Below are 72,089 nucleotides of genomic sequence, written 5' to 3' on the forward strand. Positions count from 1 at the left end.
TTGAGGAGAGATTAGAAATGATGACGGGCTAATTTCACCACCCTGAGTTCTCTCAAATTGGATGAGAGTGCTCTTTCCATAGGAGACAAATCGTTATGTATCCAAAGGGCACCGAAATGAGCTCCCCAGCCGAGCATTGAAGCATCTGTGGTTACCACTGACTGGACAAGGGGGACCAGAGATCTGCCTGAAGAGAGAATCTTCTTCTTGAGCCACCACCTCTCAAGTCTATTTTGGTTTGTGGAAGTATCTGTAGAGTATTGTCGAGCGCTTGATGATGTCTGTTCCATTGGGACAGAATATGGGACTGGAGACTTCTGTGTATCCTGGCCCAGGGGACTGCTTTTATGGACGTTAAGCGGCCCAGTACTCTCATTGCAGATCTCAGAGAGACCACCTGATGATGTAGAAGGAAGTTGACACCTCGTCTTATATTTAGGATTCTTTCTCTGGATAGAGTGATGGTAAAGGACCTTGTGTCTAGTAGAAATCCTAGGTAACTTAACCTTTGAGAAGGAAAAAGCTGAGATTTCTTTCTGTTGATCAGGAACCCGTGCTGACTTAGACATGAGAGAGTGGTCGATAAATGGACAGAAAGAAGATGTGCGATTGGAGCTCTTATTAGCCAATCGTCTAGGTGTTGGACCAGGTAGAGGCCTTGCATTCTGAGAGCTGCTGCTAGGACTAGGATCTTGGTGAAGACCCTGGGAGCAGTTGAAATGCCGAATGGAAGACATTTGAACTGTAGGTGAAATATGTCCTTGCCTCTTTTTACTGCTAGTCTCAGAAATTTCCTGTGAGCTGGACAAATAGGAATGTGCAGGTATGCATCCTTGAGGTCGATTGATGCTAAAAAGTCCCATTTTGATGAATAACTTTATACAGTCCATCGGAACAGTAAACACCCTGGAATATACCCCCTGGCCTCTTTGATGAATAGGAACCTCTTCTAGAGCTCCTTTCACAATGTATTCCTATAAAAGGTGGAGAACTGATCTTTTGGAGAATTCAGTAAAAACTTGTCTGAGGAGGGGAGATTAATTCCAGAGAATATCCCATTTGGACAGAGGAAAGGACCCATGAGTCCGAAGTCGTTTTCTCCCAGACTCTGGAGAATCTTAAAAGCCTTGCGCCCACTTGAGGACAAGTTATGGCGTCATAATTTAGGGTATTTGGAGGAATCATTGACGTTCTTTCTCCTGAAACCGGGTCTCTATATCCTTAGATTAGAACGGAATATTTTTTGCCTGTCAAAGGGTCTGTAGTTCCTTCTGAACTTAGGGGAAGTTCTCCTTTGAGGGCAAAAATTACACTGTTTGGTTCTCTTAACATGAGGAAAACAGACACCCTTATCTTCAGTTACAGATTCTACAATTGTATTTAGTTGCGGCCCAAACAATCCGTCAGGGTGAAATGGGAGAGAGCAAAAATGATTATTGGACGGTATGTCTCCCAACCATTGTTTCAGCCAGAGTGCTCTCCTAGTCGCATTGGTGAGGGCTAGGTTTTTAGATGCCAATTTAAGGGTAGCAATAGGGAAATCACATAAGAAATCGGAGGTTAACTTTATCCCAGGAATATACGTAAAATTTCGTCTCTTAGGAACCCCTTCTTTGAGATTTTTAGTAAGTTGGATAAGTAGAATACGTAAGGTTCTGGCGACTGAGACCGAAGCCAGGGAAGCTTTACAGACTGAGGAGGAGGCTATATAAGACTTTTTAAGGGGAGCATCTGCTTTCCGATCCTTCAAATGTGATGACTGGTCAGAAGGAAAAATAGATTGCATTGATAAGTGGCAAACAGCTAAATCCACTTTAGGAGGATCCTGCCATTCCTGATATATACTTGGATCTAATAAATAGACCGCTTTAAACCTAGCCTCTGGATCTGCACTTTTCTCTGGTTTCTTCCAATCTGATTTTAAATATCATCAAGAATGGGGTGGTGAGGGAGTATTCGTGCTTTCTTTTTGGGAAAATAGAAGAGTCTCTCCTTCTTTGAATTGAACTCTCTGAGATCATCCGTTTCTACAGTCTTTTTCACCAACTTTACCAGAGAACTAACTCTATCTTTATTAAAAAGATGTCAGTCTTCTCCTGAGGAGCTATCTGAGTCTAATAATTCTCCCTCAGACCAATGGGCAGATGGTACAGGGGACTCATCTGAAGAGGAAATTCCCCTTGTTACTCTATGAGAACCTCTCTTCTTATGTGAAGAACTTACTTCCTGTAGGGCTTAAAGAGGCTCTGTCACCACATTATAAGCGCCTATCTACTACATAATGTGATCGGTGCTGTAATGTAGATTACAGCAGTGTTTTTTTATTTAGAAAATCAATCAATTTTGACGGAGTTATGATCTATTTTAGATTTATGCTAATGACTTTCTTGATGCCCAACTGGGCGTGTTTTTACTTTTTGACCAAGTGGGCGTTGTGGAGAGAAGTGTATGTCACTGACCAATGGAGCTTCATACACTTCTCTCCATTCATTTACTCAGCACATCGTGATCTTGCTAGATCACGATGTGCAGTCACACTTTAACGTTACTTAAGTGTCTTGACAGTGAATAGACATCGCTTCCAGCCGCGATGTCTATTCACAATCCCGACACTTCGGTAACGTTTGTGTGGGACTTAATGACAGCAAGAGTGATCTCGCGAGATCACGCTGTAAATGACACAGAGCAGTAGGGTAGAAAAACGCTTACCTTAACTACTTTAAAGAGCGGCTGCTCGGCAAAGTGCTGCACTGACATCTCAAACTGGCGCCCTTTTATCCAGGAAGGCAACGCGAGACTTCACAAATCTCGCGCATGCTCAGAACGGCCCTCACGCCACTGGATAGAGCTAGCTGCTCGTCATACCCCGCATAGCCAATAGAAGCATAGAGAGACGAGACTCCACGCCAAAACTGAGTCAACGGCCGGGCACGGGAGCTAAGGCCCCATTCACACGACCATAAAAAATCTCTGTAATTGCGGACCTGGTTCTATTGGCTGCGAACACCTTTCCTTATAGCTACGGAAGGGTGTCCGTGCCGTAGAACCGTGCTGGGAATTTTGGAGCATGTCCTACTTTTACGGGCCGTGCTCCCATACTTTGTGATTACGGGCACGGCCTTGTGCATGAGGCCTAAGGCAGGAACACAGCGTGTTGCAGCATGGTGGACAGATCCACAGGGAATCGGCCTGTGGGCCGGGCAGACGCCTTAAACACACTAGGATAAATAAGAGGAACACCCTCAGATTATTCATAGGTGATAAACCTTGGCTTAATAAAGCGCACGATTAAAAGCTGGGAAGCAGAAGGTATAATCCATGTAACGAATAAACTACAGTGTCCTGTATGACAGAAGAAAAAAACACAAGTGGTTAGTGGCTCAGCCCTTACTATATACCCTAGCTATGCTGGTTAAGTGTACTGATTAATTGATTAACCACTCATGCATTTTTTTTCTTCTGTCCTAGTAGCCAGGAGGCATGACTTAGGGTATGTTCACATGCTTAGCAAAAAAACGTCTGAAAATATGGAGCTGTTTTCAAGCGAAAACAGCTCCTGATTTTCAGACGTTTTTGTAACAACTCACGTTTTTCGCGGCGTATTTTACGGCCATTATTGGAGCTGTTTTTCAATGGAGTCAATAAAAAACAGCTCCAAAAACGTCCCAAGAAGTGTCCTGCACTTCTTTTTCGCAGGTGTCTTTTTACGCTCCGTATTTTGACAGCGACGCGTAAAATTACGCCTCGTGGGAACAGAACACCGTAAATCCCATTGCAAGCAATGGGCAGATGTTTGGAGGCGTAATTATGCCGTTTTGTCAGGCGTAATTCAAGGCGTAAACGGCCCGAATTACGTCTGAAACCACTGCGTGTGAACATACCATAAGGCTCCGTTCCAACGGAGCTTTCCGTCGGAACGGAGCCTTGACTGACACAAACTGAAACCAGAGGTTTCCGTTTCCATCACCATTGAGTTCAATGGTGACGGATCCGGTGCCAATGGTTTCCATTTGTCTCAGTTGTATAGGGGTTCCGTCGGGTTCCATAATTTCGACGGAATTAATAGCATAGTCGACTACGCTATTGATTGCATCAAAACGATACTTCCTGTCATTGTCATAGCGACCGCTCGTTCCCCTGGCTGTTCTCCATGCTGATGTCCTCCTAGGATGACGTTTCATTCCATGTGACTACTGCAATCACAGGCTGTAGAGGTGACATGGGCTGCAGCTTCATCACAGGATGCCGGGCTGCATGGGGACCAGAGGGACGCGTCACTATGGCAACGCCAGTGAAGGTAATTACTGCTCTGCTTTCCGCAGTGATGATTCCTACCGAAAAGCTGCACCACAATTTAGTGCAGTCTTTTGTCCGGAATTCCATGCAGGTTTTAGGTCAGATACGCTGTGTACTCCTCGCAGCGTATACGACATGTTGCACATATCCTCAAGGCATTGGTTTTGTTTTGTTATGCTGCGGTTTTGACAACTGGGGGCAGCAGAGAATGTAAGGATATGATATTTTATGTTACTTTTCTGCGCCCTTGTCAGTTCTCAATGTAAAAGTCTGAAGTGAGAAGTCTGAAAAGAATCAGGCAATGTCTTGCTATGTTACAATAAATGCTTATATTGTACATTTCTTCGTTATATACAGATCAAAAATTTATGCTACACAGTACATACAGATATTGATCGTTTATGCTCCTCACTAAACCATTCCCTTTGAGGTGACTCATCTCTGCTGACTAGTGTCAGATAAGAACAAATGAATTATAGTGAAAACAAAACTTCGAAAGCATGGGCAACTGCAGGGAGGTTTCCAGCCTGGTGCTGAATTTACACCGTAGTATAAATGCATGTATTTCAATAGGGCCGTTCACATAATCGTTGTTTCAACAGATCGTGTTAAGGGTCCGTTGGACAAATACATGTCCTATTTTTTTTGCGCTTTCACAGATCCCTCGATAGACTCGTCTATGAGGGATCCATGAGAACGTGTCCCGCACGGGTGCAACTCGGACGTCCGAGTTCACACTCACTTGCAAGAATCTGGCCTTTTAAAGAGGCTCTGTGACCACTTTATAAATGCCCTATCTTCTACATAATATGATCGGGACACTTGAGTAACGTTAATGTGTGTGTATGTGGCTGCACATAGTGATCTCGTAAGATTACATGTGCTGTGTAAATGAATGGAGAGAAGTGTATGACGCTGATTGGTCACTGATTGGTCAGCGTCATACACTTCTCTCCACAATGCCCACTTGGTCAAAAATTAAAAACACCCTTAGGTGGGCATTAAGAAAGTAATTCGCATAAATCTAAAATAGGTCATAACTCCGTCAAAATTGATCATTTTTCTAAATAAAAACAACTTATCTACATTACAGCGCCGATCATATCATGTACAATATAGGGCACTTATAATGTGGTGACAGAGTCTCTTTAATTTAGTAAAGTATAGAAACTGCAGCCAGTGTCCACAAGGACATGCAAATCAATGTAAAGCCGGCCACACACTAGAGATATTAGACATCCGCAGAAGGCTAATTTTAGATCATTTTCTGCCGACTATCGGATCCTTTTCGTGACACGAACGAGCATGACAGAAGCCGACTGAAAATAGTCGGAAAAGTTGATGTGCGGTGTTGGATTTTTTCGGTCATAGCCGGGTGCAGTCTTTGGAAAGTCGTTCATTCCAAACAGATGTGTCCCATTAATAGAAACCCAGACTAGTCCACAGATGAAAGCAAATATCAATCAGCGATTTTCTATTTTAACTTATTGAGTTGTCTCCAAGAATGAATATTTTCAGACCAACCATGACCAACAAGTACAGAAAACGGCCATCTGAAATCCCTAATGTCTGGTCAGCAAAAGGACGTCCATTGTTAAAGCTACACGTATGGGGGCTGAGGTCGTCGTCGTCATCCTTAATTTTTGCAGTATTGTAGCTTTTAAACGCAGCAAATATTAACAAAAAGTATATTGCGCATTAGGTGCTCGCAGCAAAGAGACACATTTATGATTTATTTACAACCTGTTCGATCATAATTTGCCCCTACGGGAGAAGTCACGGATCATTGGGTAATCCCAAAGACATTAGGTTGGGAATAGATTCTCTAGAACAGGGGTACACAACCTGTGACACCATTCTGTGCAGCACCCAACCATCAGGACACAGATATGTCTGTAGCCTGATATTTACAAAGACACCGCTGTCTTGGTTCAGAAATATCCGTGCAGGATTTAGGGACATGTATGCAACCACTAGAGGGCGCTCACATGTATTTTACTTCATGAGAGTCATGCACTGGGGGGCTGGTATGGTTATATGGGGGAGGGGAGCTTGTGGAGCTGTATTTATTCTATTTTAAGCAACTTAAAAGAGCAATCCATGGAAAGCCTTTATTGTGCTATGCCTAGTGTAGACCAGAAGTGGTATTCGCTTTGTATCTGTATCATGTACAACGCCCTCAGGTCCCACATTAGACATAACAGTGTACCAGAATGCTTCTTTAAAAGTGTATTCCCATCTGAGACTTTTTTTTTTAAATTCTTTATTTTCGTGGCAACAGCCACATATTTACAGAATACAAGATACATCAACTACATATGGGAAGATATAACAACTTACAGAAATAAAGATGTATGAATTTGAACCTCACACTGTAAACCTTCCACGAAGTAGCATTATATGTCATCTTTAGAGTATACACATGAACTTCCCCACTATGCATAAGAAAAACAGATCTAGGCAAAAGTAAAGAAGGACATAGAAGAGCAAGAAGGGGAGGAAGGAATAGTCACTCCCACCGAGGAGACCCCCGCCACTCTCGAACAGGGCCCCACGAGTTATCCATCAGTGTCCACAGATCCATCAGAGTCCTGAAACACAATCCACGTGGCCCACGTGCGGCAGAACCTAGCGTGTGTGTCGTGAATGGAGGAAGTCAGGTCCTCCATATGCATAAGGTCATTGACCTTCGAGACCCAGAGGGACAATGTCGGCGGAGAGGATTTCTTCCAGCGTAAGGGGATACAATGTCGTGCAGCCATCACTAAAAAGTGAAGCAGAGAGCGTTTGTATGTGTTAGCCGGAATGTCACAGTGATGGAGGAGGAAGAAGGCCGCGTCCATGTTACAGGTAGTATCCGTTACTTTGAAGATCACCCTCTTGACTCCGTCCCAAAATTCTGCTAGTAGTGGGCAAGACCAGAAAGTGTGGAGAAGGGTACCATTGTCCAAACCACATCTCCAACAAAGAGGTGAGACGGTCGGGAAGATGCGATGAAGACGGACCGGGGTCCTATACCATCGTGAGAGCAATTTAATGCTAGCCTCCTGATATCGTGAGCTAATTGATGTTTTATGAGCTGGGGTGAGAATTCGGGAACATTGACTTGTGGTAAATGTAATTCCCAGATCGACCTCCCATTCAGAAATGTACCCAGGCGTCGATAGGTCCGGCGGGTTTAGTAGAGGACGGTAAATCGTGGACAGAGTATGGCGCGCCGGTCCATCGTCGGCACATACCTCTTCCAGCTGAGATCTAGGGGCGTGGAATAGGGCCGGAGAAGGCAATGAAGAGTAGAAGTGGCGGAGTTGGAATACACGCCAGTAACCCAAGGGGGGGAGGTCAGGCATCCGTGTCAACTCCGCGAGAGAAAGCCACTCTGAATTCTTCAAGAAGTGCTCTGCCCTAAATACCCCTGCCGACGACCAGGACTTGAACACCGGATCAGTCAACCCAGAGGGAAAGGAGGGGTTTCCCAGGATCGGAGTCATGGGAGAGCAGAGAGGGAGGAGACTCGATCGAACCGTAGGAAGAGCACAACAACGGAGTGTGGGGCAGATCGTGGGATGGCGGTGAAGGGACGTGAGAAGTCCCAGTTTCAACCACGGAATCGTCTCTAAAGGAATCTCCGAAAATCCTTGCTCAAGGCCTATCCAGGCCTTAAAGGGGGCATGCCTGCACCAATCCACCACCCGCGACAGGTGGGCTGAAATGTAGTACGAGCGAATGTCAGGAAGTGCCAGTCCCCCCGTCTCCCGGGAGCGGCATAGAAGCGCACGACTGAGACGTGGATGTTTGCCATTCCACACAAAGGACTTTTGAATGGTGTTAATCGCTTTGAAAAATGAAGGGGGGACAGCTATAGGAAGGGCTTGGAAGAGGTACAGTAGACGGGGTAGTATATTCATCTTAAAGATCGTGCAGCGTCCCATCCACGTAAATGTGCCCCCCGTCCATCTGGCACAATCTGCTTTCACTTCCGCGAGAAACCCTGGGAAGTTTAAATTATAGAGCTCCTTCAGGTCCGCTGGAATGCGCACGCCCAGGTACTTAAGGGCCACCGGGTTCCATTTGAAACGAAAAGATTGCTCTAGTGTAGACAGCAGGGAGGGGGGAAGGGAGACATTCATGGCCTCGGATTTGGAAAAATGTATTTTAAAATTAGAGAGGTTGGAAAAGCGACTAAACTCCTGCATCAGATTCGGGAGGGAGACGGAGGGGTTAGTAAGAAAGAATAACAGGTCGTCTGCGTACGCTGCCACTTTAGCGACCCGGGATCCCTCTCCTATTCCCCTAATGTCGTGATTTGCACGAACATGTCTTAGGAATGGTTCCAGGGTAAGAATAAAGATCAAAGGGGACAAGGGGCAGCCCTGTCGTGTCCCATTATGGATTGTAAAATCATCCGAGAGAATACCGTTCACCCGAACCCTGGCAGATGGGCAGGAGTACAATGACCTTATCCAACCCATCATTTGAGGACCCAGACCGAGTCGGAGAAGTGTTTCCTCCATGTACGTCCAATTGACTCTGTCAAATGCTTTTTCAGCATCAGTGGACAGGAGCATAAGTGGTACACGGGACAATTGGGACTTGTGTATGAGGTTGATTGCCTTTGTAGTGTTGTCTCGGGCCTCTCGCCCCAACATGAACCCCGCGTGATCAAGATGAATTACCCCACCAAGCAGGGGGGCCAGACGCATTGCCAATATCTTGGCGAAGAGTTTAATGTCTGCGTTAAGCAGTGAGATTGGCCTGTAGCTGGCGCACTGAGAGGGGTCTTTTCCCGGTTTGGGAATCACCGCTATATGGGCCCTGAGTGCGTCTGGTGGAACGCGTGAGGAGGAGGATAGAGAATTCAAGGATGACAGCAGATGCGGCCCAAGGCGGGAGATAAATTTCCTATAGTAGGGTAACGTGAAACCGTGAGGCCCTGGGGCCTTACCAGCAGCGGAGTTTTTGAGCGCATCAGTTAGTTTGGTCGTGGTAATCGGTTCTTCCAAGGCAGTGAGTACCTCCTCTGCCAGGGGCGGCAATCCCGAGTCCGCAATATAGGATTGGATATGTGCACGGAAGTCGTTTGACATTGTGGCCGGATTGGTGGAGTCGGCATTGTAAAGAGCAGCGTAGAAATCGCGGAACTGTGCAGCTATGTCCAGAGGCATGTTGGCTCGTGTGCTGGGGGAGGATGTAATAAAGGGGACATAAGTGCGCGCTTGTTGGATCCGCAGAGGTCTAACAAGCGATCTGCTGCATTTATTACCATACTCGTAAAAATGGCGCTTACATTTAGAGAGGGTGGCTTTAGCTTTGGATAATATGGTACGTAATTCGTCCCGTTTCTGAATTAACGCAGTTCGACATTCTACTTCATGGGTACGTTTGTGTGTAATTTCTAGGGCCTTGATCTCCGACAGTAGCCGAACGATATTCACGGCGCGCTCCTTTTTCAATCGTGCTCCGTGTTTGATAAGAGTGCCGCGAACTATGCATTTATGTGCCTCCCATAGCACCCTCGGGTTCGTGTCGGCGGATGTGTTTGTGGTGAAATAGTCATCAAGCGTACGTTGTACATCCGATGAGACGAGGGAGTCATTGAGAAGCGAGGGATTAAGCTTCCACTGGGATTGGAACATTAACGGAGTTTGCAATGACATAGACAGCGTGCCAAGGGCATGGTCTGAGAAAGAGATCGAGTCAATGTCGGCCGCCTGTAATGTTGGTAGAGCGCGATGCTTGATAAATATCAGATCGAGTCTGGAATAAATGTCGTGTACGGAGTAAAAGGAAAAGTCCGTCTGCTGGATGTAAAAGACGCCACGTATCTACAAAGTTATGATCATGGAGGGCTCGTTTAATGCGACGTAGTTGGGAGTGGGGGATTGACGATGAACCCGATGAAACATCCATGGTTGGTTCCAATGCTACATTGAAGTCACCCCCTAGGACAATGGTACCCTCTCCAAACTCCTCCAGTGTATCTAAAAAAAACAATCAGTGCTGAACCCTCACCCACATTAGGCAAATAGAAGCAAGCGAAGGTATAGATCTGTGAGTCGATGCTACCCTTGACCAAAAGCATTCGCCCCATCTCATCACTGCGAGCGTCCAGAAATTCCCATTGAATAGAGCGGGAAAGAAGGATACTTGTCCCTCTGGATTTCGGGTCGGGAGAAAAACTATGATATGCGTGTGGAAACCATAAGTTGGATAACTTAAAGGGTTTCTGTTCACTCAAGTGCGTTTCCTGCAGGAAAGCTACGTGTAGTTGTCTGCCTTTCAGCATGTTAAGCAGGATAGATCGCTTCCCAGGACTATGTAAGCCCTTGACATTCAATGAGCCTATCCGTAGGTCTCCATCTGAGACATTTATGGCATAGCCACAGGATGTACTAAACACGTCTGATAGGTTCTCTTCATTGTAGCTAAGAAAAGTTCAGCTGTTCCAACAGCGGCATGGATGTGCCACCTCATCTCAAGCGCAGTGGACACGATAGGTGGGAGTCCCAGAAGTTGAACCCCCACCTATCAGACATTGATGCCATAAACCACAGACGTCATCAGTGTCACCATATTTTTAAAGTAAACCTTGTGCCGAGGTGAATATCTCTAAGGCAACGTGTTGTAAACTTCGTATGGATAAAGCCAGCACATTTAGATTTAGTTGAGGGGGGCTGCACCAGGCTGCAGTGCAAACTCCACCTCATAAAAAATTTCTGTCCACAGCTTGCATTGTACCGGATGCGCCGCGAGCGGTCATTTGTTGAGCTATTACCACCCTCTTGTGGTTGCGTCTGGTATTACCCAGGTCAATGCAGGTTAATTCCAGAAAGTGCTGAAGAAATGAATAATACCATTGCCTGGTATCCAGTCTGCCACCCCAGCAGTTTTATAGCATTATATATTATAAAGTGCGATTAGCCGGCTAAGGCTGGATTCACACGAACGTGGCGTTTTTGCAGACGCAAAAACGCGGCGTTTTGCGCGCGCAAAAACGCGGCGTTTTGCGCGCGCAAAAACGCGGCGTTTTGCGCGCGCAAAAACGCGGCGTTTTGCGCGCGCAAAAATCACTTGCCAGCTCCGTGTATGATGCGCGGCTGCGTGATTTTCGCGCAGCCGCCATCATACAGATGATTCTAGCCAACGTCAGTCACTGTCCAGGGTGCTGAAAGAGTTAACTGATCGGCAGTAACTCTTTCAGCACCCTCGACAGTGAATTCCGATCACCATATCTAGCAACCTGTTAAAAAAAAAAAAGAGGTTCGTACTTACCGAGAACTTCCCGGCCGTTGCCTTGGTGACGCGCCTCTCTTGACATCTGGCCCCATCTCCCTGGATGACGCGGCTGTCCATGTGACCGCTGCAGCCTGTGCTTGGCCTGTGATTGGCTGCAGCTGTCACTTGGACTGAATTGTCATCCCGGGAGGTCAGACTGGAGGAAGAAGCCGGGAGTTATCGGTAAGTTAGAACTTTTTTTTTTTTTTTAACACGTTCATGTATATTGTGATCGGAAGTCACTGTCCAGGGTGCTGAACCAGTTTAACTCTTTCAGCACCCTGGACAGTGACTATCTCCTGACGTCGCGTACCGGATATTTTTTTGCCGGGTTCGGCAAAAACGAGTTCGGCCGAACCCGGTGAAGTTCGGTTGTCCGGGTTCGCTCTTCTCAAAGACACTCCGTTTGGATGTTTGTAAACAGAAAATCACGTGGTGCTTTTCTGTTTACATTCATCCTTTTGCCAGCTGTTGCGCGAATCACGCAGTTCGCACAGAAGTGCTTCCGTGCGGCATGCGTGGTTTTCACGCACCCATTGACTTCAATGGGTGCGTGATGCGTTGAAAACGCTGAATCAACGGACATGTGAGTTTTTTTTCAACGGACCAACGCAGCGCAAAACTCACGCACATGTCTGCACGTCCCCATAGACTAATATAAGTCCGTGCAACGTGCGTGAAAATCACGCGCGTATTTCCCGTTCGTCTGAATAAAGCATAAGGGTCTTGTCAAGCCTGACGACAGTCCTCTCTTTTGCTGCGTTTTTCTCAATGGTGTGAAACGGTGACATTTCCTCTGAAAAACACAATTCAGTCCACTTTCCGCAGCAGGAATTTACATGCTGCGGAAAAAAAATATGCACCGCAGGTGAATTTCTGGATGGAAATTTTACTCAGCGTGTGGATGAGATTTGTTAAATCTCACCCACTTTGCAGCTACTGTATCTTGCTCCATATTTTCCGTCCGAAATTCCCAACACAATTCCGTTACGTGTGGACAAGCCCTAAAGTGTAACTAAACTTTCAAAAAGCTTCTGGCATGTCATAGTGACATGTCAGAAGTTTTGATCGGTGGGGGTCTGAGCACAGACTCCCACCGATCGCTAAAACGAAGCGGCAGAAGCAAGCGGGTGAGCGCTAAGCAGCTTAGTCTGGAATTGGCTTTTCTCAGAAAGCGGAGCAAGTGGTGTACAGGCTCATAGACTTGCTATTGAGTTTTTTTTGAAAGTTCAGTTATCCTATAATTTTAACAAATGACTAACCATATGACCAACTTTACCAACATTTCATGTGAATTGTAAAAATGTCAGCATATTTACACAACTCACACATTGGGCTTCCAACATTACTGATAAAATATAGTACCAGCCAGGGGCGTAACTAGGAAAGACTGGGCCCCATCGGAAACTTGACTGGGGACCCAACCTGTAGATAGCGCCTCCCTACAGATTCCGCCACAGCACCCCCCCCCTTTAGATAATGCTATACAGCCCCCAACCCCCCCCCAAAAAAAGGCCTATAGTTTGTCCTACAATGGAGATGTATCCCCTATCCACATCGTTGGCAGCAATAAGGAGAACGGGTGACCGAAAGTCCCCCGAAGTTCTCCATGACGAACCTTGGACTTCTGTGGTCTGCGCAGTTCAATAAAAATGAAAGGAGCGCTGGTCACACAATTCATTTCTATGGAGCTGCCGACAGACCCAGCGATCACACATGTATCCTGTGGATCGGGGATGCATGTATTTTGTGGGAACAACCCCTTCAGTGGCGTCACGCTGTAGCAGCCATAGCGGCTGCTAGCGGAGCCTCCAGCAATATGGGGAGTCCCATGCCGGCGGGCCCTGTAGCAGTCGCTACAGCGGTAGTTATGCCACTGGTACCAGCTGTACTTAATAGCATGATGCCATTTTATAATAACCCATCGTCACTGAACAATGACACACTGACCAGGCCCCGCAACGTAAGCTCCCAATAGATCTCTCTAAAATTCACACTTCATATGTACTTCTAATCCAAACTGCACCCTTTACAAGCAGGAATGATCAGAAGGGGAACATCTAATTTATTCAATATGCTTTTACAGCAGAGAACCTACTTGGTCTTTAGAACATACTGGGTAGATTTAAACTCATAAGGCCTCTCCAATCTCATGGTAGCGGACTCCAGGCTACTCTCTAATACAACAGCTGAGTAAAAGTGGCTGCAACGCTCCGGTGAACACTGGGCCCTCTTTGCTTGCCAGGCACAGATTCATATATTTGGTAGTGGCTGTGCCTGGTACTGCAAGATCTGTCCCATTCACTTGAAGGGGACTAAACTGCAAAGAGCTGCAGTACAGGGCACAGCCACTGCCGAATATGCAATAAAGATGTGCCCGTTAAGAAAAAAGAGGCCCCAGGCACTTCAAAAAGCTGATCAGTGGGGAATTCTGGGAGTCGGAAACCCACTGATAGGTCAGCAATATCAGTCCTGGAAAACCCGTTTAATAAAGCTGGTTTCACACATCCGTCATATGGACTCATTTTAGAGGCAACTCTTGGACTCCCCAGGGATTCTCCTGAACTGCAGCCAGATCACTATAGGGTTCTATGATAATCCAAAATCAATTAAGGGGAACCAGAACGGGTCTAGGCGTACTGTCCGTAATACGGAGACTGAAGTTCAGCCATGTAAAACCAACCTAACACCGCAATCTGGAAAGTGGAATTAACTGCTAAACTTAAAAGGGAACCGGTCATACACCGTACGCTGCCCTCACACACTCATTTCAGGCGTCTGTCACTTATTTGCTCAAAGGAGTATTCCCAACTTAGACATTTATGGCATGTGCTCATAATATGCCATAAGTACCTGATGGAGCGTTCCAGTTCAGAGACCCGCACAGAGTAAAGGGGTCACCTGATCCCTGTTTCAACTGGTAAAGATAAAATTAGTAGAGTAGGGGAGGGGGGCACGCATGCCCTCCTCCTTCTGTTCTATGGGAGTTCGGTTATGCTCACACGCAGGATGAAAAAAACGGCTGAAAATTACAGAGCTGTTTCCAGAGAAAACAGCCTCTGATTTTCAGCCGTTTTTGAAGCTGAAAAAGTTTGGTGGGTTTTTTTCGACAATCAAACACAGCTCAAGAAGTGACATGCTCCTTTTTACGTGGCATTATTTTATGTGCTGTTATTTCTGAACGAAACTCAGTTTCTCATTGAATTCAGTGGGCAGATGTTTGTAGGCATTTAACTACAGATTTTTCAGGAGTATTTCGGGGAATTTACGCCCGAAAACATCCTTACTAAAACAGTCGTGCAGCACTTGCTTGGCGGTTTCTGCAACTCCCATCGATTACAATGGAGAGCCACACGTATGCACGTCTCCCCTCTACCACTAGTCCCCATCTGCAGGTCCAAGCTCTGGAACTCGCACTTATATCAAGGACAGGCTTCTGGCACCCGCCTTACCAGGTTGCGGCAGCCAGAAGCCTGTCCTTGATATAGGTGCGAGTTCCAGAGCTTGGACCTGTATCCATCAGACATTTATGGCATGTCTTGTGGATATGCCATAAATGCCGAAGTTTGGAATAACCCTTTAAGTGAAGCAGTTTGGAAGGCTTGCATGCAGAACGGCCAGAGATGTGTCTGGCGTATTCATGAGCTGCCGCTAGCTCCACCCACTCTCCTGTTTGACCAATGATTCCCTAAGCAGATAAGGGCTTTTTCACATGAATGTTGAATATGTCCGTGTGACGGCCATTAAGACAATGGCCGTCACATGGACGGATGCATTTCAATGGGGCCGTTCACACGGCTGTTTCAACAGACAGTGTGAAGGGTCCATTGAAAAACAGCACATGTCCTACCTATTTTCTTTCGTTTTCACAGATCCCTCCATAGACTCAAGTTTATGGGGATCTGTGAAAACAGGTCCCAAAAACGGCTGTTTTTCACGTCAGAGTTTTACCACGTTTGTGAATAAGCCCTATGAGGGTTTTTCCAAACTTTAATAACCCTTAGTTCTACCACTTTCTAATATATTTTGTTTCAATTCCTCACCAGTTTCAAGATTTTTGCTTGCAGTGAATAAATCCTTTACATTCACAAGCTGAAACCCTGTCCATACCTAGTCCTGCTCCCAGCTGAGAAGTGGACACTGGTATCCAGTCTAGCGAATACTTGTACTCAAGACTGATACACTGTGAGCAAAATACATCAGCAGAAGCTAGAGTACACAAATCTAGTAGTTTGCGTAAGGCCTCATGCACAATGCCGTGCCCGTAATCACGGGCAGCGATTGAGGGCACGGCCAGCTGCATTCTCGGCCCGTGCTCCCATACAAAACGCAAACGATACGACAGGTCTTATCTTTTGCAGTACACTTCTATGGCCCGGACACATTTCCACAAATAAACGGAAAGGTGTCCGTGGACAATAGAAGTGAATGGGTCCACAATTGCGGGCTGCAATTACGGACGATTTTTACGGTCATGTGCATGGGGCCTAAGGCCTAGACAGGATCCAATCGTATCTACTTCTCAGATGAGAGCAGAACTTGCCATGTACTCTTTTCACGTATGTATGTATGTATATATATATATATATATATATATATATATATATACATATACATATACACACAAACACGAATAAAAAAAACACGACACCCACCGTTGGTCGTTTTGGACGTATACCATATTAATTGGGTCCGGTGAAATTAATGGGCCCCCAAGTTCACATGTTATGGTCTTAAATGGGACAGATTAATTTAATAAAATGCTGTGGCAAGGCCATGTTCACACGGTGGAATTTTCACATGACTTTTCTGCATCATTCACATGACGTGGATTTTTTTCCAATGCGGATTTGATCGTCCACGTCGTGAACAATAAAGAAATAGTGAAATGCCCCTTTTCAACGTCGAAACCAAGCTAGCCTCATGTGGATTAGAAGATGATCAAACAGCAAATCCGTGCGGGGGTCAGTCTCTGCTTTCTGCAGCGAATTCTCTGGGAAAAATCCTTGTTGGATTTTCATGAGGGAAAATCCACTGTGTGAGAATGGCAAATGTGGACCAGACTACAGTATCACTTGAACTGCCCCATTTTTACTGGTCTTAGGAAACCCAGTGCAAAGTTAAGCAACAAGAAAGGAAGACACACAGGCAAATGCAAGTTGTAGGGTTTTATTTTAAATAACCTACGCTCAAGTTAATGGCAATTTATGATAAAAATAGAAGATTGGAAGGGAAATGTCTAAAAAATAAAAAAAAAAAAAGAAGGGGGAGGACTCTTCTGAACACTTGCTTTTATATAAAAAAAGACAAAAAAAAAAATAAAAAAAAAAAAGCATTCTAGGCAAAACAAGAGAGTCACACAAAAATTCTTTACAGGGCATTATTTTTCAAGCAATTTGCACAGAAAACTCACCAATTTTTTGCAATTGCTATTATAAAACATGAGGAAGTCCATAGTGTAATTGCATTCAAGTAAAATTATTTTTTTTAAAACACAATTCCTTCCAGGCAACCGATAATCTAAAATAGTAAATGAAGTCCTGTCGTTAACCCAAAATGGGCTCCCAAATAACATTCATTGAGCTAAAACGTGAATACCCCTAAGAGCAAAGAGGGACTGCCATTTAACTGTGGCACTGCGGTTCAGTCTGACAAATAAGGTTTCATAACAAGGTGACAAAGTTTGGTCTTCATTGCACTTCTAAAGTTACTCTTCACATTAAATATTCTTGGTTAAAATTTGCTGAAATGAAAAATTTTATTCAGATGTCCCCAGAAAATTGTACAACAGGTTTTTGTTTTGTTTTTTTGCTAAAAAAAGATAAAAGGATTAAATACTTGAAATAACGGTATAATATAGAGATTGGGCAAAGGAGGGAAAAAAAAAAAAAAAGTTTCAGAAAATTTCCTCTTTCAGAAATCCGACAAAAGAATCACATTTCACGTAATTTACCAATCCAAGCACAGGGATTGGCTTGAATATTTTTTCACTTTTACTGGGGAAAAAAAAAAAAAAAAAGGGGAGTCAAACTGACCCCGCTCAGCTGCCAGACAATAGGTCCCTCTCTTCAGTGTAACTAGGGTAAGGGGATATGTTCAGATGAAAGGGAAAGTTTATATTTTCTATTAAAATAGAAGTTATTGAAGAAAAAAAAAATTGGAAAAAACCCAAAAAAAACAATCTTAAAACTGTAAAAACACACAGGATAATCTTCTTTCTTTCTATAATACAGACTTTTTTGAAAAGCGGATTTTTTTTTTATGCCTGGTGAAAACCTCCCATCTTAAAACACATAAAAGCAGACGTAATCACAATTTCAGATATCCCGTTTTGTACATATGTATATACTCCTTGTCCATGGGACAATACTGAAGGCAGCAGGGGGATATTATCCAATGTTTATCAAGCAGGCTTTATAGCCTTTGTGGGTTTCTTTGCCCCCCCCTTAATCTGCTGCATATCCCCTTCCCATCTTAAACTAAAAAGTTGATAAAAAGGTAAGGCTCACAGCTCTCTAGAAAATCCACTTCTGAGGTGACATCCAGGCTTAAAATAAAATAATTAAAAACAAAATTAAACAAAACATTGTCTTTCGCACTCATTAAAATTCAAAGTCATCATCCGCCATATCGATCGCCCACGCAAACTTCTCTCGCTGAGTTTTGTTGTAGATTTTTTCAATAGGAATATCAAATTTCTTACACCTGTCAGGGATTTAAACACAGAAGAAAAAATAAATAAATGATTACCCCAAAAGTTTAGAATAGGAACGCCAATGACATCACCCCGACTTCAGACTAACGCTTCATCACTGTGCGACTACCCAATCCTAGATTCCAGCATAGCTTTATCTGTGGAGTGGGCAGAGGCCATTAGCGTCAGCCAAGCACGGAGTAAGACTCTGTACACATCTGCGTTCTGCACCCCTGTAGCAGTGTGTCAAACTGGACTGGAAAAATAGTGCAGCACGCAGCACTATTTTCCAGTCAGAAACTACCGACACCACATTGTAAGCCAATGGGGTCTGCCAGTCGTGCAACGTATACGGTTATAGATAGAAACCATGACGGAACAACATACTTACCAGGCTACAGAGATTCTTGGGTCCAAGTAATTGAGTTTGGAGGTTCCTAGAGCAATTTGTTTGTTCTCTTCTCGGTCTGTTGCTTGAACTTCCAACTTCATCAGCTGCTCCTCTACCCTTTGCACAGCTTTCTTTTTGCTTTCAACAAGTCTGCATTAGACGAAAATATAACATTGTAAAAAAAATAAAAAGCAGTAAAACTAAACCTTATTGGCCTTATTTACTATCAAACGGTAATGCAAAAAAATAAAAAGGTAAACATACTTTTTGGTCTTTTCATCACGCCTGACCTTAGCGTCTGCTTTGGCGCTCTTAAGTTCGCGCCGTGCATCTAGCAGCTGATCTTTTTTGGCATCAATCTAAAAGCCGCAAAAAAAATAAAATTTAAAAAATATCCTTGATACACAGCTGCATCCGGTGTAAAAGTGTACTTTCCAGGAGACTCGAGCTTTAGGAGTACAGTGTTAAGTAAGAGGGCTCGTACCTTGGTTTGTAAATTCATCATTGATTTTTCGAAAGTCTTAGGAGGAGCACGCTGATGGTTACACAGAATAGCCACCGCTCTATTTGCACGATTATAAGACAAAATTTTGGCAGGAACATTATCTTCAGCTGCAAAACAACAATAATGAAATCCGGAGTCAGTTATAGATGTGCTATAGCAAACAGTGATCGATCTTTATGTCGAGCGTACACAAAAAGTGGATGCTCACGGCTAAAAACAGACCCTTTAAACTGTATCCATGTTCCCATGGCCGCACTCTCCAAGGGTGCAGGCCACTTCAGGCCTGTGGGGAATCGGGTACTCCTCGTAATCGCGCCTTCCTGCGCTGTATGGCTAGCAGAGCTGCTTCATTCATCCTGGGATGAATGGTTTTACGTGAGTATTTTAGTTTTTGGAGTCACTTTCAGTATAGGGGCACTTCGACTGTGTTTATTCGACTATAAAAAACATGCTCTATTACTTTGTGGGGCACAAAGGGGAAAGCCCCGCACGGTTTGGTTTAGAATAGAGAAATTCAGCACCAGTGGAGATCAGTAAAATCTGCTGCCTGTGGTAAGCAGATTTCTATAGGTGACTGTTTGACCCTTTTTGTGGTAAGAATAGTTATGGGGTCACTAGCAGGATGTTTTTGTTTTGTTTTTAAAAAAAAGAAGCAACAGGGTGTGAAGTTTGTGTAGATGGTGTGGAATAGTTGGTAATGGTGCTGGAAAAGTGGGGCCCAAAAGATGACTGGGCAGCAAACTCTGCAGGGACGAGTTATGGCTTGAACTCTTGGCTAGATGAAGAAACGAGAAATTATAGAACTCCAATCATAGAAGACGTCACCCGCGAGTCACTGGATTTAATTAAGGTGTTGACTTATTTGCTCTGCAGAGCGCTTGGGTAGGACTGGTATCTACCACTATATGGCAGTAATATTGATCTTTGTATGGGTTTTTATTCAGTAAAAGTACGATGGCATTATTTAGTCACTATGTGGTGGTAATATCTTGTCATAATGTGGCCATATTTATCACATAATTACTTTATGACCATTTAGAGGTTGTGTAGAGTACAGCAGACTCTGCTGAGCAGAGGATATGGCCGATTTCCCCCGGAACACCAGCAGCCATACTGCTCAGCAGAGTTTGCTGTACTGTACACCGCCTGCCATGCCGGATTTTAACATCGGGAGAGAAAACTTGACTACTTAGTGTAGGACAGGCAGGCTTTGTACATTACAGCAGACTGCTAAGGACAGGATGTGGATCCTCATCTCCTCTGCAGAAGAAAACCTTTTTCCCTGGTACATCCTCTGTGCCGCCCGAAGTGGAAGCTACGAGAATGGAGGATGGGAATTGCAATGTGTACAACACCAAGTCGGGCCAAAGGTTTTTAAATTCCTTTTTCAGACGCCTCCTTGGGAAAACCCTTGTGTATGCCCCTGCTTGGTGTCATGTCGAAAATAATGTTTACATTTCCGTTCTCATCAAATGTATATGGTCACTGCGATATTTGCTGGTTTGTCTATTCTGCTCTACCATTTTATGCAAAGGACTTTACAACTAACATATCATAAAAGTATGTGTCACACTGTATACTTCCTACTGAGAACAAATATTGCCCTTACAGTTAGTAAGTTCGTTCAGCTGTTGCTGCAGGGTGATGGAGGCGTTGTACGTCCTGAACACTTTGGCTGTCAGTCCATCCATCAGATCTTGGAGATGCTTATTTAAGATACTTGTCTGATGTAGAAGAAAAAATGTTTTTTATTTTATAAAATGAGCAAATCTTCAATTAAAAACCATCAGCATTAGAAACCTGCATCTACAACACATTTCCCTCCAATTTGATGGTTTAGCAGAATGAACACTTACATTGAGCCTGTCAAACAAATCATCTTCTGGTTGTTTGTTTTCCATGAAAAGCTGCAGATTCTTGAAGACCTGATGCAGAACAGACAGAAACGTGAGCTAGGAGTCATGATGATATGGCCATATAAGTGCCCAGAGCCTTTAAACAGCAAAAAAAAACAAAAACACCCCATTCAAAACCAGTACCTACCCGCTTTTCCACAGGCACTTTATTGTAGTAACGGATGGAATCTTTACCCGGGAAATCAAACTCCACCACATACTCCTGTCCGTCCATTTCTGGATAAAGCTTTATGTGCTCTACTCTCAAGGAGCAGCAACCTACAGTGTCAGCAGTTTCCCCTTCTTCCTTTTCATTACCAGCTCTCAATGCAAGCTTTATTAAAATTGAAAAAAAAAATAAAATACATTTCTAATTACATCAGACAAGTTCAAAAAATAAAAAACGCATGTGATGCAGGGCCTCCCAGCTCAAAAGTCTGAAAATCAGCGTTCACCTTGTCTATAAAATACAAAGCAACAGATCTCTGCCTGGCCTTCATCTCCTTGGATTTCCAGTCTTCCCGATAAGTGTTCCGAATCTTTTCAACAGTTTTCTTTAGCCTGCGGGCCATCTCATATTTCTGCCAATCTTTCTCTCCCTAATAAAAGCAAAACAAACTAGGTCAAAAATCGAGAGAAACAAAAAAAGAAAATATAAAAAATAAAATAGAAACACACAAACTAAAGACTTTACCTAGTACTGGGGAGAGGGAATGACTATACATTATGATCTCCCACTAACTAATGTGAGGATAGATAGAGAAATTCTGTTTTTAAAGTAAATGCTAAAAAGCTTCTGTATAATTGTATATAAAAGGGTCAAATAGCAAAAAAAAGTAAGGGATAGCACAACAAAAAAGCAAAACAGAACCGTTCATTGGTTGACAGTCATCACATAGTGCACAGGAACCCCGGAATACTAGGCCGGGTTTCCCACATAGCTTAAATGCTGCAGAAACTTCCGCAACGGAATTCTGTGTGGAAATTCTGCAGCATAGTGGATGAGATGTTAAAAATCTCATGCCCACACTGTGGGGAAAAAAAAAACACAAAACAAAACAGCAAAAGGGTTAATATATTAACCTGCGGTGTGGCTTTAGAGACGGAATTTGCTGCGGGTACCAGGTCTGATACACTGCATAGTTTATAATGGAGCCTATCCTACCCGTGGGTGCCCGGCCTGAGCATAACAGATAGATAAGACAGAACCATGTAGTGCAGCCTCACAAATGTTTACCTTAATGCGGGAGCTGGGGTTCAGCATTATGTATTTGATAGATCCCTGAATATTTTCTGTCCAGGACACAAGCCAGGTAACCTTACTGTCATATCGAACTTCTTTCCACTTGTGACCAGATGGGGGAGTGGGAATCTTGGAATCTCTAAATAAGAGGATTTAGAGTATTTATTGAGAATTGAACCCATGTTCCCACATTCAGGATTCTGCCAGGATTTCGGCATGAATTCCACGACTAAATCCTGACAATTTGCTAACAATGCAATCAATGAAATGTATTTTATGTGCCATTTACATTTTCAGGAAAACACCCACGCGGAATAATGATTTTAAAGTTCACAACATATTAGTTATTAATGCGGATTCTGAACTTGCCGCGTGAACATAGCCAAGCAGCACCATTTCCTCTAAACCCTCTTAAAAAGTGCAAATTAGAAGCAATTTACATTCTGCATCATAAAATTTTATTTAGTCTGTGATCAATGCACAACCTAAAACTTGAATCCATGTTTCGCTTGCATTCCAGGGCGCAGCAGAAGTCCACATGGCCCTCCACTCTCCATTACATACTTGCTGCAGTTAATGATGATGTTCTCAGGCATGATTCTCCTCTTCAGCTTGCCCATTTTCGGATGGTCACCTCTTCCTCTAAACAAGCCAGGGGGCTCTATCCTGAAGTTAGCGATCCGCTCCTTATGGTTGTCCATAATACAGTAACCATATTCCTGAACCAGTCGCTCATTCTCCTCTTTGATTTTCTGAAGAGAAATTGGGATGAAGCTCATAAAACCGTTCACCAAGAAGACCATGGACAAAATACAGCCAGTTTAGGAAGCAAAATTGTAAAAACCAAATGAAGTCTATTGAGGTGCCAAGGTCTATACGCTAAAGAATGCTATTCAGATTACTTTGTACTGGTTACAAAAACCCCTGATCCATTTCCTTTAGGTAGGGGAGAGAAAGAGGAAGTCTGAAAGTAGACAGTATTTTTACACCAAGTCAAAATACCAGTTTCTCCTCCTTAGTCAATTGTTTCCTGGCCTCGGACTGGGCTTTGAAGTACTGGCTCATCTCATTGAAGTCACACTTGTTTAGGTTGGTAAGGAGAGTTCGTTCATCAGCAGTCATTTCCTAAGAAAAATTTGGTTTGTAAAAATTACAGCCGGAACAGATTAACAAAAACGTAAGATGTTTAAAAAAAACATTAAATTACCTTCTTCCAGTCTTTGAAGAAGTTTTTCCTGAAGATGTCCTTTGTAGTGTATTCATGATCCAACATTTTAGCAAAGAAAGTGGCTACTTCCTCAGCTTTCGGACTAAGCTTCACGTGTTTACCTGCGGTCAATAAAACACTTTACTACATTTTATTTTTTAGCAAAAAATAAAGGAACTACCCTTATGGAGTTTAAAGCTGCAAAACTTAGAGGGAGGATTTCACCTTTGAACTCCATTGTACAGTTTTTATCTAGATTTGTTAGGAAGTTCAATACCGCTGTCCATTGTGAGGTTAGATGGGGTGTCAGGGCAGAATAGCAATATTCATCCTGGATAGCCGCTCTTCAATCAAGATGCTAATGCAATCCAGGCACAACTGGTCACTTCCCAGTACCGGTCTGCTTACTCAATATTTATGCAGTGGGCCTGAAGGGGAACCACATGGTTCCCCTTCAGGCCCACTGCATAAATATTGAGTAAGGGGGAGGGGGTAGATGAAGGCAGAGTTGTTTTTTCTTACACCCACTTCATGTTATACACCCTATATCTAGTCCACCCCATCTTATAGTCCAGAGCTGCATTTACAATTCTGCATGCTTAAGAGCTGAAATCTCCTAACTTTGCTTGTTCAGTGCCTGCTTTGCACTCTGGGAAGTGTAGTCTTATACCAGGCAACAAATTCCTCCGTATTCGGGAAAGGCTTACTGTAACAACTGCATTATAGGCGTTCAGCTAACCTGTTCGACCTTATTCAGACGGCAGTGTTGGGTCCGTGATATAAAGACTGTGCCTCGGCAGAATTTCCCGGAAGGGAACACAGTTCGGGGACCCGGGCTTCTAGCATCATAGTTATCTAGAACGCTAGGAGTCCCGGCCTCCCCGTGGGAATAGTGTCCCACACTGTAATCATGTTTTCAGTACGGGACAGTATGCCCACGGAGAGGCGGGTAATCCTAGCATTATAGAGAACTATGACGCTAGAAGCGCTGCTCCTTCAACTGTGGTCGGTCCATGAAATACAACCGACAAGGTCCGTATATCACGGATCGAACACGGCCATCTAAATAAGGCCTAATGGATGCGTTTTTGGACATTTATGGTTTCCAATTGTAATATAAGCTGTAACTCAGAACCAATGCAGGATAAGTACTGCAGTACAGATCAAGTGTTTTACATAGAGGAGGATATTCTTTATGTCCTTAACAGGCATTAGCAGCTTCACACATTAAGAAGTTTTAAAACCATTTAAAATATCAGAAAGTCTCCAAAAACACTGCACCTGGGAAAGGACTAACATAAGCAAGAGGAATGTAAATACAGATGGAGTATAAAGTCCTGCTCATCAGGGAACAAGTCATACCATCATAATAAAATTTCACATTTTCTGGGAGAGGCTCATAGGGCGGAGCAAATACAGGGCCTTTGTGTTCCAGGAATTTCCATTTGACACCATCAGCGTGACGCTCTTCTTCCCACCTGTGAGGAAAACCAGCTGATGAGCAATGCGTATAAAGAACCTGCAATACTCAGGCCAAGCACGCTCCATGGTTACCATTTCCATTTTTCCACTTCTTCCTTCTTCACTTTTCTTTTTTTGCCTGCTCCCTCATGGACTTTGTTCTTACCCTTTGTTTTCTTAGGTTTGACATCCTAGAAAGAACACCAGAAATAAAAAAATAAATTAAATAAAAAAAAAAAAAAAAAAAGACAGAATAGCTTATCCTTAAAGTCCTTATCAAAAGAGATCTTTGTCGCTTACCTCCACTACCTCCGGTTTTCGTTTTTTGGCTTTTTTACCATCTTCTGTTTTAATTTTTTTGGGCTTGTAGTCAGAGCTGCAGAGGGAGATTAGTGGTTTAGAGAATGTGTATACCGACACTACAGAAACGTTACGAGCACAGCTCCTACTGCCACTTACTCATCTTCATCCCTGGTTCTCTTCAGTGCTTTGTTCTGCTCCTTAGGAGAAAAAGTGTAGCCTTCATCTTCTGGCTCATTTTTAATGTGGGGAGGACTGGGGAAGAAAGTCGGTACAATAAGGGGATTATGGGAGGTAAACGTTACCAGATATATCCAGATACAAAACATAGTGAATTGAAGGCTATGTACACCTTTATACTGCATTTTGTTTGTTTTTTTAAAAACAGGTTAATCAGTAGTTTGGTGTAACTTTATAAAAAATTTGTTTTGCTCTTCTTCGATACAGCGCAGCTGTATCGCTCGCTATCACACACACACGCAAAAGTCTACATAGCCTTAAAGGTTAAAAAGGCCTTTAAGAAAACTTAGAGGTTCTGTCACCACATTAGAAGTGCCCGATCTCCTACATAAGGAGATCGGCGCTATAATGTAGGTGACCGCAGTGCTTTTTATTTAAAAAAAAAAACGATCTATTTTAAACCACTGAGCGATTTTTAGCTTTATACTAATGAGTTTCTTAATGCCCAAGTGGACGTGTTTTTACTTTAACCAAGTGGGCGTTGTACAGAGGAGTGTGTGACGCTGACCAATCAGCGTCATGCTCTTCTCTCCATTCATTTAGACAGCGCATAGTGACACTGCGTTGTTCACTATGTGCTGTCTTATACTGACATATTAACGTTACTGAAGTGTTTAGACAGTGAATAAACATTTCTTCCAGCCAGGACGGGATGTCTATTCACAATCCTGGCATTTTGTTAACGTTTGTTTGGTACTTACAGCAGAAAAAAGCGTAATCTCTCTGTAACCTGTCATTTACAGCGAGATCCCGCTTGCTCTGCTGTAAGTACCACAGATAGGGCATTTATAATGTGGTGACAGAGCCTCTTTAATGTAAAAGTTCAATCATTATATAGTAAAGAGATTATGCAACATAGGGGGTTCAGGGTGCACCATGGACACTGGGGGTGCAGTCGCAGGCAGCAGACATTTTTTGCAACTGAAAATCAGTTCATTAAGCTGAATGAAACTTGTAGAAATCCATGCACCTGCTGCAGAAACAACTCCATTAAGATGAATGCCATTTTTTACAGAACGGAGATTAACTGGAAGCATTATCATTGAAATCACTGGTAATTCAAACAGAAGCTATGGTTTCCGTTTATGGGTTCCACTGACAGAAAGGTCTAGCGGAACCCATGAACGGAACCCCGACGCTGATGTGAACGAGGCCTAGCACACTGCATTGGCTGTGAATCCCCTCACCTTAAACAAGCCATACATTCAGGTTTTTGTTTTTTTATTCCAAAACTTTATTAGAGCCATCCTGAATGTATACACAAATGATCACCTTACCTGGAGAAGCCATTTTCTTTTTTAACTTTGGCACCGTCACTAGGAGATTTTAGCTGCAAGACAAAATACAGGTTTCCATTTATTTATTTTTTTTATAACCTTTTTATTGAACATTTTTTCAAACAATTAATTTTGTGGGGAAAGGTTTCCATTTTTCTATGAGAATAGTGAATATTTTGTCAGGATCACCACTAAAAGGTCTGCACAGAGGATCAATCGCATGAACTAGGTTGCAAACGAAAAAAAACCAACTGACTAATCGCATCCAACTTTCCAGTCATTTACACTCTGAATGATTATCACACACCTTCACCTCCTTCTTCTCTTTATCCCGATGTTTCTCTTTATGTTTTTCTCCATCTTTGCGCTTCTCTCCATCTTTTTCTCGGTGCTTCTCTCCATCTTTGCGCTTCTCTCCATCTTTTTCTCGGTGCTTCTCTCCATCTTTGCGCTTCTCTCCATCTTTTTCTCGGTGCTTTTCTCCATCTTTGTGCTTCTCACCGTCCTTCTCCCGATGTTTTTCCCCATCTTTCTCCCGAGATTTCTCATTGACTTTTTCCCGATGTTTTTCCCCATCTTTCACTCTAGGCTTTTCACCGTCCTTCTCTCTGTGTTTCTCGCCATCTTTGTGTTTGTCCTTGTGTTTCTTTTCAGAAGGATCTTTGTGTTCACTAAAGGGCAAAAGACACCAATAAAATACCTGCATATTGTCGTTTAAAACATTATTGAATGTGAATACACAGTGTAGAAGTTAACTTTTCATCGTTCTTGTAACATAACTGGACAGAACTCAAAACAATTGACATGCTATCCTTGGGGCACTGGTATTCTTAGGCAGTGCAGGAGCTCGTGTACACAGGTGGTTTTCTTTGGCCATATTCTTCTAGTAGAGGGCCTACATACAGCTCCAAGATAACAAAGGCCATCAGCTCCTGGAGCAGACAGAAGAGATCACTGGAGGGGAGACCCCAGAATGAGGGGCTGTGCTGAAGAGAATGCAGATCTAGGAGTGTATTACAGGAACGGAGTGAATCCTCATCCCCATAGGGACCTGCAATGGCTTCATATAGCGGCACCTATGAACTTTGTGTCAACACAGAATGGCACATATAAAAAGTATGTGATGAAAGCGGCTCAGCGCTGACTTGTCTAGGAGTCATCCACTAACCTGTTATTGTGCTTGGACTTTTCACGATCTTTGTCCTTCTTGTGTTCTTTATGACGATGCTCCTTGTCTTTCTTATGTTTATGGGAATCTGAAGGAAAAGAAGTAGTTCTAAAACAGCAGAGAGGTTTATGTACCCATTAATAGATCTGGTCTTAGCTGCCAACTAAGATGATGTAATGATCCTAGCAACACGGTCCACATTGAAGAAGAAGTCCACTATGAAGATGATGGAAGCTGGTACTCCATATACAATCGTCAGATCTAGCTTCCCAACTACACTACAATGATCAACTATATTGTTATATTATGGGTTCAACATAAGGTTTGGCATCTAACGCAAGGTTGGATTTATAGATAGCGATTGATCTGATCCAACCAAGAATGATAGTGGCTATGTTTAAATGGTCACGAAGAACCGTATCAAGTCAATATACGCGGCTTATAGATTGAGGCTACATGGCTTCCAATCTGAATATTTGGAAAGACTCGTTCGTGGCAATTACAGAAGGGAAAATTCTTTAAAAATGCGGAAGTCTCCAAAACTTGTGAAGCTAGAGGACAGCGTACCACAAATCTGCAGATCTCCTGCCCAAAAGAGGGTTTCAGATCCATATAAAAAATAAAATAAATGGAAGACCTCATGGTGGAAGGAGCTCTAAAAAGAAGCTTTATTCATGTAAAATGTGTCCTAGTCTATATTTATCCTGTAACATGTACATTTCATGGACTGAACTATAAACGGCCACAGACTTGAATCCTGTGAATCTTATGGCTACGTGATGAGAAACAATTACAGCAACATACTAAGGTTCTATTCACACAGTGCGGTTTGGCCTCTCGCCCAAAAACTGCATGCGCTTTTACAGTTCGCACGGAAATTGCAGGCTTTTTTTTTTCGGTGGGGGTTTTGGCCGCATGGCAAAACTGGACCTTGTCAATACACGCTAATAAGACCACAAATGCAAGAGCTTTACGACTTTCTGCATTTTTAATCATGCTTATTACAGGACAGCTGTCTGTTTTACAAAAGACGTATTCCCATGTAACTTAAGTTTTCATAAAACTTGACGTGCCAGAGTGACAGGTCAGAAGTTTTATTCCGAGCGCTGAGACACACACAAGCAGTGTACGGGCTTAATAGAAGGCTTAGTTTTAGCGAACGGTGGTGGTCTCAGCACTTGGCCCCCAGTGATCAAAACTTGACACTATGCGATCTCACTTTGGATATGCCATCAATGTCCGATAGCTGCGGGTCCCAGCATCTCTCCCGAGAACGGATGACCCCCCAACCCTGCTTGGCGAGGGAGCTACTTGCCACCACATTTAGTCAGACACTTAGTGGAGAGCTGTGTGTACTATGTGGTTTCTATAACATTCATAGAAGTAAATAGGAGTTCTGGAGAAGCTCAACGGTTTCTGTAATCTTGCCCACCTCTCCACTGAGCCACTGTCTCGATGCGGCGGCCTGTGGTCCATTTTTGGATATAGGCGCCGGTCCCAGAGCTCGGAGCCTCATCCATCAGACATTTATGGCATATACCATAAATGTCTAAGATCTGGATCACCCTTTAAAGAGAACCTTTCACCTGCCCATACATGTGCAGCATGTAACAGGCAGGGCTGTACAAACCCTGTCTCACTATAATTTTTTTCCATATCTTTCTCCATTATTTAGATATCGGTGCTGTTATATATTTGGCGCCCGATATTTAAATAAACCCCTGAACTGTCAAAGGGGCGTGTAATTGGCAGGGGTGTAACATCTTACCGACACTGTCCAACCAACGGACAGTGTCGCAGCAAGAGTTTGAGACAGGAGAGAGAGTGTGCGTGCAGCTCCGCCGCAACCACGGAACAGAAGAGAAGGTGAATTCTTCTGTTCCATGGCGGCGGGAACACTCACTCACTCTTCAGCTCTCGGCAACAAAGGACTCCAAGACTGTGTGATCTCTCACGGGAGATCACAGTTTTGTCATCCTTGTCTGCCGGTAGCTGAAGAGTGAGGGCGTTCGCGCGAATGCTCGCACAGCTCTGAGCTGCACGCGCACTCTTCTCTCCAGCTGCTGTGACACGGTCCGTAGCAGATTGGACAGTGCCACAGCGATGTTACACGCCCCCTTGCCAATTACACGCCCCATTGACAGTTCAGGGGGTTATTTAAATATCGGGCGCCAAACATAACGGCACCGATATCCAAATAACGGAGAAAGATAGGATTTTTTTTTTTTATATAGTGCCCCAGGGTGTGTACAGCCCTGTCTATTACATGGTGCACTCAGCTGCACACGTATGGGGAGGTGAAAGGTTCTCTTTAAGGAGATTTTGGTAGCTGGACAGAAAACCACTAAATTCACATCTCGTTTGTGCTATTCGCCAAACATATACATTTTTTTTTTTATAAAGACCTGGACCATTGAAAACGTATACAAACGTGTACCATTTTCGGCTTTTTCTTTTTATAGCGTTCACGTTTATCGTATACTCATCTGTATACGTTTGTCTGCTTTTAACCTTAAAAAGAAACACTTTTTTTAAATGAACACGGATAGATTTACTGTATGTAAGTGGATACAAACGTATAGTATTACGTTTGAATACGTCATCCGTTGAGATCAATGCTAAAAAAAAAACCATCACATACATTTTTTTTGGACGTACAGAAAAAACGTAGCAGACTACGCTTTTCAGTTCTTTGAAAGAAAAAAAAACCAGTATCCCAACGTAAACCACGACAAACAGACCAAACCGATGCGATTTTGGTCTACGTTTGACCCATTATAGTCTATGCATACGCCAAGCTATACGTTTCAAAACTTTTTTAGGGTTTCTAAAAGTATACGCTCGGCGGATAGCACAAGCGCGATGTGAATGGGGCCTAACATGTCCAATAAAGCAGAAAAAGGTGGATGTAAATATTCCCATGTAGAAGAACAATTCATTATGTGTGCTATCGGAACATTATGTAAAGTAGACAGACACTTTCCTTTCACAAGTTAGAGAGTCACTATTTACGGTCATCACTTGAACGGTCTGGTCTGTACATATCCGCACAGAAGACGTTTACATAGTGGTGTCACATATCAAGAGCTGTCCAACAGCAAACGGCAGGTTAAACTCAGTTTCTGGGCATATATTTCTACAGTCCTGACCTTCTAAGGGTATATTCGTAAAAAAAAAAAACGCCCAAGAAAAAGTGCATGTCACTTCTTGAGCCGTTTTTCATCGACTCTAGAAAAACAGCGCCAAAAACGGACATAAAAAAAAGCAAGAAAAACGCGAGTTGCTAAAAAAACAGCTGAAAACCGCTACATATTTTAAGAATTTAGTAAGCGTGTGCACATACTTTAAGGCCTTATTCACACGAATGTGTATTACGTCCGTGATACGCGCGTGAAAATCAGGCGCGTCGCACGGACATGTTAGTGAATGGGGCCGTTCAGTCAGTCCGTGATTTTCACGCAGCGTATGTCCGCTGCATAAAACTCGCGACATGTCCTATACTTGCCCGTTTTTCGCGCATCACGCACCCATTGAAGTCAATGGGTGCGTGAAAGTCACTTCCGTGTGACACGCGTGATTCTTGCAACAGTAGATAAAGAAATGAACGAAAAAATAAACACTTCCTTCATTTCTTTTTCTAAACTTAAACCATGTGTCATGAGCATGGCATATGTGTGAAAATCACGCAGCACATACTGACACGCAACTGCAACGCGCCCAAAAAACCACTGCAGAGTTTTTTGCGCGCGCAAAACGCACACGTTCGTGTGAATAAGGCCTAAGGGTATGTGCACACAAAATCAAAAAAGTCTGAAAATACAGACCTGTTTTCAAGGGAAACCAGCTCCTGGATTTCAAAAGTTTAAGCTACTCGCGTTTTTTTTTACAGCCATTTTTTCTATCGAGTCTAAGCAAAATGGCTGAAGAAGTGACATGCACTTCATTTTCGCAGCTTTTTTTTTTTTTTCTCTTTTACACAGCCGTTTTGAAAAACGGCCGCAAAGAAAACGGCCCATCGGAATAGAATTCAATAACCATTGAATTCAATAAGCAGATGTCTGTAGGCGTTCTGCTTCCGATTTTTTAGCAGTTTTTCGGGACGTTTATGGCCCAAAAAACGCCTGAAAACACTCCGTGTGAACATACCCTAATGTTAACATTCTCTGTATTTTTACTGGTTTAGCATGCCACGGATGTTTCTGCACTATATAGTATAGTGGCATGATTTTGGTGCAAAAGAATCCAACCCGCTTCAATGTTGTTAAAGAGGATCTGTCACTAGTTTAGTAATGCCCCATCTCGTAGCTAATCTAATAGGCGCTGCCACACTGATAATACTAGTGAAAATTGTGTCCCAAAACGATTTCAAAAAAGTTAAGTTATGATTTTTTTTTGTAAATATGCAAAATAAGGCTATACTAGACAAGTGGGAGGTAACGCCAGTGAGTCTCCGGAGGTGGAGCTACCTCACCGCCTCTGACGCTGTCCTATCAGCATGAAGCTGCCTCACACAGTGTAGGAGACGGAGGCTGGAGGGAAATCACTTAAAATACCCATATTTTTTGAAGCGGTGAAGCACCTAGAACAGTGCTGGTGGCATATGAAAGATGAGATTTTAATATTTCACAAGGCACCAGGATCGCAGTTCTAGCTATGAAACCACTGGAGATATCACCAGTTGGAAACAGTAGGTAATGGAAGCTGTATACTATACGATCACACACTGTTGCTGGGCTGGGAAGAGGAGAACTGTAGGATGCTCGTTGGACAGCGTCACAGAAAACATTACACCGCCCAGAGTGAAGAGTTACCTCCCATTTGACAAGTATAGCCACATTAGCATATTTAGGTAAATACACAACTTTGCAAATACGTTTTTGAAAAAAAAAATTACACCGTAGTGATCAGCAACATAGCGCCCATTAGATTAGTTAGGAGATCGGGCATTAATAAACTAGTAAAGAGCCTCTAACAGGCAGCAACTAGATCTAATGCAAAGTGCTAACACTTCTAAATATTTGGCCATTCCATACAGTTCTGTTGCAGCCAGGAATTAGAGGCTGGACCCAGGTATTGGGGTGCCACTGCGGTTATTGGCCTCCACCATCTAGAAATGGCTATACTTGCAGACAAATCCACCTGGACTCAGACAGCATAAAAATAAACCATCCTCTGAACACAAAAAAAAAACATAACAGGATGTTCCACATGACATGTCACAGGAGGATCCCTACTGATGACGGCGCCGTGACCACATCCCAAACAGGGATCTCAATCCACAACTGCTTCATAGGTTTTGTCTAAGCACTAATGTCACCATTTAATTCGGTATCCACAAATAGTTATTTTATTAAAAACATTCCTCCACATAATAGTACTTCATGGTCATTATCCATCTAAGGGCTAGTTCACACCTGCATTAGGTATTCCATTGTTCTGCAAGGGAATAACCAGAAGAAACTGTTCCATTGCCACACAAACACCACTGGCAGAACTCATTGACTTCAATAGTTTCCGTGGATTTACCGGAAACAATAGCGAAGCATGCTTCGCTATTATCTCTGCCGGGGGCCACTAACGCAGCCTGCCGTATACTAGTCAAGTGAGGTGCGAACATTGCAGGGCAAGGATGACTCGGGCACACAATACTTCATCCTTTCAGGACAGCTCTTCATTACAAGCCTCAGCTAGGCCAACAGAAATAGGATCCAATGCTCCTTGTGCACGGTTCACCATGGACAGCAATCTGTGATGCCAACAAATATCCAGCAAGCAGCTTTTCAGAATAGTTTTTATTAATGAGTCTCTACGCTCGCCTTTACTAGGAGTTAAATAGTGAACATTTTATTTTTCTACAATCTGTATTCACTTGGGTTAATAGAATTGGCTTGATAGTTGGAAAGCCTCATTCCTGGAGCTATCTGCCACCCGGGAGGGATTATTGTGGCTTCTACCCAACCAAGTGTCGTGCCACACGGATGTCACTGAGATCAGTTCCAAATATATTCCGCATGATTTTCAAGTCTTATCAGAGAGTGAGGGAATTGAGAGGGCTGTATGTGTATGAATCAGGTGAATTTGGGAAAACCTCTGCTCTTACATGATATACTTGATGAATCCAACTGGAAGGAGAGAGAAGAAACTAAACGTAAGCGACATATATGACAGGGCGACGTGGTCTTACATAAATTTATTTATTTACACATACACATGATAATTTAACGTATTTTCCTGCAGAGCAAGTATCAGAATTGTCCCTTTCACACACAGGACCTAAGGGACCATCCGGATAAGAAGTATCTTCAGGGACAACTGTGCATGTAAAAGACAAGGGTTACACACATAGAAATGGATGATGCAGTCATATGGGTGGCTCTCCATGCAAAGGAAAATGGAGAAAGTCCATAGGACAGTTATTGTGCGATGTGGGCCGGTGGCTCGGACTGCGCTCTTTAAAGAACAGTGGAACTATGAGGACACCCTGCTGTGAAGGGATGGCGAGATAACAGCATTGTTTGCAGGGTGGTGCATGGTGGAGGTCCAGGGGCTTGTGCTTGGGACACTTGCAGGATTTTGAGAAAATACAGAGTTGTGTTCATATGAAATGTCGATTTAATTGGTTAACCCTAGACATTCACACGGCTTCCATTCAGCTCTACCCACATGGTGATGTAGTAAAAATACTTTACTAATAATAATTGCCACAACCACACACACATACATACGACATTCTATTGGTGGAATATAAAGTCTTTATACATTTGCAATTAGAACACCAGTTTTTAGCATCAACATTGAGTATCGGTACTACCAGCGGAGCCAGGAGGAGGTCTAACATGTCAAGGGTGTTCGGGTAGACATCTGTCTACTGCTGCCGGCACGTGTGTATGTTCTGTCCATTTACACAAAAATAACTAAACCCCAAGCCAAACTGTATGAATAGTAATATAAAGGATCATCGAGTCGCCGTTCATAGATTACGAGACGTCATACAGCGCTATATATTTATATTGACTCGTCATTTGTGAGCGTTTCTCTCCATACCTGGTGCATGTAAGCAGCGGTTCAACTTTTTCAGAGATCAGGTTACATTTTAGAAATCCTAAAAATTATAATTTGTCATCGTATACCCAGATTCGGACAGAAAAAAAAATAAAAAAATTCAGATTGCAATTACCATCTGAAATAGTGCAGCGCTATTACATTACTATTAGCACGGTCCTGCAGTGTTCGAGATTCCCGCCCGGTCTACAATGGCAGATATACAGCAACAAAGCTGAACAGACAACTGGCAAAACAGACTTAGTGAAGTAATAGAAGTACAAAAATACAGAAACAGACCTCACAGGTGAAGGCCAAGTTCACCTACATAATTGCATAAAGCCAGCAGTAAAACGGAGGTGCCCTATATGTAATCTCTACTTATAGCCATGTTGAGGGAGCGCCTCTTCACTTTAAAATGCTTTATACAACCAGCATGGACTTCTGCTGAATGCACAAGTATGAGACCAGCTGTCCAACACACAAGACATAACACAGTTTGGCTACTTTATCCAAGGGAAAAAAAATAAAAATTATTCCAATAAAGTGAATAGATTCCTTAAGTGTACACGCACACGTTGCGTAATTTGGTGCAGAAAATTCGCAGGTAAACGCAATAGTTCCGCAGCCAATAGTGCGTCTTTAAGTGTGTTTTTTACATTTGATGCAGAAATACACACACTAGTCAGATACAATTCGCAAGATAAATTGACACGATTCGGATTTTAAAATACGCACCACAGGTCAATTTATGCAAAGAAAAAATAATAATTCTGCAGCGTGTAGATAAGATTCTGTTCACTTGGCGGATTAGGTATGACACTGCAGATTTGCCACAGGGAAACGCGTGTGGCAAACCCACATGGTGTGCATTTGGCCTTGGCTTCCACTTTGAGCCATTAAAAATGTATCAGTGAGATGAAAAAGGAACCACAACTCTGCTGCGAGGTCGAGCAGCAGGTTTAGGTTGTAAGGAACAGTTACAGCAGTGACCAGAACAGCAGAGAAATTCCCATTGTGTGACTCCAATCTAAATAATTCCAAACAAATAAAAAAAAATTAGTCAGAGGGGTTAATCTGAGCGTCCATGGTCAGTCTCCGTAGGTGAAGCCATCCTTTCAGTAAATGACGACTCCGCGTAGGCCCTTCATACATGACCGATGGCAACCAAAGGCCCAAACCCTCATGAACAAGTGTTGGTGCCCTTGACTAGTCTTCTGAGGGCCACATGCTACTTGGCATGAACGTGACATAGGCCCATCTATAAACGACAAAGCCACTGTATTAGACTGCAAAAATATCACTAACCAACAAAAATGTATTAGAAGTCTGCCCAAGAGCGAGCGGTGGGAAAGTAGCAGCGGGTGATGTATGGTGGCCCCAACATTGGCATGACGATCCTTCTATTATAGCAGGCAACAGTTCCCAGACTGCGCACAAACCTACAGAGTTCCACCGAGCAGTTCAACGAAAAGGTTTTCAGCTCCAGGCAACGTTTCCTCCACTACAATCTGCTGCAAACATGGCGGATATCGCTGGGTCATTTCTCAGTCAATGATTCCAACGGTCTGGAAAATCTTCTAATCTGGCACGTTAGAAAAGAAAACCTCATGCTGAGGAAGAGCCGGCCAGACCCAGGCAGTAGTGGCGGCTTTACTGGCAGATAAATATATATATGAGCAGTGTATATACCAAGGTCTCACCAAGTTATGTGCTCTGCCACCCATGCTGCCAATGCTACCTACTGCACAGAGTTACAGTAATCTGGAATATTTATTCATCTGGTTTAGTTTGCTGGATTATCAGAAGTTCTATTATAACGTGCGTGTTTTCTACGTATCTGATATACTAATATTATATTTAGGAGAATATACATCCGTACTGCAGTGACAAACATGTATCATCAATTATTGTATCTGTATACATAAAGTAACGTATAATTAGGGACAACACCGGCGACGCATTATCACGTGCACTTTCTGTAATCTATCAAATAACCTACATATTATAGTAATCTGTCACCTGGAGGGAAAAATAAATAAATAGCTGAAAATACCGGTTCATAGAAAAGCTGGGTGACAACTAATATGGTCGCTATCACCTCACCGGCAGGGATCCGCACCCAGCTTTCTCATGGACAGCACGTCTGCCTGCTTCTACGTCCTCAGCGCCATACCAAAAAATACTTCAGGCAGATTTGCCATTCAGGAGTTTGGGAAAGCAAAGTTAGGCTTCAATGGCAACTGTATAATTTATTAGTAATAAGTGGACATTATAAGACTTCACACTTGTAAAACTACAACCTCCCAGCATTCCTTGTAAATACAACAGCTGGAGAGGCACATGTATCGTTAGTTTCTATATGGAAGTGATAAAACGTCGGCTGACAGGGAGGATGAGGGTGTATCGATGGGAAATGTACACGTTGTGCCGTGTTTTCTGTAACAAGCAGCAGCCATGTCAGCCCCGCAGCCCAGGCCTGAGCCTCCCTCACACAGACACACAGGCAGAGAAAAAGAAAATGGCGCAGAGACTAAGTCCCCACCGACTGATTGCTGACTTTCACACGGGGAAAACACAAGGGAAACAAGGCCTGAGTCATTCGGGGAGTCGGGGAACGGGGAGCTCGGTCCGGGCTGAAGCAGAATATCGTGTTTAATGGCAGATACGAGCCCGGATGGGCGAGATGTGAGGGGCTGGAGGTGAACAAAGGAGCCGGTGAGCGAGGAGACGGGACTTAGTCTCTGGACGCCATGTCTGCCCTTTCTAGAGGAGGAAGGAGAGTGAAGAGGAGGGGGAAGGGAGAGACTAGAAGGGGAAAACAGGGGCCCACACCCCAGCAAGACACACTCCCGATACTCCACATTGTACCCCACACCTCCAGATTACACGGGGGCCCCCAATTACTCACCGTTCGCCCGAAAATTCGCGTCAATCTAAGGAAAAAGGGAAGAAGAGAAATCGGGGTGAACTTGTAAACCAGGGGTATTACGTGGTAAAGGGGGTCACATATACCCCAGATGTGCAACTCCATGGGGCGCTCATACCTACAGTAACAAGTGGGGTGCCCCAAACCAGACGACAGCTTCTCTACAGTGTGACCCCGATATACACTATGTATGGGGGAACTACAAAGTTTAGAGCCCTAGCAATGTTCTGGGGGTTCCCTGGAGATGGGCAATAATAGGAGAGCCCCCCTCCCCATAATCTATATATAGAGTAGTCAGTGAGTTACATTGTAACATTCACGGTCATTAGAAGTAATGGGAAAAATTGTACAGGCAGGAAATACAACTACTTCTCAGCGTGCACAGTGCAGACATCGCTATGCAGGAATCTAGGGGGCACTAGGGGGCATCCATACATCCCCAAGCGATTTGCAATGAGCCATGTGGCTGGGGCACTGCCATAGGGTGGATAAGGCACTTACCTGGGAGTCGTTCTGACTGTTATCCCCACTCATGGTCACGAAGTACAGAAGGGGACACTGAATGAATGGGGGGCTGCTGGTGGTAGCAGAGCTCTTGTGCTAGACGAGGAGCACACCGAGGCGGCTGGCAGGAAGAGGAGGACTGCGGAGTGGTGTATTGTGTGGCTGGGGGGGGAAGAAGCCGGGCACAGCCAGGAGAAGCCAAAGCAAAATGAGAGTGGGCAGAGACGCTCGGCGGATTGTGTAACAACTAAGTCCCGATTTGGCCTCAGTGCGCAGGCGCAGAGAATTTAAAAGGACAAGGAGGAGTATGGTGAGCGAAGGCCGCGCCTCTTCCGCGCACTAGAACTTCACTCCCGGCTTAGAGCTGATGTCACACGGTTACTCCAGTGATCGCGTCCTTGTAGGATCAGGTTGGGTTTACGCGGAGCGCTCTTGGCTCCGATCAGATGGACTTTGCTCCGTGATCTATGATTAATTGTAGGCACATCCTGATGGGGAGGATATTAACAGGAAATATTGTTCCAATTTTACACCCTCTCCACCATGATGGGGATCGCTCTTGATCTACATCTGCGTTCTAAGATCATAGTGATTATGTTCTGATGGGTTGTGATCCTTTACATAATTCCTACCTTTTAAAATAAAAACACCCCTCTACTGTAACAGTAAATACAGAATGGACGTGTCAATTTAGGGGCCCCAAGGTAGCTCCATAGAAGAATAAGTCCCAGATGCCAATGTATTAGCCACAGAAACCCCCCCCCCATCATGCTGTAAGTGAAGGCCAGTTGGCTTACCACTTCTCGACCCCTGCGCTGACTAGCTAGATGAACGCTTAGTTTCAGGTTTGTTAATGTCTTAATATCGGAGAACTCTGCGCGTTCGCCCGTCACCCATCATTTGCCAACAGCGGACTTCAAGCGTTCATTTGTTTCACTTTAGCCTGTTTGTGATTGGCTTAGTGAAGAATGCGGTACCACTTGTTTTGGGTGAGACAATCCAATGAAAAATGGATTCATGTTTAAATGGGTAGATATGATGGCTGGACATCGCCACAGGATATGTTCACACATACACATATTCTGCTACAGAGACCATCCCATACATCTGAATGAACTTGTTTCTGCAGCATGTGTATGGGATCAAACCTTAGGTGTTTCTGCAACGGAAATCTGCCATGTGTGAACATCCCTTGCCTTAGGCCCTCATTCAGGGAGCAGTAATGCGGCTACATTTCCGCATCCGTTTTATGGATGCTAGTCTATGAAGCTGTGAGTTAGGATCACTAGACCCGCGATCAGGATGGGACTTGCGGCCGTAACATGGACGCTAAAATACAGCCGTCTGAATGAGACTTTAGACTGGATTCACACATGCAGTTTTTGGTATCGTTCTTTTTTTTTTGCCAAACGCCGTTCAGTAGGACTGTGGGAGGTCTGGGTATTGTGGCCACATTACAGCCATCAGAAGCCTTCCTTACAGAAATGTCAAGCCACCTGGATTTCCTGGGTGACACAGGTTTTGCTCCTCAGTGTCGGCCTTATAGGGTTGCCCAAAGGATTATAAAAACATGGCCGCTTTCATCCAAAATCAGCACCACATCTGTCCACAGGTTGTTTGTCACATTGCAATTCAGCCCTTTTCACTTCAATGGAGTTGAGCTGTAATACCAGAAACAGGTGCGGTACTATTTTTGGAAGAAAGCGGCCATGTTTTACTCATTCAAGACCACCCCTTTAAAGGGAACCTGTCACATTGAAAATGCAGTCTGATCTGCAGGCATAATGTTATAGAGCAGGAGGAGCTGAGCAGATTTATAGATAGTTTTTGTGGGGAAAAAAAATGACTTACCGTTGCTCATTCTAGGCTTAGGAGTCCAGTGGGCGGTCCTACTCAGTAACTGACAGTCTTCCATGTATGAGTGAGTATACAGAGATAGCTGCCTATCAGTGCTTAAAGAGGCTCTGTCACCAGATTTTGCAGCCCCTATCTGCTATTGCAGCAGATAGGCGCTGCAATGTAGATTACAGTAACGTTTTTATTTTTAAAAAACGAGCATTTTTGGCCAAGTTATGACCATTTTCGTATTTATGCAAATGAGGCTTGCAAAAGTACAACTGGGCGTGTTGAAAAGTAAAAGTACAACTGGGCGTGTATTATGTGCGTACATCGGGGCGTGTTTACTACTTTTACTAGCTGGGCGTTGTGTATAGAAGTGTCATCCACTTCTCTTCAGAACGCCCAGCTTCTGGCAGTGCAGCACTGTGACGTCACTCACAGGTCCTGCATCGTGTCGGCACCAGAGGCTACAGATGATTCTGCAGCAGCATCGGCGTTTGCAGGTAAGTCGATGTAGCTACTTACCTGCCAATGCTGATGCTGCTGCAGAATCAAGTGTAGCCTCTGGTGCCGACACGATGCAGGACCTGTGAGTGACGTCACAGTGCTGCACTGCCAGAAGCTGGGCGTTGTGAAGAGAAGTGGATGACACTTCTATACACAACGCCCAGCTAGTAATAGTAGTAAACACGCCCCGATGTACACACATAATACACGCCCAGTTGTACTTTTACTTTTCAACACGCCCAGTTGGACTTTTGCAAGCCTCATTTGCATAAATACGAAAATGGTCATAACTTGGCCAAAAATGCTCGTTTTTTAAAAATAAAAACGTTACTGTAATCTACATTGCAGCGCCGATCTGCTGCAATAGCAGATAGGGGCTGCAAAATCTGGTGACAGAGCCTCTTTAAGAGAACCCACTGGACTCCTAAGCCTAGAATGAGCAGCGATTTAGATCAATACATTACATTAGACCAGGGGTCCGCAACCTTCGACACTCCAGCTGTTGTAAAAATAAAACTCCCAGAATGCACCGAGAGCCAAAGCCTTTATTATTCCAGGCAAAGGCTGTCAGGGCATGCTGGGAATTGTAGTTTACAACAGTTGGAGTGCTGAAGGTTGCCGACCCCTGCATTAGACTAAGTCTTTTTCCTCAAAAATAGCTAATTTCTACAAAAAAAAAAGGCATTGTGTGACGCTGCTACTTTAATATAGGGCCAGGCCGATTGCCCCTTGAATTGAACACCTAATTCTCTGTAGAGTCCACCTGATTTTAGGAAACTTACAGTGCAATATTATTGTCCACATATTATTTTCCCTGAAATAAGTCAGAGGTGTCAATTATACCTCTATTGTAATAACACGCACTTTTAGCCGAGTCAAACTAGTACATTTGTATGGCAGCTGTCGGCTGAATTATCGCTCATCTGATAGCTATTCCATGTCCACAGCCAGGTTTATTGCTCCTATGGCACGTCGGTATTATTCAGAAGCTGCGGGGAAGATACACTACCGTAAACTGCAGTCCGTAGTTTAACTTCGGGATCTGAGTCCATCCCTGGGGAATGGATGTGAATTTTCTGTCGTTCCTTGCGTTCCCCCTTAAGGCTTATGCACACGGCTCCATAATACGGCGTTAATGCAGCAACCTCCCATTTTTTTCTGTATGATTCTGTATCAAAAACTCCACATGAATCTGTATGAAATCAGTGGCATACAGAAGCAAAGAAGGGCTCCCTAGACTTCCATATCTCCCAAATTACAAGCATTGCAAAGAGGAACATCTACTGCGGCGCGTGAAGCAAACAGAGGTAAATGTTTTCTGTTAAGCCACACCTCTAACTCCACCCATTCCTGTTCAGCACATACAGTATAATACCTCCATAGTGCCTGCCCACAGTATAATGCCCCCATACACAGTATCGTGGCCCATACCGCCTGCCCACACAGCACAATGCCCTCATAGTGCCTCCCTACAGTATAGTGCCCCATAGTGGTTCCTTACACACAGTATAATGCCCCCATGGTGCCCCCCACATAGTATAATGCCCCACAGTCCCCCCATAGTATAATACCCATACAGTGCCTTTCTTTAGAGTTTAATGCCTCAATAGTGCCCCCACGCAGTGTAATGCCTTCATAGTGCCTCCCCACAAAAAATAATAACCCCCAAGACAGTATAATGGCCCCATAGTGCCCCCACACAGTATAATGACCCTATAGTGCCCCTATACAATATAATGCCCCAATCACAGTATTATGCCCTTATAGTGCCCCCAACACACAGTGTAATGTCCCCATAGTGCCCCCTACACAGTGTAATGCCCCCATAGTGCCTTACACATAGTATAATAATGCCACTATAATGCCCCACATAGTATAATGCTCCCATAGTTCCTCCCCTGCACAGTAAAATGCCCCCATAGTGCCTCCCCCACACAGTATAATGCCCCCATAGTGCCTAACAACAACAAAAAATACTCACCTAGCCCCGTTCCCACGTCGAGCAGAGGAGATCCTCTGGTCTGTGCTGTGTGTGACTCCGCACAGACAGGCACAATGACCACTGTATCGTGCCTCTCTGTGCCAAGCCGCTCACGGCTGGCGTTACATAGTCAATGGTGGAGCAGGGAGCTGACCACCCAGGACAGCAGGACACCACCCAGAATCCGGGACTATTCCACTGGATCTGGGATGGTTAGGAGGCATACACCTCTATACCCTTTTAATACCTAGCCAATTATGGTTTTGGGGACTCAAAGATTTTTTGAGATTTTGCTTGTGCTTTCTCAGCAGTCATAACTTTTCGATATGCCTTAAACTACTTATCATAAATGATGTAAGAAATGTGTGACACTCGTTGTTGCAGTTACGTCTTTATTATTTGGTGTCTTAGGGCGAATATTTACTAACTGTATTTATTAGCAAAGATTTGTGTTTGTGTTTTTTTTTCTTATTTACTTGACAGTTACTTTTATTTATTTATTTTTTCTAATTTATTTTAATCCCACAAGTGGATTTTTAAAGCAGATCTCCAGTCCTCTACATGCAGAAAATAATAATAAAAGTACATATTTACCTAGCAAAGGCCTAGTACTCTGTCACCCAGCGGATCTATTCTGCCCAGAGCTGCAGTGTGAACTGGGCGGGCAGATGCTGGTGAATGAAGTCAGCCTCCTGCCAGCTCAGTCTCTGTGGTTTCAGACTGCCACTTCTACCTGTGAACCATTGGAGAAGCGATCTTCTAAAGTTATGGTGACATTTGTCAGCATGACTCCTGCTACAGACAGCCCTGCCCTTATAATGTATTGTCACGCATCACAGGGATGTCCTATTATGTGATCAGAGGCACTGCACTTGTATGCCACCGGCTTAACAGCCAAGGTTAGTATAGAATGGGGACTATTTATTACATCTCTCCTTCCACTCCTGATCATACATCTATTGTGGAAGTGCCCGCATGATCACCATAATCAAAATGTATGTCATAGAGTGAAAACTCTGTCCATGACGAACATTTTTGTGGTTAAAATGTAGCACAAAAAGTTTTTCTTTTTTTAAAATAAAGTTTTTCTAACTCCACATATTACAAGTCTGTATTGCAATAACTATCTCCCATTATTTAAGGATTTTAGAAGGGATCTGAGAAATTGGGATAAGCCTCATATATCGTGGGTGGGTAATATGCATGCGGTTAAAATGGTTACACTCCCCAGGTTGCTTTATTTGTTTAGAACTTTACCATTTCCTGTACCCTTACATGATCTCTATGTACTACAGAATGATATTTTTGCTTTGATCTGGTCTCATAAAAGACCAAGGATTAAGAAATCGATTATGTACTTACATAAACACTTGGGTCGCATTTCCGTTCTAAATCTAGTAAAATCTTATCGGGCAGCTAGATTGGCACAACTTACTTTGATTAAGGTCCTCTTTGGGTCTCCCTTGGTCTTCCCTCCTAACTCCATACTCCTGGACCACTCTCATGTGACATAAAGGTCCACTGCCTAAAGGTTTACGTCTTACGGACAAGATATTACCTATTTTCAATGATGAATTAGAAATTAACCAGAGTTCGCCATTTCCTTTCTAATAACCGTATCTTTTCCATTATCTCTTTTTATGGCCTTTATAAACCCCCACGTGAAGAAGAATTTAGAATCTGTCAGGTATTTTTCCTTTTTACACTCCTATGTGGGACAGGCTGAAACTTTGGACTATTCTCCCTATGAGCGGTTAGTATTATACACCCCATCTGTGGTTTGTTTGTTGTCCATACTGTATGCTCAAATGAATACGCCACAGGGTGATACGAAACGACAATTTATGTTACAATGGGAGGAGAATATAGGTTAAAATGTAAAAATAGGCACAGAAAATGAAAAGACAACAACCTGTAGTCAAACTCCGACTTATCCTCCACGTAGGTCTCTGCCAAAGTCCGCCAGATCTCATGTCCGGAAAATATGACATCTTAGCGGCCTATCTGATTGAAAGGACTTCTTCATATGGGGTGACTACTTTTTTTTACATTTCTTGCACTATTTTTATAGTGATTTTTTGTATACCATTATATTTATACAAAGAATATATTTTTTCAACTCTTAACAGGTTGTTTTCTTTTCATTTTCTGTGCCTATTACTACATTTTGGCTATTTTTGAGATTAAGTGAAGCATCCCAAACGGCACACAACACCCCTACAAATTAGAAGGTCTATCTACTTATTTGTACACAGAGGAGAATATAGGTTCTCAGTTATCTTTACCCACATTGTATTCCATGTGTGAAACCTTAATCAAAAGCAGTTGGCAAGTAACCCATATGGAAACTTCGCTAAAGATTTTACGTAGAGCTTATATGGTCCCAGAAAGGATACATAAAATATATTCTTATGTATCGCCTACCTGCTTTCGAGGCTGCCCACCTGTCCCTTCGTACACACATTCTGGGAAAATATATGTAATGTGATCCGTGACACTCTTAAGAGTCTTTCCGTATGACTCCAGCGATATGCTTATTGGGTGCTAAACCCTCTAACTATGACAATACCCAATTCAAATTAGTTCAGTTTATTCTACTGGGAGTTAGAATCCATATAGCGTTTAAATGGTGATCACCTGATCTATGTCTCGTACTGGTTATTTCACGTATTAACCGAATTATGATTTCAGAAAAATTGACAGCGATTACATTGGACGATGTGGAGAGATTTTTGAAAGTCTGGCAAACTTAGCTGTCCTCAGCCCACTCCCCTGATATATTGTATCATATTACTTTATGACTTACTCTGACACTGATTGTGTTTTACATAATGACCACGAAGGTTGTTTATCTTGTTCTTTTTTTTTTTCTTCTTTTTTCCTTTTTTGGAAATGTTACTTTATGTGCATGTCAATACAATTTATGCTATGGACATTTCTTTATCTATGTAGCGTGCAACTTTTATTATTTTGTTTATATACTAGTATATATTTTATCCCTCTGCATAGGGATATTGTTCATTTATTTTATCTTTTTCTGAAAAGCAATAATTCAATAAATACCTTTGAAACGAATTTTTTTTTTATTTTTCTTTATTTTAAAAAAAGGGTCAGTCATTGTGATTAGTTCAACTTTATAAATAGTTTTTATTTAGGCTATGTTCACACAGAGTATTTTGCAGGAGGAATATCTTCCTCAAAATTCCGTTTGGAAGTTTGAGGCAGATTTTCCTCTCCCTGCACGCTGATTTTCGCGCCGTTTTTCGCCCGCGGCCATTGAGCGCCGCAGGCATAAAACACAGCGAAATACGCTTTCTCTGCCTCCTATTGAAGTCAATGGGAGGTCAGAGGCGTAAACGCCCGAAGATAGGGCATGACGCTTCTTTTTCCCGCGAGGCAGTTTTACTGCTCGCGGGAAAAAGATGCAGACGCCTCCCATTGAAATCAATTGGAGGCATTTTAGGGCCGTTTTTGACGAGTTTTGCGGCGCGGTTTCCGCGTTAAAAAACTCGGCAAAATACTCTGTGTGAACATAGCCTTAAACTTCTTTTTACTTTTTGAGATACAGCTGCTCTGTAATCTCTATACAGAGCAGCTATATTGTTCACTATGACCTGAATCCGTCAGTCCAGCGGACTTGATGGGTTCAGTGTCAGCAGGGATCCACCTGTAATCTATCACACCTAAATTACGATGTGATTGATTACAGGTGGATCCTGCGTGACCCGCTGTAGCTGAACCCATCAGTCACACGGACCTGACGGGAGCAGGATTTATCGAAAGATACAGCTGCTCTGTATAGAGAATACAGAGCAGCTGTATCTCAAAAATGAAAAAGAATTTATAAATTTGCACTAATCACACTGACTGACCTTTTTATTTAAAAAAAAAATTGCCTTTCAATGGTTTACATAGCCTTTAAAGGGAACCTGTCACCAGCATTTCACCTACTGAACTTTACTTATCCCTCACTGGCTGCTGCTGTCAAAAGTTTGTTGCCGTTATCCCATCTCCTAAACTCCTCCTCCAACCGTAAATAACAGTCTGCAAACATTTCGCGCTTTTTATGGTAATAGTTACCGCTATGAAGTCCCGTTGTGCGCATGCATCAGAACAGAACATTGATGTGCAATCGCGGGATTTTGTGTGTACTGGGGGGAGGTGAATAGCTGTCAATCAAATGTAAGGGGGGCGGGGCTAAGTCAGAAAGGCTTGAGTAATGAAGATATGACTCTTTTATGCTCATTAGCATACAGTGCAGGAACAAAAAAAAACCCTGAATATTAAAGGTACAGAGTCTACTTAGAAGATAATTATAGGTTACATAAAACCAGATTCTTGTGGTCGGTAAGGACCGTTACCTGGTGCCTAGCCCCCTCCAGGAAGTGGCGCCACTCTTCAAATGCCCATTTAATGGCTAAGAGTTTGCGGTTGCCAATATCATAGTTACTCTCAGTGGGCGAGAACTTCCTGGAGAAGTAGGCACAGGGACGGAGATGGGTGAGGGACCTGGTACCCTGGGACAAGACAGCACCCACTCCCACCTCGGAGGCGTCAACCTCCACGATGAATGGCTCCATTTGGTTAGGCTGAATCAGCACAGGGGCCGAGATAAAGCACGTCTTAAGGACCTCAAAAGCCTGGACCGCCTCTGGAGGCCAGTGGAGGAGGTCAGCACCTTTGCGAGTAAGATCCGTAAGAGGCTTAGCGATGACCGAGAAGTTAGCAATAAATCTCCTGTAATAATTAGCAAACCCCAGGAAGCACTGTAACGCCTTCAGGGAGGCAGGTTGGACCCATTCAGCCACAGCCTGAACCTTGGCAGGGTCCATGCGGAATTCATGAGGAGTGAGGATTTGACCCAAAAATGGTATCTCCTGCACCCCAAACACACATTTTTCGGTTTTAGCAAACAGTTTGTTTTCCCGAAGGGCCTGGAGCACCTTCCTGACATGCTCAATGTGGGAGGACCAGTCCTTGGAAAACACAAGTATGTCATCAAGCTACACTACAAGAAATACCCCCAGGTAGTCTCTTAAAATCTCATTTATGAAATTCTGGAAGACCGCGGGAGCATTACACAACCCAAAGGGCATGACGAGGTATTCGAAATGACCTTCGGGCGTGTTAAATGCAGTCTTCCACTCATCCCCCTCTTTGATGCGGATAAGGTTATAAGCCCCCCGAAGATCAAACTTAGAGAACCATTGGGCCCCCTGAACCTGATTGAAGAGATCAAGAATCAAAGGAAGGGGATACAGGTTCCTTACAGTGACCTTATTCAAGTTTCGGTAGTCAATGCACGGCCTAAGACCACCATCCTTCTTCCCTACGAAGAAGAAGCCAGCACCTACCGGAGAAGTAGAGGGGCGAATGTAACCCTTGGCCAGGCATTCCTGGATATACTCTCTCATGGCTTCACGTTCGGGACAAGAGAGATTAAATATCCTACCCTTAGGGAGCTTAGCTCCTGGTACCAAATCGATTGCGCAATCGAATTCTCTATGAGGAGGTAACACTTCGGAGGCCTTTTTAGAAAAAACATCAGCGAAGTCCTGAATAAACTCAGGTAGAGTGTTCACCTCCTCAGGGAGAGAGATAAAGTTAACAGAAAAACATGACGTCATGCATTCATTACCCCATTTGGTAAGATCCCCAGTATTCCAGTTAAACGTGGGATTATGCATCTGCAACCAGGGAAGGCCTAAAACCAAATCGGACGATAATCCCTGCATTACCAGTACAGAGCACTGCTCCAAATGCATGGAGCCAACAAGGAATTCAAAAACAGGGGTCTGCTGTGTAAAATAACCATTAGCAAGAGGAGTGGAGTCGATACCCACTACCGGGACAGGTTTAGGCAAGTCAATCAATGGCATAGCAAGAGACATAGCAAATTCCACAGACATAATATTAGCAGAAGACCCTGAATCCACGAAGGCCCTGCCGGTGGCAGACCTACCCTAAAAAGAGACCTGAAAGGGAAGCAAGATCTTATTAGGTTTCATATATACGGGAAATACCTGTGCGCCCAAGTGACCTCCCCGATGGTCACTTAGGCGCGGAAGTTCTTCCGGCTGCTTATTCTTACGCCTAGGACAGTTGTTCACTTGATGCTTGTCATCCCCACAGTAGAAGCAGAGACCATTCTTCCTGCGGAAATCTCTACGTAGTTGGGGAGACACGGAGGCCCCGAGTTGCATAGGTTCATCCGAGTTTTCCGTGGAAGAATGAAGCAACGGAACCTCGGGAGCCATCATGGGGGGGTCAGAGGGGAAGGCACAACAACATTCCAGTCGTCGTTCCCTGAGACGTCGGTCAAGACGTACCGCTAAAGCCATAACCTGATCTAGGGAGTCAGAAGAGGGATAGCTAACTAACAGGTCTTTCAGGGCGTTCGACAGACCCAATCTAAACTGGCACCTCAAGGCAGGGTCATTCCACCGAGAAGCTACACACCACTTCCTAAAGTCAGAACAGTACTCCTCAACGGGTCTCTTACCCTCACGTAAGGTCACCAGCTGACTCTCGGCAAAGGCAGTCCTGTCAGTCTCGTCATAAATGAGCCCGAGCGCGAAAAAAAATATCAACAGAGGAAAGTTCAGGGGCGTCAGGAGCCAAGGAGAAGGCACATTCTTGGGGCCCGTCCTGGAGCCGGGACATAATTATACCCACTCGCTGGCTCTCAGAACCTGAGGAGTGGGGCTTTAAACGGAAATAGAGCCTACAACTCTCCCGAAAGGAGAAAAAAGTCTTCCGGTCCCCTGAGAACCGGTCAGGCAACTTGAGGTGGGGTTCAAGAGGTGAAGTGGGGGGGCACTCCAGGGTAGCATCATGCTGGTTGCCCTTCTGAGCCAGGGCTTGGACCTGTAGGGAGAGACCCTGCATTTGTTGAGCCAGGTTCTCAAGGGGGTCCATAGTTGTGTCAGGGACCAGGGTAGAAAAGGTATATGGGCCTGTGATTATGTTATGGTGGGGTAGGGAGACAGGTGAGCCCTAATCTACCAGCCACTCAACCCCTGCCTACTTTCAACGGCCCGTCCTAGGCGGTGGCGTACAACTGGGCGACGGTCCCTACGCTCAATAAGTGCACGACAGACAAACAGACAAGGGTACACAGAAGCTAAGGGAAATGGGGCAGTTGACCATGGCAACACCGTGAGCAACAAGAGTAGTGAACGAGTCGAGTCAAACCAGGAGTGTACGAGGTACCAATCGCAGAGCAGGAGCATAGTCAGTAAAGCCAGGGTAAAAATGAAGCAAGGTCAATAATAATAGCAGGAGCAGCAGAGCCAGGAAACAGGAAAGAATCACAGGCAAAGGAGGATAAGGAAATGCAGGTATAAATAGACAGAGGGCGGGAGCTAGCTCCGTCTGGCCAGGCTGTGATAGGCTCTCCCACTCCTCAGCCTCCCAGCCTGACTGGTAGAAGATCGTGTCACTCTCTCAGACTTAGGAGCAGGTGCAGACTGATTACCCACGGGCGTCGACACAGAAGCTGTGTCTGGCAGATCCTTTACAGTGACTATGTCAAATTGTCTACCCTGGAGAAACAATTCAGACATACTTCTGGACTTTGTATTGCGGCCTCGGAGGCCATATTGTGCGTCTGTGTCCCAAGAGGCCAGAGAGACCCCATTGCCTAGGATAGATTGGAGAGACAACCCTAGATGGAACGGTACCTAATAAAGCATTCAGTTCCAAGTTGACTATTCCTGTGACCCTAGTATCCGGCGAGAGGACGCATCAAGTTTCTGCCTATCTTGACTCTGATTCTGCTGCAAACTTCATCCAGAAAGAGCTAGTGAATCATCTTAATTTGCCCACAGTTGTTGCTTCAGTTAATGGACTGCCTCTGCCTGATCCCATCGTTTCTAAAACCAAGCCGTTGAAGCTCCAGGTTGGAGTTCTTCATTTTGAACTGATTTCTTTCCTTGTTTAGCCCAAGGCCATCAATCCTGTTCTGCTGGGCCTGCCTTGGCTTCGACTACATGCCCCAGTTCTAGACCGGAATTTTGGAGAGGTTCTTCAATGGGGCTCCAAGTGCCTTGGTCGTTGTCTGTTGCAGATCCATCCTGTCAAGCCTCCTCTGCCTCAGTCATTGGCGGGACTGCTCCCCCATTTTGCTCAGTATGCAGATGTTTTCAGCAAAAGGGAGGCTGAGACGGTGCCTCCACATCGGACGTATGACTGCCCCATTGAACTGGTTCCTAATGCCTCTCTCCCCCGTGGTCGAGTATATCCTCTCTCCTTGTCAGAGTCTCTATCCATGTCGGCCTATATCAAGGAGAGTCTGGAAAGGGGTTTCATACGAAAGTCTTACTCCCTGGCCGGGGCTGGATTCCTTCGACCCTGCGTTGACTGCCGTGGTCTCAACCAGATCACGGTCAAGAACAAATACCCGTTGCCACTTATATCTGAGCTGTTTGATCGCATACGAGGAGCCAAAATTTTTTCTAAGCTAGACCCGTGGGGTGTTTATAATCTAGTCCGGATTCGCCGGGGTGATGAATGGAAGATGGCATTTAACACCCGGGACGGGCACTATGAATACCTAGTGATGCCCTTCAGACTGTGTAACGCTCCCGCAGTGTTTCAGGAGTTTGTTAATGATATCTACCGAGATCTCCTCTATGTCTGTGTTGTTGTTTATCTCAATGATATTTTCATTTTCTCCCCAGATCCGACGACTCATCGGAGGCATGTCCGTCAGATTCTACTACGATTAAGGGAGAATCATTTATACACCAAGCTGGAGAAGTGCGTCTTTGAGAAGAGTTCTCTGCCCTTCCTGGGCTACATCATCTCGGATGAAGGTCTCAAGATGGATCCTGAGAAAGTGAAAGCTGTCCTGGAGTGGCCACGTCCTCAAGGCTTAAGGGCCATACAGCGGTTCCTGGCATTCGCCAATTTCTACCGCCAGTTTATTCCAAACTTCTCATCTCTGACGGCTCCCATCTCTACCCTTATCAAGAAGGGTGTGAACGCCAAGGTGTGGACTCCAGAGGCAGAGTCCGCATTTATTAGCCTCAAGAGAGCCTTCACTTCAGCTTCGAACCTCTATCATCCTGACGTATCTCGGCAGTTCTCACTGGCAGTGGACGCTTCCTCTGTTGGTGCAGGTGCACTTCTGTTCCAGAGGAGCTACAAAGGAAAGGCAGTAGTATATGGCTACTATTCTAGACTTTTTTCTTCTGCTGAGCGCAATTATTCTATTGGAGATCGGGAGCTACTGGCAATCAAATTGGCTCTGGAGGAGTGGAGACATCTTCTAGAGGGCGCTGCTCACCCCATCCTGATCTTCACCGACCACAAAAACCTTACACCTACCTTCAGTCTGCTCAACGACTGAATCCTCATCAAGCCAGGTGGTCGCTGTTCTTCACCCGTTTCCAGTTTGTGCTCCACTACCGTCCCATGCACAACAATGTGAGGGCCCATGCCCTGTCCAGATCGTTTGAGACAGAAGACATGATGGAGTCCCTTCAGACTATCATAGACCTGTCCTGCATCATCACTGCTAATCCTCTGCAGCTTAGAGATATCCCTCCGGGGAGGACTTTTGTTCGGTTGGCAGACAGGAGAAGAATTCTCCGCTGGGGACACAGTTCTAAACTGGCTGGGCACGCTGGTGTCCGTAAAACCAGAGACCTGATTGCTCGTCACTTCCGGTGGCCCACTCTACCTAAAGATGTTCTGGACTTTGTCTCTTCTTGCACGGTGTGTGCTTCTAACAAAGTTACTCACTCCAAGCCTGCCGGGCTGCTTCAACCTCTGCCTGTACCCAATGCCCCCTGGCAGCACATTGCGATGGACTTTGTGACAGACCTTCCCCTCTCAGCAGGATGCAACACCATCTGGGTGGTGGTGGACCGGTTCTCTAAGATGGCACATTTTATCCCGCTGATCGGCCTACCTTCTGCTCCTCGACTGGCGAGTCTCTTCATTCTACACATCTTTCGCTTGCATGGCTTGCCTCTTCACATTGTGTCCGACCGAGGGGGTTCAGTTTACTTCAAAGTTCTGGAGAGCCCTCTGTAAACTGCTGGATGTGAGATTGGACTTTTCCTCAGCTTATCACCCCCAGTCCAATGGGCAAGTTGAGAGGATCAACCAGATCATGGCGAATTATCTCCGCCACTTAATCTCTTCACAGCACGATAACTGGGTACAGCTTCTTCCATGGGCCGAGTTCTCATACAACAACCACACAAGTGAGTCCACCACTTCCACTCCATTTCACATTGTGTACAGTCAACATCCTAGAGTCCCTCTTCCAGTGTCGACCACATCTCTCTTCTGTCTCTGCATATGGGGACTTTCTGCTATCTGGCAACAGATCCGGTCCTCTATTTTGCTGGCAGTCGATCGCATGAAGCGAAAAGCAGATACAAGGAGAAGAGAGCCGCTTCAGTATCTTGCGGGTACCAAAGTCTGGCTATCCTCTCGGAACATTCGTTTGAAGGTACCTTCATACAAGTTTACTCCCAGGTTCCTTGATCCTTTCGATATTCTGCAACAAATAAACCCTGTCTCCTATAAGCTGCGGATGCCTCCTGCCCTCAGAATCCCCAACTCCTTTCATGTGTCCCTCCTGAAGCCTGTGGTCCTGAACCGCTACAGCAAGACTTCTAGTTCCACAGTTGCTCCCAGCGGTTCTTCTGATGTGTTCGAGGTGAGGGAGATTCTGGACTGCAAGAGGGTAGGAGGAAGGACTTTCTATTTGGTGGACTGGAGAGAGTTTGGTCCTGAGGGGAGGTCATGGAAGCCAGAAGAGAACCTCAGTGCCCCTGCTCTTATTAAAACATTCCTCTCTCGCTCTGGCCCCAAGAAGAGGGGGCGTAAGAGGGGGGATACGGTAGCGTCCATGGCCACGGGCCGTCGGGTTTACTCACCTCCCGACGCCCGCAGCCATGGATCCGTGAGCGCTGGTTCCCATCTCCTTCCTAGCAGACGCCAGTGCTCACTTCCGCTCCGGTCTGCTGTGTCCCGAAAGGTGCGCGCGCACGCTCGTGCACAGCCTTAAAGGGCCAGCGCGCGCACAAAGGAAATCATCATCATCATCAACTGCCACGATTTCCTGGTCTATAAGAAGGCCCCAGGCCTTCTGGTCCTTGCCTGAGCATTGTTAGTTTTCCCAGTCTGTCTTGCAAATGGTCCCTTAGTGTTTCCCGTTCCAGTTGTTACCCGTGCCTTGTTACTTCTTCCTGTATCCAGTGCTGTTCTTGTTCCTGTGCCTATTAGTTTCGGAGTCGTGTCACGTCCTGTGTCATCTGCCACGTCCGGAGGAATCCGCCTTGTCCTGTGTCATCTGCCACGTCCGGAGGAATCCGCCACGTCCTGTGTCATCTGCCACGTCCGGAGGAACTCGCCACATCTGGCGCAACCTGCGGCACCTGTGTCATCTGCCACGTGTACCCTTGTGCGGGACATTGTATTTCTGGGGTTTCCTATTGTTTGGCCAGCTGCATCCCCGCTACGGCGGTACGGCCTAGTGGGTCCACTAACCCGCTACGTGACACCGCCCTTATGATTCTCCCTACAAATCCAGTGTGAAAGTTAATTATGTTGGACTGTATGATTAATTTCGAAGCAGGGAGAGCTACAGAGACCAGGATTAGAGGGACATGTAGGGCAATAAAATCGTGTGTCCCTTCGTATGTCATTTTTGCTGCACACTCTGCATCTCTTTTGGGAGTATTTTTTTTTCCAGTAGCAGGTATAGGGTGTACAAAGTGACGTTCCACAAGCTGTCGGACATCTTCTGCCTCATGGCTATGTCTGGGGTCAGGGGACTCAAACAAAAGGTGTTCAATCAGGTTCTCCAGGAATGTAAAAAAAATGTATTTTGCCCATTTGATATTTTGTACAGCACAAAGCCATTGTATGTTGCCATCTGTATAAGGTGGATGGCCGCCTATTTATACCAGGCGCAGGATTTTCTTTGAAACAAATATGGCTGTAAAGCCTGGTCAGATAAATCCACCGCCCCCATGAATTTATTATAGTCTGGGTAACACTGGCGGCCGCCGTTCGCCGCTATGCGGCATTCCCTAGTGGTCGCCAGCATCGATTACCTCCATGCTGGCGTCTTCTTCCCCCTTCCCCATAGGGTGTGTGCGCGTCCTTGTGACCTCATAAACAGCCAGTGCGCACCCCTATAACCTTCCCTAGCCTATCCCTGTGCACTCTTTCCTACTTAAATGCATCCTGCCCTCCTTCCTGTGCCTGAGCGTTGTTGTGTCTACCCATGTTTGTTATTGCAAATGGTCCCTTAGTTGTATCCTGTACCCTGTGTTCCCGTATCTTGTATCCCGTAATTGTGGGTGTTCCTGAGCGGTCTAGTGGGTCAAGTTCATCCTCTGTGCCACGTGTCATCTGTGACAAGTGTCATCATGCCAAGTGTCTGCCATACTTCCTACCCAGGTACTCTTATACTAGAGACTTCTATTGACTATTGTTTGGCCAGCTGCTACTACGCTACGGAGGAGCGGCCTAGTGGGTCCATATACCCCACAGTCATGACAATCTGTGATGCAGACCAGCTTCTCTTTATCAGAGGTGGCACCACGTTCTCTCACAATCACTTTTATGTCTGTGTGAACAGTTCTTAGCATGAACACATCCTTGCGGTCTTTACATTTTATTGCAAGATGACTTGCAATAAGAAAAGACCCCTCAATTCCCCCCTTTCCAGTCGCTTTCTCACCAGCTCCTGTGGCAAGCCCCTTCTGTTTTTGAGGATTGTTCATTTGATTTATGGGAAATTTTCATTGTACATGCTTACGTTATCTTCACAAAGAACATTACAATATCTATGATACGCAAATAACAATGAAGTGATTGATACGAAGAACTAGTCTGACTTCCAGGTGTGGAGTGTGGAATTTTCTTCCCTCCTTTGAGGCTGAATTGGCAGATGGTTCACTGGAGGATGGTCTTGGATCAAAATGTATTATTAAAGCGGATTGTTGCCTCAATATGCTAGTAAACCAATATATGTCTTAAACACACAATATAAATTTCAAATCATTACAGACACAAATTGTCCATACGTATCCTTTATTAACCCCTTAATATCCGAGCCATTTTTTGATTTTTGTTTTTCGTTTTTCACTCCCCTCCTTCCAAGAGTTATAACTCCTTTATTTTTCCGTCAATAGAGTGGTGTGTGGACTTATATTTTGCGGGAGGAGTCGTAGTTTCTAATGGCACCACTTAAAGTACCATATAATGTATTGGGAAGCTGAAAAAAAATTATTTGCGGGCTGAAATTGAAAAAAACTGTGTTTCCTCCATTGTTTCTTGGGTTTCGTTTTTATGGTTTTCACTGTGTGGTAAAAACAACAACTTAACTTTATTCTGTGGCTCAATACGATTACGGTGATATCAAATTTATATAGGTTTTTTATATTGTACTACTTTAAAAAAAAAAACACTTATTGTTAAAAAAAAAATAGTTTTGTTTCACCATATTCTGAGAGCCATAACTTTTTTATTTTTCCGTGCATTGAGCAGTGTGAGGGCTTATTTTTTCTGGGACGAGCTGTAGTTTTTATTGGTATCATTTGTTGGTACATAAGACTTTTTGATCACTTTTTATTCAATTTTTTTGGGAGCTTTGTTGACCAAAAAACAGCGATTTGGGTGGTATACATTGGGTGGTATACATTATTTTTCAAGGCGTTCACCATGCAGATTTTTATGGACGCAGCAATACCAATTTTGTTAACGTTTTTTTATGTTTTAAATTACTTTAGAGGAAAAATGGGAAAAAGTTTGTTTTTAACTTTTAATTTTTCTTATTTTTTTCACTACTAAAAACTATATTTCACTAACGTATTGCAGTATATTGTCATTTTTGCGTGCATCTGTTAAGCCCTGTCACAGTCAGGGCTTAGCAGAGGCAGAGTGAAGGCAGTACTGGGGGCCTTCATAAGGCCCCTGGGCTGCCATGACAACCGTCGTCACCCCCCCGATCTCACTACGGTTTGGGGTGGTGGGACGAGCTGTCAGAGGGGGCCGCCCCCCACTTTTCAATGCCTCAGATGCTACGGTTGTGATCGACTGCAGCATTTGAGGGGCTAACAGCCAGGAACAGCGTGATCGCTGTTCCTGGCAATTTGTCCCTGGGGTCGCCTGTAAAACACATCCAACAGCCACATCGCATAGAGCGCGTTCCATACTTCTCCCCCTGCACCAGGCCGTACCTCAATGTGTTCATCCTTTGAGTCCTTTAGCCACAGGTACTTGCCAGCCACAGGTACTTGAACCACTAGGATTATGATTTTCTCTGTGACTTCTTATATATTATTATAGACTTACCACTGTGTAGATTGTGGGGTTTTCACATCGGGATTTGGGGCTGTGTTTCACTATACACTTTCCCTGGAATAATTTAATCCTGTTGTAGACTATACTATCTCAATACTTTATATGGTAATGCTGACACAAACCTGTTGGTCTTAGAGGAACAATTTTGAATTATGTTTTAATTTTTGTATGTATATTTGTTGTCTTTTTGAGGGAGATGAGTTATGGATCAATAAAGGATATTTATGGACAATTTGTGTCTGTAATTATTTGAAATTGATATTGTGTGTCTAAGACATATATTGTTTCACTGGCGTTTGCATTATGACTTGCGACATATATTAAGGCCCAAAAGGTATTCTAGGTGCTAATCACCTCAATATGCTGCCTTTAGGTTATAAATAGGTAATAGGAACGCTGAAAGAATACAGTGGACTCATGGTTAAGAGTCCACGGTATTTATGAGGGGAGCGCTCCCCCCACCTCTCCCCATCCCTTTCTTTAATAACGGACAGGCTGCTGTGTATGCACGTATACACAGCAGCCTGTAGGGGGAGTTGGAGGAGTGCGCCCTCATGAATACAACGGACCCATAACTATGAGTCCACTGTATTCTTTCAGCGCTTCTATTAACCAAACGGCACAAAAAGTTTTGTTTTGGCTACTAGGAGTTTTGGCTTACAAAGGGCAGCATATTCAGCTGACAGATCCACTTTAACATGCCTGTATTCTGTAGGTCCTTGTTTTATAAAATATAGAAAATGTTAGAAAGCACAAGGTCATAAAGATATTCTAATAGTACAGTGAAGGAAATGGCAAACTAAAGAAACATGTGTGTATTATAAGAGATGTGTAGCCGAATAACATCCCCTCCAGGAGTCCCTTTCTTGGCTTTTGTTCTTATTGCCTAAGTTTTATTGCAAATTAGCTACTGGGAGGCATGAGTTTGTCTCATCTGGAAAACAACAATTCCAAATGCAGCCCCCGGGCCCACGTTTTCCTGATGGCAGATGTCTGAAGATGGTCTGCTACTCACTATGGACATGAAATCGGATCCACCGACAAAAATCTCAAGTCTGTGGCCAGCAATGTTTTGTATTGTAGCATTTTTTGTATGTGTTTCATTCAGCTAAAACCAGAAGCAGAAGGTATCCAAAAAGAGCTGTATAAGGCTATGTTCACACACTGAGTCAAAAACGTCTGAAAATACGGAGCTGTTTTCAAGGGAAACAGCTCCTGATTTTCAGACGTTTTTTAAGCCACTCGCGATTTTCGCTGTGTTTTTGACGGCCGTTTTTGGAGCTGTTTTCTATAGAGTCTATGAAAAACGGCTCCAAAAACGTCCCAAGAAGTGACCTGCGCTTCTTTTTCACGGACGTTTTTTTTCCGCGGCCGTTTTTCATAACAGCCGCGTAAAAAGATAGAACAGAACGCTGTTTTTCCCTTTGAAATCAATGGGCAGATGTTTGGAGGCGTTCTGATTCCGATTTTTTGGGCGTTTACGGCCATGTGAACATACCCTAAGGGTTATGCTGCAGTGGCCTGGAGGGATCGAACCTCAGTTTTTTTATGTATCTACTCGCCTCCTTATATCTGTATCAGTAGCTGGAAATCAGTTTAGTAAGACTGGATTGTCTTTGGGATTTCTCTATTTGCTTTGTCGATGTTTTTCGAAGATCCGTCGCACTGGAACCTATTGGATTACGGTGGGCAGAAAATGTTCTAAGGTAAATTATAACGTTACTGCTGGCTGAATGTTATTCATCTTTCTAATGGGTTTGTTCAAACTGTTTCTAAATGTTCATTTAGAGCATTGGGGCAAAGGGTTTTGAACTTAAAAATCCAATAGGATTCGCGTTTATTTAACACTGCAGATCTGTTTTGTACACGAGGATCAATTTGTTCAATAGGTGAAATTCTGAGGTTTGTAAAGTTGGATTGATGATTGTATAAAAAGTGTCTCAATAGACTATGTTTCAGGAACCCGTTTTTAGTGTTGAAACTGTATCCATTCAGTCTGCATCGTAGGGATTGTGTAGTTCTTCCTATAGACTTCGATTAGATATATTACAACATTTGAACCATAATTCATGGAAGATTTAATTGTGAAGACTTCTTTGGTCACATTCGACGTGACACTTTTGCTCCCTGCATTGATATTTAAACAACAGGCAGTTTTTTTTGCTGCATTTATATATGCCCACTAGTTTGGGAAATAGACTGGGGATAGTGGTAGTAGGTTTATTTCTTAATTTGATTGGCGCTAATATATTTTTAATAGTCCTATCTCATCGAAATGTTGTCCCTGGTTTTGCCGGGATTAAATTGCTGAAGATTGATGCCCCATTGTTTGTTTAATGAACCTCTGATGATGTTATTGTCAGAGTTGTAGGTTGTAAGAAAATTGCTGGAGTAGTCAGGGTATGTTCACACGACTAACAAAATACGTTTGAAAATACTGAGCTGTTTTCAAGGGAAAACGGCTCCTGATTTTCAGAAGTTTTTTGAGCAACTCGTGTTTTTCGCTGCATTTTTCAGGGCCGTTTTTGGAGCTGTTTTCAATAGAGTCTATGAGAAAACGGCTCCAAAAACGTCCCAAGAAGTGTCCTGCACTTCTTTTGACGAGCCGTCATTTTACGCGCCGTATTTTGACAGCGACGCGTAAAATGACAGCTCGTCCGAACAGAACATCGTAAGACCCATTGCAAGCAACGGGCAGATGTTTGCCGACGTATTGGAGCCGACTTTTCAGGCGTAATTCGAGGCGTAAAACGCCTCCATTACGTCTGAAAATAGGTCGTGTGCACATACCCTTATTCCTTATTCTGGCATGTGTTCGGATTTGTTTTTTCTTTTAGACACAATTCCTGTGAAGTAGTTAGGGTCTTCTGGTAGGCTCTTTTAATGAGGCCGGACAGCCCTTTTCCCTACGTCTTTCATTAAAGATTTTTGATTGTTCTATATAAAATCTGGTAGAGGAACAGTTTTTTCTGATCCTGCTATATTGACTGTTTGGGATGTTGGTGGTCCATATTTTCTAATGTGCGCTTTTAGGCTGGGTTCACACGACCTATTTTCAGGTGTAAACTAGGCGTTTTACGCCTCGAATTACGTCTGAAAGTACGGCTCCAATACGTCGGCAAACATTTGCCCATTCATTTCAATGGGTTTGCCGACGTACTGTGCCGACGACCTGTCATTTTACGCTTCACTGTCAAAAGACGGTGCGTAAAGTAACGGCCTCGGGAAAGAAGGGCAGGACACTTCTTTGGACGTAATTGGAGCCGTTTTTCATTGAATCCAATGAAGAACAGCTCCAAATTACGTCCGTCATTGACGCCTTGAAAAATGCGAGTACGAGCAATTACGTCTGAAATTACGGGAGCTGTTTTCTCCTGAAAACAGCTCCGTAATTTCAGACGTAAATGCAGTTATCGTGTGCACATACCCTCAAAATGTAAAAAGCTGTTTGTGTCAACATCTTTAAAATGAGTTCTGGTTGTGAACTCATGGTGAGTATGACCTATCTCTAGATCTAAAAATGCAATGCCTCTCTTGGATATGGTCGGTGTGAATTGTATACCCCGGTGAGATTATGCACCATATCATCGGGCGTCCTGGTGTTTCTTTTTTATCCTTGTGGATTTTAGGCAAGTGATAAAAAAATGGGGTTTCTGGGTTGATTTTCGTGTGGTTATTTGCATTATGAATCTGCGAAAAATCCACTTAGTCCGAATGTCGCCCAAAGTCAGTGGGAGATACAAAAATAACCTCACACTCAGACTGGAAATTATGTGACTACTCCAAAACCCTGCTCATGGCCATTTTTTTGACATTGGTCTCTCTTTGGTCTCTCTGATCACCCTACCTGAATACATTACCCACACATCCAAATCTTCTCATGAATTCTGAAAATAATATTAGGTGCCATTTTGTAGATCACCTTACTCCAAGCACTCACAAAGGCACCCAACTTCTCACTCACTTAAAGGGATTTGCCCATCAGGGACATTTATGACATATCCACAGGATATGCCATAAATGTAAGATGAATGCAGGTCCCACCTCTAGTGATTAGTAACTGTGCTATCATAGACTGGGAATCCTGCACTAGATATACATTTATTGACCCTTTATTGGCGCTTATAGTAAATGTATTAATATTTTCTTGTTAGGCATGTATGACTATTTTATTTTTGACAAAACAGCACCACCTTGTGGTCATTCAAGATTTTGGAATGGGACAGGAAGAGCGTTCAATGTAAAGAAATTCTGTATTACTTTACTGACTGCTTGCAGTATTAGCCTGTTCTTTGTATAATAATTCCGGTTTGCTATATCCAGACCTTTGCTCTTGCCTTACCCTTCGGATTTACGCATTGTACCTTCCCTACTGTGCTCTATTAATAGCCGCTGACTACCAGATCATCCCTGGTATTTCTGTCTTCCCAGTATTGACCGTTGTCTATCCTGACCTACGCATCCGCTCTTCACCATGTCTCAGCTTGACATCCTCTGCAGCGCACCTGCTGCCCATTAGTGACTGCGTCGATAGCTGTAACCTCCAACTTTTTTCAACTTTTCTTTTTAGTCCAACTATGGGACTTACAATACTTTGATTGTTCCTATTAGGCTGGGTTCACTCCTGCATCAGTGTTTCCGTTGTCCTGCTCTGTTAGAGGAGAAGAACAACTGACGTACCGGAACCGCAAGTTCCATGGTACGACGGACACCACCGGCGGCTGATAGAACCTATTGACTTTAATAGGTTCCGTCAGGGTGTCCGTAATTTTACTGGAAACAATAGGGGATACATGAGGGGGTTAAGGGTAAAGACCTGGGTGGTTCCTTAGACTGCGTCTCCTGTTTTAGTCAGCGCCAAATCTGGTTACAGCATAGATGTACCACTAACGCGGTAAGTTTCCATAACACAACCGTTAAAGGAGCAAGAAATGAAGTATTTTAATTAAAATGTATATTTGCCCCCTTATGAAAACGTATGTTAAGACGGTCACTTTACGAAGATTTTTTGTTATATAATATAAATATCTACGTTTAAGAGAATGTTTCTGTTTTAATATTGCAGTAAGGAACCTTCATGTATTTATTACATATTAGGAAGTACCATAAAATACTATTCCCTTATTCCTGTTATGACAGTTAAAATAGTCCAATTCGTACCTATAGTTTACAAATACAATAATAGGCTTTTCCAGAAAGCAGTGGAGTATAAGGGACTGACACTACAATGTGGTGGACTATTATTTATTACAATTGCAGGTGTAACATCTATGGCCACGGCCCGTCGTTCTGACTTACCCCTCGACGGCCGTGGCCATGGACATCCAACTTGCTTGCAGCGTCGTCCTCCTGTGAGGCGCCGGCACTCACTTCCGGAAATCGGGACTGTCTCCGGAGGGCGCGCACGTCCTTAAAGGGCCAGTGCGCGCATAATTGCAGGAAGTTTGCAATCTAGCCCAGAATGCTCTGGGCTATAAAAGGGGCTCTGCCCTCTTGTTCCTTGCCAGAGCGTTGTATGTTACCCAAAGTTTGCCGTGCTAATGGTCCCCTAGTGTCTTCCAGCTTCCTAGTGTTCCCTGTTCCTGTATCCTGTTCCCGTGCTATCCTGGTCGTGCTGAGCTGTTGCCGAGTTGTGTTGCGTACCACGGCTGTTCTGCCTATGCCACGCCTGACGTCTACCTGCCGCCTGGTCCCAGCCGTGCCTGCCTTGCTACTGTCTACATTGCCTCAGGTATCCTCTCTGAACTACTGAACTATAGAATCTGTACTTTACCTGTTTGGCCAGCTGCCATCCCGCTACGCGGTACGGCCTAGTGGGTCCACACCCAGCATCGTGACAGCAGGTATATAGAAACCCCCCTAGTGCTGCTGTTTATTTAACTATTTTTTTTAACTTTATTTAACTCACTCGATCGCACTCATTCACTCACTTACTCACGATTAGTTTTCTTGCGTAAATACATATACAAAATATCTGGCACTCAAGCTGAATTTTATATTTATATTTCATATTAATGAAGCCTCCGTGCCACTTTTTCTAACACATATGAATGTGATGTAAAAAGTCTGTAGGGCTTCATAGTTGCACCAAGTGTGACTCATCTATAATAGTTGTACCAGCACTTTTATACTTAGAACATTGTTGGAAAAACAATGCCAGGTCCGACTTGGCATTGGCAGGTTCATTAACCAGGGTATGCTCCGTTAATGAATCTGGTGAATTCTGCTCTAGGGGAGAGACTGGCGCACCAAATCTCCCCATTATATGTAGTTTTCTATGCTATGTAAAAATTTGGTCCCAATGCTTCTTCTAGTGTGTGAGTATATAATTAAAGGACTACATTGCATCCTGCCTGTAAACAGATGAAATATAACATGGACTCAATATGGCACAGCCCAGGTGCAGTCCCCCATTAAAACTACAGTAGTCCCAAATTAGTTGTGGAAGTTATATATTTTTGAAAAAATATTTTTTTTTCAAAAACTGGATATTTTTGGAAAGCGCTCCTCAATATAAAGAATAAGCAGAAAGGTGCTGGTAAGCAGGTTTATTGTACAACACAGGATGGGCAACGCGTTTCAACGCAGAACATGCGTCTTCGTCAGGCTGAAATTTCGGCCTGACGAAGACGCATGTTCAGCGTTGAAACGCGTTGCCCATCCTGTGTTGTACAATAAACCTGCTTACCAGCATCTTTCTGCTTATTCTTTATATTGAGGAGCGCTTTCCAAGAATATCCAGTTTTTTCAAAAATATATAACTTCTATTTACATGCAGCTCAATACTATTGATGCCGGTACCTGGATACCGAAAGCTGCAACCTGGCTACAATAACGGCCTCCTACACTAAGCTGTAGCTGCCAGTACGAGCTTCGACGGTGAGTCTAACAACTTACCACTACTATCCATCGTTCTACCTATCAAGGTTTATCTTGCACCATGTGGCGCTGTGTACACTTTTCTCTTCTCAGACACCAAATTAGCTGTGAAGCTGCAAGTCAAACCAAAGTGTTTGGGTGCAACTCTCTGCCCCACTATTGCCCATGTGAATAAAATCCCCTGATAGAACTGGTAGTTTCTACTTGTCCTACCACCAGAGGGGTCCTGTGGAGTCTGGGCACACTCTCAACACATGACTGTAGCTGAAATACCTGAACCATTAATAGAAACTTTGGCCTTTGATTTGAGACCCTGCACATGCGCTGTATCAAATAAATTGATAATAAGAAATTATCTCAGTCATTGTAGTGGTTAGCAAGCAGAGGCCATGATGCTTATTTTGGCATCGGTCTTATTCCAATTTTGTTTTCTAATCTGTTTCCTATTGACTTTCATGTAAAAAAAGTTTTCCATTTACTTTCACAATGCTGTAAAATAAGGTATAATGTGCTGTCACCATGTCAGCCACATGTGGAGTAAAGATACCGCGTATCACTGACCAACAAGTACCAGATACTCAATGTAGAAGTGACCACCACTATCTACCAGGGACCATATATCACTTCAGATCACTGGTGATACACAAAGAAAGCGGGTGGAGGCGCTATTGCAATTTTTGCTATGGGGCATTGTGACTTCTAGGTAGATCCCTGGACAAGGTTTTACTCTTTATAGAGCAAACATATCACGTAATCGGTTAGTGTTGAAATACTAAAAATACAGTAAACATGAGCTAACCGTGTTCAGTATTGTGTTAATTCTGAAGAAGGCGAAACAATCCACTGTGAGGTAACTGCCCATATGTCTTCATGATAAGGACCTACTGACTTTTACACTGTACATAGTGGAAGACAGCCATAGATGGCCTGTTGCCTCGCCATGACGATTGTGAACTGTCTGTTTACTCTTAGGCCGGATTCACACGAGCGTTGCGTTTTTGCGCGCGCAAACAACGCAGCGTTTCGCGCGCGCAAACACTATTTGACAGCTGCGTGTGTCATCCGTGTCTGATGCGCGGCTGCGTGATTTTCACGCAGCCGGCATCATAGAGATGAGGCTTGTCGACGCCCGTCACTGTCCAAGGTGCTGAAAGAGCTAAATCTTTCAGCACCCTCGACAGTGAATGCCGAACACAACAGCGAAAAACCTGTAAAAAAAAAAGATAAAGTTCCTACTTACCGAGAACTTCCCGGCCGTTGCCTTGGTGACGCGTCCTTGGTGACGCGTCCTTGGTGACGCGCCTCTCTTGATATCGAGCCCCACCTCCCTGGATGACGCGGCAGTCCAAGTGACCGCTGCAGCCTGTGATTGGCTGCAGCCTGTGCTTGGCCTGTGATTGGCTGGAGCTGTCACTTGAACTGAAGTGTCATCCCGGGAGGTCGGACTGCAGGAAGGAGACAGGAGTAATCGGTAAGTTAGAACTTCGTTTTTTTTTACAGGTTCATGTATTTTGGGATCGCAAGTCACTGTCTATGGTGCTGAAACAGTTTAACTCTTTCAGCACCATGCACAGTGAATGTCTCCCGACGTCGCGGACCGGAATTTTTTTTGCCGAGTTCGGCCAAAACGAGTTTGGCCGAACCCGGTGAAGTTAGCTTCGGTTGTCGGGTTTCGCTAATCGCAAAGACACTCCGTTTGGATGTTCGGAAACAGAAAAGCACGTGGTGCTTTTCTGTTTACATTCATCCTTTTGACAGCTGTTGCGCAAACACGCAGTTCGCACGGAAGTGCTTCCGTGCGACATGCGTGGTTTTCACGCACCCATTGACTTCAATGGGTGCGTGATGCGTTGAAAACGCTGAATCAACGGACATGTCGTGAGTTTTTTGCAACGGAGCAACGCTGCGCAAAAAACGCTGCCATGTCTGCACGGCCCCATTGTCTAATATAGCTACGGGCAACGCACGTGAAAATCACGCGCGTTGCACGCGCGTATTTTACGTTCGTCTGAATAAGCCCTTAGATTCCCTTATTTTTTTTAATTTTTTGCCAATAATAAAGGACCTTGTAAGGGAAAACTATTTTTTTGTTTTTATTTTTACTTGGAATTTCTTTTACATATTTCAAAAACCTTTTTTCAACTTTTCTTTTTAGTCCAACTATGGGACTTACAATACTTTGAGTGTTCCTATTAGGCTGGGTTCACTCCTACATCGGTGTTTCCGTTATTCTGCTCTGTTAGAGGAGCAGAACAACTGACATACCGGAAGCGCAAGTTCCATGGTACGACGGACACAACCGGTGGCCGATAGAACCTATTGACTTTAATAGGTTCCATCAGGGTGTCCGTAATTTTACTGGAAACAATAGCGCATCATACAGCGCTATTGTTTCCGGTATTTTTGGCCGGATTTGCAACGGAGGCTTATGTACAAGGCAGACCTGGAGGCCATTGGTTGGTCCCCGGCTGTCATGCAAAACCATCAGCACAGATGGGGTTACATCTGTTCCTCTGTCTAACCACTTAAGTACCGCGGTCAGCATTGACCGTGGCATCTAATGGTTAAACTGGTTGCGAAAGGAGTTACTTCCAATCCCAGCCATTACAGCAGGGTGTCGACAGTATAATACTATTATGTCAGTTTGTGGGAACTGCATAATTCCCGTGCGGTAATAGTATGTTACCGGCAGGAAAGAGTTAATAATTATTTTTTTTAATTGAAAAGTTTTGTGTGATCTAAGAGAGAATTGTAATATTTCATCAGGCAACCCCTTTAACTAGAGATGAGCGAACCGGGACAACCGAACCCGGTTTCGGTCCGAACATCGGGAAAAGTTCGGTTCGCAGCGAATCCGAACTTCACCGGGTTCGGCCGAACACGTTTTGACCGAACCCGGTCAAAAATATTATACAAATCGGCAGCCACTTGTCTCTATCAATCACTGATAGAGAAAAGAGGCTGCTGATTAAAAATAAAATAAAAAGCATTTCATACGTACCCGGTCATTGTCTTGGTGACGAGTCCCTCTTCTTCCTCCAGTCCGACCTTCTTTTCTGACGCGGCAGCCTATGATTGGCTGCAGAGGCCGCGGCAGCCTGTGATTGGCTGCAGCGGTCACATGGGCTGTAACGTCATCCAGGAATGTCGGGCCGGATGTCGAGAGGGACGCGTCACCAAGGCAACGGCCAGGAGACCGGACTGGAGGAAGCAGAAAGTTCTCGGTAAGTATGAACGTCTTTTTATTTTACAGGTTACTCTATATTCTGATCGGAATTAACTGTCCAGGGTGCTGAAACAGTTACTGCCGATCAGTTAACTCTTTCAGCACCCTGGACAGTGACTATTTACTGACGTCGCCTAGCAACGCTGCCGTAATGACGGGTGCACACATGTAGCCACCCGTCATTACGGGGCCTCATGCACACGACCGTAAAAACACCCGTTATTACGTGTCGTAATTACGACCCGAAATAGCGGGCCCATAGACTTCTGTTAGCCACGGGTACCTTCCCGTTTTCTCACATGTTCTATTTTTTTATTTTACGGGCCGTGCTCCTATACTTTATAATGGGAGCATGGCTCGGAAAAACGACCGGCTGCCCGTGGCCGGCCGAGGCCGGCCGTGCTCATCTCCTGAAATACTCTGTGCTGCCTTAAACTCTGTGCACAGGTCAGGATCCTGTTTCTTTTAAATGCTGCTGGGGAACCCGCTCGATCCACTATATAAGGCTGCGCTACAGTGCAGCATTTAAAAGAAACAGGATCCTGACCTGTCCACAGAATTTAAGGCAGAGTATTTTCACAGAGTATTTCAGGAGATGAGCTTGCGGATCTTGTGCGGGGTGGTGACTTGCCAATCATGTGAAGGTGTTATTGAGGACAGGAGTGGAGGAGAGGTAACAGACTGAGCTACGTAATGGTAAGAGCAGAGTTCACAGCAGCACAGAGTATTTCAGGAGAGGAGCGTGCAGATTCTGTGCTGCTGTGAACTCTGCTCTTACCATTACGTAGCTCTCAGTCTTTTACCTCTCCTCCACTCCTGTCCTCAATAACACCTTCACATGATTGGCAAGTCACCACCCCGCACAAGATCCGCATGCTCATCTCCTGAAATACTCTGTGCTGCTGTGAACTCTGCTCTTACCATTACGTTGTGATTTGCCAATCATGTGAAGGTGTTATTAAGGACAGGAGTGGAGGAGAGGTAACAGACTGAGAGCTACGTAATGGTAAGAGCAGGGTTCACAGCAGCACAGAATATTTCAGGAGAGGAGCGTGCAGATTCTGTGCTGCTGTGAACTCTGCTCTTACCATTACGTAGCTCTCAGTCTGTTACCTCTCCTCCACTCCTGTCCTCAATAACACCTTCACATGATTGGCAAGTCACCACCCCGCAAAAGATCCGCACGCTCATCTCCTGAAATACTCTGTGCTGCTGTGAACTCTGCTCTTACCATTACGTGGTGACTTGCCAATCATGTGAAGGTGTTATTGAGGACAGGAGTGGAGAAGAGGTAACAGACTGAGAGCTACGTAATGGTAAGAGCAGAGTTCACAGCAGCACTGAATCTGCACGCTCATCTCCTGAAATACTCTGTGCTGCCTTAAACTCTGTGGACAGGTCAGGATCCTGTTTCTTTTAAATGCTGCACTGTAGCGCAGCCTTATATAGTGGATCGAACGGGTTCCCCAGCAGCATTTAAAAGAAACAGGATCCTGACCTGTCCACAGAGTTTAAGGCAGCACAGAGTATTTCAGGAGAGGAGCGTGTAATTGGCTGCAGAGGCCGCTGCAGCCTGTGATTAGCTGCAGAGGCCGCTGCAGCCTGTGATTGGATGAGGTCACGTGCATGACCGCCACTACAGCCTGTGATTGGCTGCAGCGGCGACATGGATGAAACGTCATCGCTGGAGGCCGGACAGGAGGAATGTAAGTATGAACGTATTTTTAATTTTTTTTTATTACATAAAATTGTATTTTCCGCGCGCCGAGCATGGTACTGTCAAGGTTGCTGAAAGAGTTAGTGCAGCCCTTTAACTCTTTCAGCACCCTGGACAGTACCATACTCGGCGCACGGAAATTACAGGTTCGGTCAGAACTAGTTCGGTCCGAATCTAACTTTTTCGTGAAATTCGGCGAACTAGCCGAACCGAACGTTTCATAAGTTCGCTCATCTCTACCTTTAACATTTTCTGTAAACTTTGACTGTAAATGGCTTAAATTCTTATTTAAAACTGGAGTTATCCTTTAAATAAAATTGTTCTGAGATGCAAGTAATTTTATTAGTGTTGCCCAGGTGAATAATGTTGGTAATATATGATATTGTTTATTATATTTTCCCTAACTATCCTGACCCCTAATAATTAGCAATTTTTCTTACATAATTAGAGAACATTCTCGCTAAAATAAAAAAACAAAACAATCATCTTTAAAAATGTTACTAAATTGTCATCTTTTGGAGGTTATATTTTTCAGGGGCCACTATAATGATGAAATGGTAAATACATTTTTTAACGTGATGGATGAGGGAGTGACATTTTTTATATTTCTGGTTTTGGGGGATGAAAATGCCCTAGAAGGGTCCACTGACAATAGACTGCTCACAGGATGATGGTCCACTACTGGGACCTCCAGCACTCAGCTGTAATCTGTGAGGGAACCCAGCAGCAAGTGTTCAATTCCTTTGCAGCTCCACACAGGGGCGGATTAAGGGTACCGTGGGCCCCGGGCACTTTTTCAAGTCTGAGCCCCCCGAACTCTGACTACGCTGTACCGTATATTTTCGTATTTCTGTTTAAGCGGCCACAGATCTGGCACGGTTTAGAATTCGCTGTAAAAGCAGAAGAGAACAAGCAGAATGCATTGAAGAGGTCAGGAGCTTTAAATTCTTGGGGGTTTCCGGGGGGAAAAAAAATCTGCTGTGCGTGAATATAACCTTAAGGAACCAGTGTTTGATGTTTAACCCCTTAAAGTCCAAGCCGTTTTTTTTTTTTTTTTCACCCGCCTTCCGAGAGCCATAACTTTTTTATTTTTACGTCAATGGAGTGGTCTGTGAAGGATTATTTTTTTGCGGGATGAGTTGTAGTTTTTATTGGCACCATTTAAAGTACCATATAATGGGGCGAATTGGAAAAAACTGAGATTCCTCCATTGTTTTTTGGGTTTAGTTTTTGCTGTATATATTTACCTTCTCTTAAGGTAAAAGTAGATTGAACATCTTCTTTTACCTTAAGCTATGGTAAATATATACAGCCTTAGAACCAAGCTCAGTACATAAATATAGTGCCAGAACTAAGCTCAGTACATAAATACAGCACCAGAAACAAGCTCAGTACATATATACAGCACCAGAACCAAGCTCAGTACATAAATACTGTAACGTCTAGGGCCAGGGGTCGTCGTCCTGACTTACCTCTTGACGATCCCGGCCTTGGACATCCCTCTTCACGGCGTCACCTCCCTCCAGGGAGACGCCGGCACTGTCTTCCGGGTCCTTGGACTGATTCCCACAGGAAGCGCGCGCCCGCACGGCCTTAAAGGGCCAGTACACGTCCAACTGTCACCTATCAATTATCAGCCCAAATGGCTGCTGGACTATAATAAGAGGCTCTGCCCACTGGTTCCTTGCCTGAGCGTTGTTGTATACCCTAGTTTGTCTTGCTAAAGGTCTCCCAGTGTTTTCCAGTTCCCAGTGTTACCCTTTCCTGCTGCCTGTACCCTGTATCCCGTGCTATCGTATCTACAGTGAATGTCTAGTCGTGCCTTTCGCTGCATCCACGCTGCCACCTGCTGTGAAAGTCAAGTCGTGTCTTCCCACTGCATCCGCGGCGTCACCTGCTGTGAAAGTCAAGTCGTGTCTTCCCGCTGCATCCGCGGCGTCACCTGCTGTGAAAGTCAAGTCGTGTCTTCCCGCTGCATCCGCGGCATCACCTGCTGTGAAAGTCAAGTCGTGCTCCCGCTACTGTCCACATTACCTCAGGTACCCGTTCAGAACTATAGACATTGTTTTGTACCTTGTTGGCCAGCTGCTACCCCGCTACGCGGTATGGCCCAGTGGGTCCACACCCCGCGCCGTGACATAAACAGCCCAAGAACCAAGCTCAGTACATAAATACAGCACCAGAACAAAGGTCAGTACATATATACAGACCCAGAACCAAGCTCAGTACATATATAAATCTCCAGAACCAAATTCAGTGCATATATAGAGCACCAGAACAAAGCTCAGTACATAAATAGAGCCCAAGAATCAAGCTCAGTATGTATATACAGTACTAGAACCTAGCTCAGTACATAAATATAACTCCAGAACAAAGCTCAGTACATATATACAGCACCAGAACAAAGCTCAGTACATACAGCACCATAACAAAGCTCAGTACATAAATACAGTGCCAGTACCAAGCTCAGTACGTATATATAACTCCAGAACCAAGCTCAGTACATAAATAAAACACCAGAACCAAGCTCAGTACATATATACAGCACCAGAACAAAGCTCAGTACATATATACAGCACCAGAACAAAGCTCAGTAAATATATACGGCACCAGAAGAAATACAGTTCAGTATAGAGATCATTTGCAAATTCAGTTTAACCCCTGCCGTATAAGTTTGTATGACATAAATTGACAGCTCCCTGTACAGCCTGAACAATGGATATGCTGAGAGCTGCTGTTTAACAAAAAATAATGCTACATCCATCATCTCGCTGCAGATCATACAGTGACTACAGTACTGATCAGTCACAGGGAGAATAAACATTTACATTGAGTGACTCACCGGTGATGCCCCATATTTTTTTGCGTTCTTTTTCTCTTTTCCACTCCATCCGGTCCAGACCTCTATGATGACTTCACCCGGGCACGGCCCATTTCTGCAGTTTGCAACTCAGATGTTTTCAGCTCTTCACTTTTCCAACATTTCCGCACCTATAAATGAAGATTAAATTCTCATGGTGCCACACTGTATGCCCCTGAATATAATAGTATCATACACTCTGCCCCTGAATGATAGTATTATACACTGTACTCCTGAATATAATAGTACTATACACTGTGCCCCAGAATATAATAGTACTATACACTGCGCCCCTGAATATAATAGTACTATACACTGTG

The 72,089-nt window shown here is 44.1% G+C and overlaps 1 protein-coding gene across 1 annotated transcript; it reads right to left on the reverse strand.

Annotated features, from left to right (window-relative positions):
• Window positions 1-16,726: 16,726 nt before the first annotated feature.
• Window positions 16,727-38,688, reverse strand: TOP1 (DNA topoisomerase I). Its single transcript, XM_075846329.1, has 21 exons — window positions 38,424-38,688; window positions 37,905-37,929; window positions 27,953-28,040; window positions 27,092-27,455; window positions 26,785-26,837; window positions 25,427-25,522; window positions 25,268-25,343; window positions 25,061-25,158; window positions 24,869-24,984; window positions 23,507-23,628; window positions 23,302-23,424; window positions 22,864-23,051; window positions 22,294-22,438; window positions 21,512-21,655; window positions 21,205-21,390; window positions 21,018-21,086; window positions 20,771-20,885; window positions 19,141-19,268; window positions 18,921-19,015; window positions 18,657-18,806; window positions 16,727-18,276 (listed from the first exon to the last, which is right to left on the reverse strand). Exons 1-21 carry the CDS (start codon window positions 38,454-38,456, stop codon window positions 18,174-18,176), a joined length of 2,517 nt encoding a protein of 838 aa, XP_075702444.1. The 5' UTR covers window positions 38,457-38,688; the 3' UTR covers window positions 16,727-18,173.
• Between the last annotated feature and the right edge of the window lie 33,401 nt (window positions 38,689-72,089).

The sequence above is a fragment of the Rhinoderma darwinii genome, chromosome 13 (genome assembly GCF_050947455.1).
Source record: "Rhinoderma darwinii isolate aRhiDar2 chromosome 13, aRhiDar2.hap1, whole genome shotgun sequence".
Classification (NCBI taxonomy): domain Eukaryota; kingdom Metazoa; phylum Chordata; class Amphibia; order Anura; family Rhinodermatidae; genus Rhinoderma; species Rhinoderma darwinii.

Coding starts and splice junctions, on each gene's coding strand:
- TOP1 (XM_075846329.1), bottom strand. CDS start 38,456: ATGAGTGGGGATAACAGTCAGAACGACTCCCAG. Junction 26,838..27,091: donor AAGAGAAGAAGGAGGTGAAG/GTGTGTGATAAT, acceptor TTTGTCTTGCAG/CTAAAATCTCCTAGTGACGG. Junction 24,985..25,060: donor GAAGTGGAAAAATGGAAATG/GTAACCATGGAG, acceptor TTTTCCTCACAG/GTGGGAAGAAGAGCGTCACG.